Here is a 72,089-nt window from a genome sequence, read left to right on the forward strand (position 1 = left end):
TGAATGATTATGTATAATGATAATGATGATCAAACTCTTAGTGCTTAATGCAAAATGAGGTGGTATCTCATGGTAAAAAATTGGGGTATCATAGACTTGGTATAAGTATTGTAGTTCATTCAGTGCTCGTGATCGATCTCTAGACTCTGCATCATTGGTTAATCACCATAAGAGGTAATCATCTTATCACTAATCATGTACATTCGTAAGGATAAATTTAAGGAAAATGTTTATATTTTAGGGAGAGAACACACCTCTCTGATTCACTATACTTCAAAAGTTATTAAAAGATATAATATAAGTTACAAGAAAATAGCCTTTGAAGTTCCCAAACTAAACCATATTTTCTACCCAAATATTTTTAAATTTCTCAAACTTAATATAAAAATCAACAAATTCGAAGTGTTTAAAGTGTTTCCCAAATTTCTTTGATAAACTCTAATAGCCTGTCAAACCCCAATAATATAATCCTAGAAATTTATATAATTTATTTCTCTCTGGAACTTTTACCTTCTGCAACTTGTGTTACAATAAATAAGAGAAAATCATATTTATAATTGTCAAAATCTTAACAGGCTCAAGATATGGTTCATTAACGAACGGGTCCGTGAAAAAAGCCGAAAATCTATCAGTGTCAAAATATGTTTCTTTCTTCCTCTTTTCTCACTTGAGATTGTAAGACATATTACATCATAATCCATTAAAATAAGCTTAAATTCAATGATGTTTTATATGCCTATGCTTATTTTTTTTTTCCAAAAATTGAAATGTAAGATTAAATCAAGAAATCAACAAATTTTTGTTAACAAAAGTTTTGAAGACTATATTTCCATTAAAGTAGAAAAATCAGATAGCACAAGATGAAACCGCAATAAAATAAAAAGAAAAACGACGATGAATATACAGAAAACAACTAACATAACATAACAAAACACCGACTATAAGACAAAAACTAGAAACAAAATCCAACCTCTAAAAATTGCACTCCAAAAAGAACAAGTTAGATCACAAGTGAACAACACCATCATCAACAAATCAAACTACCACAAAAACCAAAACCACAAGCACTCCAAAACAATGCTAATTAATTATCAGGATTCGCTTTTGGTTGTTTGAGAAAATTGGGTATTGAGTCATTCTGTGTTTCCTAATAATCTACTCAAAACAATTTTTAAACCAACAAAAATACTTTTTTTTTCTCCATTTCTAAAATAAAAAGTATATATACGACTGGTTCAGATTTTTAAACTATTTCTAAAATAATAAGTGCCAGGTTTAGTTTTTTACGTAAGATTCTAAAATGTAAGTCCATGTGATTGATATATATAAACAAACATATGTCAGACAAAAAAATAAAACATGGTTTTTGGGTTTTCATTAAGAATAGGAAATTAATATTTTTCGCAACTATGTAAACTCAGCTAGCTTTTATTGACTTATATTCAGAAGAACGCGCTATAGATAGATAGATAGATAACATTTTTTATTAAAATTCACTTTGCTTTCACGTTATCAAACATACATTATTCATCTATATAATTTGTCTGCAGTGGCCTCTACTTAAACGCATTTGCATTATTTATCAAACACAAACTAAGAAAGATAACAGAAACAAGAATGGATTTAACACAAGTACTACACATGAATGGAGACGTGGAAGAAGCAAGCTATGCAGACAACTCCTTAATTCAGAGAGAGGCCATTTCTTTGGCAAAATCTTCAAGAGTTAAAGCAATAACAAATCTATATTGCAGCTTGTGCCCTAGAAGTTTCGCTATTGCAGATTTGGGTTGTTCTTCGGGACCAAACACTTTGTTGGTGACCTCAGAAATTATTAAGGTTGTTGAAAAACTTTGTCAAGAGTTGAATCATCAATCTCCAGAATATAAGGTTTTTTTGAACGATTTATCAGGAAATGACTTCAACAGCATATTCAAATCTCTGGACACATTCAAAGAAAAACTACGCGATGAAATAAAAACTGAAATAGGTCCTTGCTACTTCTCTGGTGTTCCAGGTTCCTTTTATGGTAGAATTTTTCCCAACGAGAGTTTGCATTTTGTCCATTCTTCATATAGCCTTCATTGGTTATCTAAGGTTTGTTTGTGTTAATTATCTCTCTTTTTATATGCTGTTTATATTTCTACATTACTACTTAATCAACCTTTTCATTCCAATCCAATATAAATAATTTTTGTTTGTGTTTAAATAGGTCCCTCGAGGTGTAGATAATAATAAAGGCAATATTTATATCACGAACACGAGCCCATCAAATGTTCTCGAGGCTTATTACGAGCAATTTCATATAGATTTCTCTCTTTTTCTCAAGTGTCGTGCTCAAGAAATAGTTGAAGGAGGTTTCATGATTCTAACACTTTTAGGAAGAGAAAATGAAAATCTATTAAGCAAAGGGTCTTCTTACGGTTGGGAACTCTTGTCTAAAGCTATTAATGATATGGTCATACAGGTAAATAATATATATCTTAATCCATTATTTAACATTGAAGGCATTAGTTTGATAATATTAATATGAATTATGCAATTTGTGTTGCAGGGAATTATTGAAGAAGAGAAACTCAATACATTTAACATTCCAAACTACTATCCATCTCCATCTGAAGTGAAATTGGAAGTTCTGAGTGAAGGATCATTTTCCATCAATCAATTGGAAGTTTCAGAAGTAATTGGACATGCTCTTGAATCTGATATGTCTGAATCAATGGTAAAAAGCACGAGGGCGGTATTTGAACCTCTGCTAATTAGTCATTTTGGTGAAAGTGTCACTAAAGAAGTATTTGAGCGTTTTAGAAAAATATTAGCAGCTGGAATATCCAAAGAAAGAACTAGGATCACAAATCTTACCATAACATTGACCAGAAAACCCTGAGCAAATCATTTTGTTTTTGGTTAACATTTTCTAAATGAATTTCAAATTTGTCCGAGTTATTTGGAACTCGCCAAATATTTATATTTTCTCTGATAAGATTATGTCTAATAATAAGCAAGATTTATAGTTAAGACCTCATGTTGTCTTTGTATTGAGTTTTGGTTACCCTTTATACTTTCCTAAACTTATATATTTCATTAGCCCTTAAAATTTTTTTTTTTAAGCAAAGAATATATATAAGGGGAATTAAGGGTTCTCCAACCTTTTTACACGGTAGCACAGGTAAAACACTCGACAAAAAAGAAAATTACATCCCAATTAATATTAACAGAGAAAAAGCACGAGGGCGGTATTTGAACCTCTGCTTATTAGTCATTTTGGTGAAAGTGTCACTAAAGAGATATTTGAGCGTTTTAGAAAAATATTGAAAGCTGGAATATCCAAAGAAAGAACTAAGATCACAAATCTTACCATAACATTAACTAGAAAACCATGAGCAAATTATTTTGTTTTTGGTTTTTTTTTTCTAAATGAATTTCAAATTTGTGTGAGTTATTTGGAAGTCGCCAAATATTTATATTTTCTCTGATAAGATTATGTGTAATAATAAGCAAGAGGTTGATACGATTTAATCTTTGTTATAGAAGTGATTTATAGTTAAGACCTCATGTTCTCTTTGTATTGAGTTTTGGTTACCCTTTATACTTACCTAAATTTATATATTTCATTAGCCAATAAAATTTTAATTTTGAAACCTATTTCTTATGTTTCAAAAATGTGCTATTTTGTAAAGTTATCCAATCATCCAATCACCATCTATTAAATATGTATTTTGAAAAACGATTTGGCCATAAATGTTATGAATTGTTCAATTATATATGTTCTGCAATCTTAAAAAAATATTATTTTAGACCTTTTTGTTATACTATCGACTGATATTGTGGCTGAAAATGACCAACATAATATATTTTAAAGAGTTAAGAGACTAATATAACATTTTTTAAAATTAAGGAATTAAAATAAACCCTTATATTAAAATACAGGATAAAAATAGTATTTTGCCTAAGATTTATGCGAAATCAAACAAAAAAATTTCTTCAATAAATAGGACACTCTTAAAAAGTTATAGTTTGTTTTAGTTTTTTTAGAGATATAAATTGTCATATAGGAGTTACTCTGGTCTTGTAAGAATTATATTTTCAATTTACATAAGTTATACTTCTTTGTTAGCAGGATTATTGTTGACTATGATCGTTTTGCGAAACAATCTAAAGAGTAGTAGCAATGATGAAATCTTTCGTATTAATGCTAGGAAGTATGGACTAAAATAAAAAATAATTATACAAATGGTACGAATTGTTGGAGTTATACCATATCTATGGAGAATTTTGAATTTGTTTTTAACTTAAATTTTCTTTTTAAACAAACCAATATTTTTTTTATCTTCGACACAATTCAAACCTCATATTTCTTTGATTTTTCTCACCTTTAAAATAAAAAAATATTGAAGCATCTCCTATTGAAGAAGGTTTTGACTTTTTAAAAGAATTGCAGGGTAGGTGTAAATATATTCAAATGGCAAGTATATGAGCATAACTCGTGTTCTAAAATTGACCCGACAAGGGTACCCATTATTAATCGAACCATTGAATCACTAAGAGTGAGTTTGGATGAGGTCATTGAGAATTTTTAAAGAATTCAAAATTTTAAGCAATTCAAGTTGATTCAATTGAAATCTATTCATTTTAATTTTTTGTTTGTTTGGATGAAGTATTAAAACGATTCATTGTTAAATTTTTGGAATCATTTTCATAAATTTTAAAACGTCTTGGCCAAATTTAAAACATGAAAAATAGGGACAAATATGTAATTTATAAAAAATTTAAGGGACTAATTTTTAAAATTGAAAATTATTAGGGATTTATTTGCAATTTGTAGAAAAGTTTCAGGTGAATTTGAAATTTTCATAAATTATGAGGATCTTCTTGCAAAATTTAATAAATTAATAATAAACAATTTAACATTAACATTCTATTGAATGAATAAGCAATTTCAAATTCTTTACTTTTTGGTGTCATTTGAAATTTCTTAAATTTGAATTGAATAAAATACTTCATAAATTTACTTCATTTTAACAAATCCCCGTATTTTTCATTCAAACAACAGATTTCGGTCTAGTCATTTTAAATTTTCTCAAAAAATTATTTTCCCTCATTAAAAGACTTCTTCCAAACACACGTGTTTTGATGAGGTAATTGAGACTTTTTAAGAAATTCAAAATTCTAAGTAATTTAAATGATTCAATTGAAATCTATTCATTTTTTAAATTTTTATCGAGTATTAAAACGATTCTTTGTTAAATTCTTGGAAACTTTTTCCAAAATGTTAAAACTTTTTAGCCAAATTTAAAACATGAAAAATAGAGACCAATTTGTAATTATTGAACATTTTAAGAAACCAATTTTAAAAAATGAAAATTATTCGGGATTTATTTGCAATTTGTTGAAAAATCTAAAATAAAATTGAAATTTTCATAAAATATGAGGATCTTCTTGCAAATTTTAAAAAATCTATAATAAACAATTTAACAAGTAAGCGTTGGAGAGTTACTCCAAATCTTAGCTATTGATTATCATTAATCTAACGGCTTTAATTAAATTTTTATATAAAAAAATATTTCCAAAAATAAATAGATTAAATGATCAATTAAAACCGTTAGATTAAAGAAAATCAATAGTTAAAATTTGGAGTAACTCTCCAACACTTAATATATATATATATATATATATATATATATATATATATATATATATATATATATATATATATATATATATATATATATATATATATATATATATATATATATATATATATATATATATATAGGAGGGTTATATTTACTCCAGGAGTAAGTTATTATAACTTACTCCAAATCATAAATGTGCCATGTCATTAAGTTTTTTTTAAATAAAAAAATGGTTTAATTGGATACATGGGTGGTGATTGGTTGACAGTGTAAAAATATTTTACACTGTCAGTGCATCACCCATTTTCTATATATATATATATATATATATATATATATATATATATATATATATATAGAATAAGCCATTTCAAACTCTTTACTTTTTGATGTAATTTGAAATTCTTTAAATTTAACTTTAATAAAATACTTTGAATTTTTCATCCAAACAATAGATTTTGATCAAGTCATATGAAATTCCCTCAAAAAATTACTTTCCCTCACTAAAGTGATTCATCCAAACACACTCGATTAATATGATTTAACAATATTGAACCAAATGATTTAAACTTTATAAAAAAACTAGAGTTTGAACCGCGCGTTGCACGGCGAAAAATAAATATATTTATTTTAAAAATTATTTTGCTCTATAATTATAATTAGAAGGTGGTGGTTTCAACTAAGATAAATAAAAATAAGGGATAATACCTATTTCACCCCTGTCATATGGGTGAGGTTTGAAAAAAACCCTGTAAAAAAATTTGGATTCGCCCCCTAATAAAGATTCTCCTATTTTTTCCCCTCAAGAAATTCAATCATCATAATTATTAACGTTCTTTAGTTGTTAAAAGGCTAAATATAAAAACTAAAATTTGTGTAACCTAAGACCTAATGGTTGCAAGGGACTGCACTTACCACTAAACTATTTGCTTTTGTTGTTTAGACTCTTGCATCAAAAATATATATAATAATAATTTTTAAAAACATGTTTACTAAATATTTATTACATAATTTCTAAAATGTTAACTAAATATTTACTAATATATTTCTAATACATAATTTCTAAAACATATTTACTAATATATTTACTAATACATTTCTAAAACATTAATTATATATTTATTACATAATTTCTAAAGTGTTAACTATATATTAACTAAATATTTTTAATACATAATTTCTAAAACATATTTACTAATATATTTATTAAATATTTATTACATAATTTATGAAAACATATTTATTTAATAAATATTTATTATATAAGTATGTATTTCACATTAATAAATATTTATTATATAAATACATAAATAAATAAATATCAAATTTGTAATATTTATAAATATTTTTTCAGTTACATCATATTATATAAATATTTCTCAATTACACTTTCATTTTAATTATATATTTCAATATTTATTTTATATTGAAACATTAACTAACATATAATAAATAATTCTTTGATAAAAATATCTATTTTTTAATTACACTTTCATTTTAATAATATATTTCAGTATTTATAGAAGAAAATATTATTTAAACACATAAAATTGAAAATATATAATAAATAATAAATTAAATATGAAATAAATATCTAATGAATTATATTATTTCAGTAATTATAATTATTTATTTCAGTATTTAATATTTTAGTATTTAATATTTCAGTAACTATAATTATTTATTTTTAAATGTTATTTAAAATATTATAATTATTTATATAATAAATTATTAATACTAAACATATTAAAACATTGATGAAAATATTTATTTTAAAATTTAACTTTTATTATAATTATATATTTCAAAAATTATAATTTATTTGAAGAAAATATACAATTTAAATTACACTTTCATTATAATTGTAAATTACACTTTCAAAAATTTATTTGATGAAAGTTTTAATTGAAATTATTATATCATATATACTTGATGCAAGAATCTAAACAAAAAAAGTAAATAGCTTAGTGATAAGTGGGAGACAAAAATTTTAGCTTTTATATTTAGCCTTTTACAATCAAACAATAAAATAATAATAATAAATGCCACATGGAATTTAAATAAATAAAAAATAATAAAAATGTCAACTAAGCCAACCACGTCATTAAAAATAAGGGTTAAATATGTTTGGGATCTCTATAAATATGCGACCCTGCAATTTTGGTCCTTTTAAAAATTTTCTTCTAATAATGATCATCGCAAATTTTTCCATCCATAATTTTGGCCCATGCCATCAAGTTTCATTGATAGAAGCTGATGTGACGCAAATTGCGGGGGTTTTAAAAAAAATATATGTGAAAGAATAACGGTGGTAAAAGGAAAAATAAGTTAAAACAAAAATATATTAAAAAAAATTTAATGTAAAATAAAAAGAATAACTTTTTAAGAATTACTCTAAAACTTTTTTGTTCCTATGTGAAAGTATCCTAAATTAATTTAAATAATAATTTGAAGACTATATATTTTATAAGTAATGTTTATATTTTATATTGTCTCAAAAATACCTTTCTAATGCAATTTGTTTTGTGGGAATGTCATCTAGGCAAATGGTAGTTTGCTTTAAAGATTTTGATAATTAGAAAATGATATAGTAGTATTTAAGGATTAAGTGTAGATATGTTATATGAGATAATGAGAATGATTGACCGTGCAAAATGTTAACAATACGATAAAATTGTAAAGATATGTCAAATAGTTTGGTAGTCTCTTTTAATACAGATTACACAATAAATGTGTTGGTATTAGATTGAATAAATTTGATGAATTGGACTAAAAATAAATAAAAAATTGTAATTTATAAAATGTCACAAAAATTTAAATTTGCAAACTTCTAAGTGCCTAGAAAAGAAATTGAGTTTAACAATATTTAATAATACACATTGTCTTTTTAAAACTCATACATATGTAAAAGAAAATTTTAATTTATGTTCTATTCCTATAAATTTTACAAATTTTTAAGTAAAATCAAAATATTTAAAATTGGACCCGATATTAAACCAGTGTAGCTACGAATTTAAAGTTTAAAGATTTAACTGTTGTCCAACTAGCCGATAATAATAAAATACTACATTTTTATTCATTTTTTATATAATATAATCAAAAAAATATACAATTAAATCAAAATAAATAATATTAACAACTTTATAATATTTAATTTTAATAAAAAATATCATCAATATTTATACATTAACATAGAAGGATTTTAATATATTTGTCAATAAAAACACTTTTTTGTTATTTGTCTGAATCGGAATAAAAATAATGTATTGAATTGAATGATGAGATTAGTGATGCTGTATCTTAAAAAGTAAAAATAATATTACTACGAGCCTTTAAAATTACTGAATAGATTTTATTCTATTCAATTGAGTATCAAAATTATAAAGTTTTGTACAAGCTCTAGTACAGTGAGAAAAAAAAAAAAGTGAAACGTTTGGTAATAAAAAGAAGTTTGTGTGACAGAAAGAAACAAATTCGATCATTTGGAATTTTGCTTTTCAGTGTGTGTGTGGATTAGGTGCAAAGCCACTTTCTTTCTATCTTAACATCAACTCAGAATCAAAAATAAATGTTTCCTTTTTAGTTGGCCTTGATTATTCTATTTTCTCTTTTATCTTTTCCCCTTTATTCCATTTTTCTTCAATTTAAATCCAAAAGCTTTTAGATTGGCCTATGTGAGGCAAAACTGTCTTAGTATGAAGGATTAAGTACTTTATTTGAATCAAATTATAAGGAAACTAGTAACTTAACAGGTTTAACTTACTTATCATCGAAGATGTATCTTTACACAAGGAGGAGTTGGAGGATCAGTCAGGAAGCGTAAGCTCTTCATCAGAAGAAGAGGAGTATGCATCTTCTCCGAGAATATTTGAAAGCGAAGAAGAGCCACCGTAAGATCATTTCGTCCTCATCCCCAAACCGTCTCGGGAATAGGAACGGCCACCGCAAGATCCTTTCGGCCTTAGCCCTAAACTGTCTCGGGAACAAAAACGTCAATCAAACAACGATGTTGATAGGTCGTCAGAACCTAAGAAGCATTAAGGGGACAGGTCAAAAAAGGAGAGGGGATTGAGTACTAGCATTAATTGTAAGGACTCTTATGCGGATAACCTAAAGGCCTTTTCTGGTAACATGAACACGACTGATCCTATTTATATGAAAACATGTAGCAGAGCTTTTGAGATTTCTGAAACATCACCTTTGAGGAGATACGAAAATGAAGGGTTGCTCGGGTGGGGCCAGCAGGTTTTCTTATTCTTAATAATTTTTCTGTAAATAAAAAGGAGAATACAGATAGGAGAGTCACTCGATGGGGGCCACATGGAAGTAATTGGGGAAAAGCCCCAAATCAATTTTCTAATGAGTCCCAAGTCAATTTTTCTAATAGCAAGGTGGGCCAACTAGTGCATGACGTGGCAAATGTTGTAGGGTCCAGTACTACAATTTTGGAACAAGATCACCAGGTGGAAAACACGGGCAGGGACTCCAACGGTTCAAAGCACAACTCTAAGACTAACAAAAATTCTTCCTCCAACAGTTCTAAAAAACTCTTTTTCAATTCAGATGAAGAGAGTGAATACTAACATTAAGAAGAAAGGAGTTTGCAGTAGGAAAAATCAAAAGCTCTGTTTCGATGAGCAGTGTCAAAACGTGAAAAATTCTAAAAAAATCAGGAAAAAGATCAGGGAGGTGTTGGACCTAGGGGAGAAAGTTGTGGAGTTCTCTCATCCAGTTCAGAGTAGGTTACAACAAGGGATGGAAGCACAATAGATTTCAGAATTACATTTTACTAATCAGAAAAATCTTTTTGTCAAAGAGAACTATCTTTCATGAGGCCTTCCTTTAACTTGTGAGTTTATTTCCAACACTGATATTAGGAACTGTAATAAAAGAGGAGCCAATGGATCGTGCAACAATGCTTCAGAGGGCTATGGAACTCTATGTCAAGGTTAGGGATCATTAATATTTTTGACAATTTCGATCCGATTAAAAGTCTGAAGGAAATGGAGCTAAGAGATCACAAAGGGGAAAAGGTGCAAAAGAGGACTCAAAATGGTGTACCCTCATGATAATTCTATCTTATAACTTGCGTGGTGGTGGGAATCGGTCAAAGCGTAAGAGAATTGGATTTCTAATTCAAAAAGGCGACGTTGATCTTTGTTTCATTCAAGAAAAAAACTTAGCGGAATAGGATTGAATTTAGTTAAAGAGATGTGGGGAGATGTTAATGTTGATGGTCTCATTTGGATGATAATGGTGCTTCGGGAGGAATTCTCACAATGTGGAAAAAAGAATTCTTTTCTCTAAACTATAGTTTTAGAGGAGAAGGATTTCTTGGGCTATGTGTGGAGAACGAAGGTAAAGTTATTTATTTTGTAAATGTTTATGCCTCCTGTGACAAAGTTATTAGAAGGTAAACTTGGAATAAAATTTGTGAGTTCAAGAACAATAATACTGGAGGATCTTGTTGTATTGGTGGTGATTTCAACTCTATTTCCTCTTTAGATGAAAGAATTAGAGTTTCTAATAGTGGCTATAGTAGGGAGTTAAGATTATTCAATGAGTTCATAGAGGAAATGAATTTGGTGGATCTTCCTACTATTGGTGACAAGTTTACTTGGTTAAAAATTAATGGGAAGGCTATGAGTAGGCTTGATAGATTCCTACTTTAGGATAGTTTTGTTGAAGATTGGAAGGTGGATGGGCAACACATAAGCGAGAGGGATGTGTCCGATCATGCTCCTATTTGGTTGAAAGATAATATAAAGGATTGGGGTCCTAAGCCTTTCAAGTTTAATAACTTGTGGTTCAAGCATGAAGAGTTTGATAGTTTTGTGAAAGAGGAGTGGAGTAAAATGGTAATTAATGGGAGAGGAGACTATTTCTTGGTTGAAAAGTTGAAAAATCTTAAAAGTCGGATCTCTTGGTGGAACAAATCGGTCTATGGTTGGATAGATCTCAAAATTGACAAAGATGGGAAAGAAATGCACTCTTTAGATAACTTGTTTGTTCATTTTGCAGGTAATGCTCCGGAAGAGGTGGTTAAGAAAAGGTTGAAAGTGGCGGAGGATTTTTGGGATAAATTAAACAAAAAAGAAGGGCTTCTTAGACTTAAATCGAGACAACTTTGGCTTTCAGAAGGGGATGACAACACGCGATTTTTCCACAACTCTCTAAGAGATAGAAGAAGAAGGAATTCCTTATGTTCCATCGAAACTAGGAGGGGAAGAATGGAAGAGGTCATGGAGATTAAAGATTTCATCTTCAAGCACTTTGAAGGATTCTTTAAAGAATAGGTTTGCTTTAGATCGGAGCCACATGGTATAAATTTGAATTCTTTATCGCTTGAAGAATCAATGGATCTTGAGAAACCTTTTTTCCGAAGAAGAGGTCAAGGATACTATTTGGTCGTGTGATGGGAACAAAAGTCCGGTCCCAGACGGATATTCTTTGGAATTCTTTAAAAGGTTTTGGCTTTAAAGATGATTTGATGAAGTTATGCAATGATTTCTATTCAAAAGTTACGCTTGTCAAAGCCATGACTTCTTCTTTTCTTGCGCTTATTCCTAAAACAAAGAACCCGCAAGACTTGTTTGAGTATCGTCCTATTTGCTTAGTGGGAAGCATTTACAAGATTCTTGCGAAGATTTTGGCAGCTAGAATGTGAGGTGTTTTAGATAAATTGGTTTCGCCTAATCAAACCGCTTTTGTTCTAGGTAGGAGTATGATGGATGGGGCCGGGTTTTAATGGTAAATGAGATTCTTGTTAGGCAAAAAGAAAGAAGAGGGGGTGTCTTTTGGGAAGAGATGGTTGAAATGGATGGATTCTTGCATCTTCACTAGTCTTATGTCTGTTTTGTTCAACGGTAGTGCTACTAAAGAGTTTAAAGTTCTAAGAGGCTTACGTCAAGGCGACCCGATTTCTCCTTTTCTCTTTGTCATTGCTAAGGAAGGTCTTAGTGCCCTCATGAAGAAATCGGTGGAGGTGGGGGATTTTAAACCGTTCAAATATGGATAAGAATATTATGTGGATATTCTCCAATTTGCGGATGACACCGTAATTATTGGAGAACCTATATGTGATAACCTTTGGAGTATGAAAGTGTTGTTGAGAGGCTTTGAGCTTGTATCTGGATTGAAAATAAACATCCATAAAAGTAACATTTTTGGTGTTCATATAGGTGAGTGGCTTTCTACCTCGGCTACTTCTTTCCTAGCTTGCAAAAAAGGGTCTTTTCCGTTCAAATTCCTTGGTATTTGGGTTGGAGAAGGTGCTAGTAAGAAGAGAGTGTGGAAGGATGTGGTTACTAATATCAAATCAAGATTATCAATGTGGAAAGGTTGAAATATTTCCATCGGCGGAAGGGTGACTCTTATTGGTTCGGTGCTTAATGCTATCTCAATCTTTACTTTTTCCTTCTTCAAAGCTTCGAGCAAAATTATCCAAGAAATTAGAAGCCTTCTTAGAAACTTCATATGGAATGGGAGTATGAACAAAAGATGCATTCATTGGGTAAAGTGGGAGAATGTTTGCAAACCTAAGTAGAAAGGTGGGTTAGGTATTAGAGATGTTGGTGAAATGAATAAATCTCTCCTTTTTAAATGGAAGTGGAGAATCTTGAAGGAGGACAAAGCCATTTGGAGTAGATTTCTACTCTTGAGATATCACAATCCGAAAATTAAAGTGTTAGCCTCTTGTGTGAAAGTTTTAAATCGAGACGACTCTAGTTGGTGGAGAGACATCATCCTTAATGACTTTAAAGAGGAGGAATCCGTTGAAGGCTTCATTGATTGGGTCAATTGTGATCTTAAGAAAGGTAATACTATTCTTTTTTAGCATAGTTGTTAGTTGGGCGATCAAACTCTTTGTGTTTACTTTCCGCATTTGTTCAGTCTTTCAACCACTAAACTTTGTAAGGTTAGTGATGTCATCTCTTGGAACAATGGTGCTTATTCTTGGAATATTGATGTTTTCTTCAGTATTGATGGCTTGGTTCCTTTGGGTCCGAATATCTCCCAATAAGCCCTCAAACTGAATAGTTTCGGTTTTTGATCTTCAATTGAGGGATTTAAAAGCATTATTGGATGGCATTGTTCCGAAAAACTTGGACCATGATGATTTTCATTGGAAACTAACTCCTAACGGTGTGTTCTCGGTTGCAAGTGTGTCTAATTTGGTGTCTAATGCTAAAGATTTAGCTTGGCCAATCACTACCATCAACAAAATTTTGATTTCGACAAAATGTTGTTCTTTTCTTAGAGATGGTTGTGTAATAGTGCTTCTACTTCTAGGACTATTTTTTATTATTGGTACAATTTACTATTAAGTTGTTTCAACTCTATTTATTGTTTTTGTTGTAAGGGTTGCACCCCTAGTGCGATATCTTATATCATTGTTTATTCAAAAAAAAAGTTTGTAATGTTATATTGAATTAAGATAATAGTCCCTAGTATACAAAGGTCTTTGCAACTAGGGGTGTGCATGGATCAAAAATCAAACTAAATTAAATCATAGATATGGTTTGGTTTGGATTTTAAAACCGTTTTCATAAAACCAGTTTATTTTTTAAAAACCGGTTTACATGTGGATCGGTTCGATTTAAAATCGGTTTCTTACAAATAAATCAATTTAAAAAAAAACTAGTTTTAAACCGGTTTCTCCCAAAACCAATTCAATATTTAAAATTAATTTTATTTACTTTGAATTAATATGAATTTTTTAAATCAATTTTTCACTTAAATTATTTTATTCATTTTGAACGAATATCAACTTTTTAAAATCAATTCAATACTTAAAATAAATTTTATTTTAATTGAGTTAACATATCACGTAACATAACTTAAGCTAGTTTAAGTGGTAGTGGATAAAATAAATTATTTGGAGTTTTTTTTTTTTGTGTGTAGTAGTACATAGTTATCAATTACCTTATGATTAAATGTTTAAAATTAAATTGCTAATAGCCCAGGGCTAATAACTAAGAGACGTGAATATCATCAAAAAAAATAAAACTATGAGACGTGAATAGTTTGCATAGTGTATCACAGGTTTTCATTTTCAACTTACGATTATATATTAGATAGGTGAGGAAAGTTAGAATTTGTCTTCCGTAAATTTCATTTTCAACTTAGCATCTTATTTGGATTGGCAATAAATCAATTTTTAGTTGAGTCTCATCATCATATATTATATTAGAAATAACAATTCTTTTTCTAAAAATACTGCAAGCATGGACTATTAGCAATTGATAACTACTACCACATGATATTATATTAAAAATGAACATAATATTATAAATAATTTCATTTTAATTTAATAAATAACTGTTTAAAATTAAATTTTTAATTTAAAATTTATTAATGTGTTATATATATATATATATATATATATATATATATATATATATATATATATATATATATATATATATATATATATATATATATATATATATATGAAAACCGTTAATTTTGATCATTGCCATTAACATATCAAATAATATTTTATTGATATAAATTTTACAAGCGTGATCTTTATGATACTAGCTTTCAATTCATTGGTGAATTTTAGTATACAAATATAGTGTGAAAAGTTATCGGAGATATCATGTTACTAAGTTTGACACATTGATGTCATTTGATTTTGTCTTATATATATATATATATATATATATATATATATATATATATATATATATATATATATATATATATATATATATATATATATATATATATATATATATATGGTTAACCATGAAAAGAGACAAAAATATAAATTTAATATATAACAAAATTTGGGTACCCAATAACTAAATAACATTATTATTGTAGGTTCCGGTATATATTTGGATAATAAAATAGATACCCGATTTTATATTTTAACATTTGAATTGAGTTTTAAAAAGTGGAACAATTTAAATATTAATTTGATTATAAATAACATGTTTTTTTGCACACTCCTAATTGCAACTGTTTGCCCCATCTATTATCTATAAATTTTGATATAGGTTGGTAGTTTAAGAAATAAAAGATTAAATTACTTCATGACTAAATAATAGTAACTTTATTTCAAATAAATCAATGGAAGGTATTTTATAAAGTTATACATTTTTCACTTGTTATTGTCGTTAGTTTGTATTTTTTTTCTTTTGCTTGATCCATTGTTTCATAGATATAACTTATGGCTTCTCATCAGAATCCACGACTTAAAGTAATGGAAAAATACCCTTAAAAAAAATAATTTATTACAAGTTTATTACAGTATTATTTTGTCAAATTATTTCTACTTTATCACGCATGGAAACATAAACAGCTAATAAAATAATAAAGTAATGAAAATAATACATTGTTTGTCAGACACATACTCACATCACATCACTTGCTTTTGCAAAAGTAAAAGTTTTTGTTATAATCTTTCTCACATGATTGTGTAGATATTTATCAGACAGGCTCACATTTAAGAATCTTTTATTGATTTCGCATGATCACATACACGACTCATCTACTATATAATTTATGTGCAATATACGCATTTGCATACTTTATCAAAAGACAAAAATCATTTAAGCAAAAAAGCAGAAGTAGTCACAAACTAGGAATGGATTTAGCACAAATACTACACATGAATGGAGACGTCGAAGAAGCAAGCTATGCAAACAACTCCTTAGTTCAGAGAGAGGCGATTTCTTTGGCAACATCTTCAAGAGTTAAAGCTATAACAAATCTATATTGTAGCTTGTGCCCTAGAAGTTTTGCAATTGCAGACTTGGGTTGCTCTTCTGGACCAAACACATTGTTGGTGACCTCAGAAATTATTAAAGTTGTTGAAAAACTTTGTCAACAATTGAATCATCAATCTCCAGAATATAAGGTTTTTTTGAACGATTTACCGGGAAATGACTTCAACAGCATATTCAAATCTCTTGACACATTCAAAGAAAAACTACGCGATGAAATAAAAACTGAAATAGGTCCTTGCTACTTCTCGGGTGTTCCGGGTTCCTTTTATAGCAGAATTTTTCCTAACCAGAGTTTGCATTTTGTCCATTCTTCATATAGCCTTCATTGGCTGTCTAAGGTTTGTTTATGTTAATTATCTCTCTTTTTATATGCTACTTAATTAACTTTTAATATAAATAATTTTGATTTATGAGTTTAAATAGGTTCCCAAAGGTGTAGATAACAATAAGGGTAACATTTGCCTATTGACCACAAGTCCATCAAATGTTGTCAAAGCTTATTGCGAGCAATTTCATATAGATTTCTCTCTTTTTCTCAATTGTCGTGCTCAAGAATTAGTTGAAGGAGGTTGCATGATTCTAACACTTATAAGCGGGTATTCGAACTGTTGGGAACTTTTGTCAAAAGCTATTAATGATATGGTCATTCAGGTAAACTATATATATAACATTGAAGGCATTAGTTTAACATTATTAATATGAATTATGCAAATTGTGTTGTAGGGAATCATTGAAGAAGAGAAACTCAATACTTTTAACCTTCCAAACTATTTTCCATCTCCATCTGAAGTGAAATCGGAAGTTAAAACTGAAGGATCATTTTCCATCAATCAATTGGAGGTTTCAGAAGTAAATTGGTATGCTCCTGAATCTGATATGGTTGAATCAGTAGTAAAAAGCAAGAGGGCTATACTTGAACCTTTGTTAATTAGTCATTTTGGAGAAGGTGTCACTAAAGAGATATTTGAGCATTTTGGAAAAATATTAACAAGTGGAATATCCAAAGAGAAAGCTAAGATGGTAAATCTTACCATAACATTGACTAGAAAACCATGAGGAAATCATTTTGTTTGTGATTAATATTTGCTAAAAGGTTTTAAAAAGTGAGTTATTTGGAAGTCGTTAAATGTTTATATTTTCTCTGATAAGATTAAATGTAATAAGCAAGAGGTTAATACAATTTATTCTTTATATCATTGAAGTAATTTATGATTAAGAATTTAAGATCTCAGGTTTTTTTTTAAAGAGTGGATAGGAGAACATACTTCTAACCAATTCACCCAAGTTGTCCCCCTGTTGTCCATGACTTCGTTCCAAAGAAAATCTCTTTGGATTTTGATCATCTCCTTTAACACCACTTTGGGGATCTTGAAAAATTAGAGGTAACATATAGAAATTGAGTTTAGGACGGAATTTATCAAGGTGACTCTACCTCCTTTTGACAAAAACCTCCCTTTCCACGATGAAAGTTAGCACTTCATACTCCGAATTATTGGCTTCCACACCGCTTGCTGCATTTGATTTGCACCCACCTTGATACCAAGGAAATTAAACGGTATTGACCGTGTACTGCAACACAAAAAAGACGCCGCTTCATGACGAAACGAATTTTCTATATTTAAAACCTAACAAGCTGCTTTTACAAAGACTAGCGTTTAATCCAAATACGAGTTCAAAACCTCTTAGTATCTCTTTGACACCCCTCAAATTGTTCCAAGATGGTTCACAAATTAACACTGTATCGTCTATGAATTGCAAAAGTTCAAACTCCAACCCCGCAGATAAATTGAAACCCTTTAGAATCCCCAACTCTACTCCTCCTGATTCCAGCATGGCAAGCCCCTCTGCAACCAACGTGAACAAGAATGGAGATAACGGGTCTTTATCCATCTTGAAATCAGAGGTTGGGCTTCCATTAACAAGAACCAATAATGTTGCCGACTACACACATGATTTCATCAATCTAATCCAGCGTCCCCCGAAACCAAAACTATTCAGAATATATAACAAGAAGGCCCAGTTTACGTTGTCATATGCTTTCTCAAAATTAACTTTCAGAAGCATACATTTCTTTCTTTTCCTCCTAGAAAAATCTATTATTTCATCATCGTCTTGTATTTGTCTACCTGGTATAAATGTTGTTTGACATTTGGAAACCAGCTTCCCCATAACCGTCTTCATCCTGTTTGCTAGTAGCTTGGCGATGATCTTGTAAAGACTTCCCACCAAACTGATAGGTCTATATTCTGACAATAGTTAAGGGTTGTCTACTTTGGGCACTAGTGCAATGAACGATGTCGAAACAGCTTTTGGCAGGTTCGCTTTATCATGGAATTCAGATACAAATTTAATGATATCACTTGACAAAGAGTTCCAGCACTTATGGATAAAATTGAAATTATAACCATCCGGGTCACTGACATTTATTCCCATCATAATCCCTAACCACCTCCCAAATTTCAACCTCTGAAAAAAGTTCCTCCAGTGCTGAAACTTCAAAGGGGGATAATTTTGCAAAAAGGATTCCATTCAGGGTCGATTTACGTAAAGGCACCTCCATAAATTTTTCTTCGAAAAAACGCCTAACTTCCTCTTTAACACCAAAAACATCTTCCAGCCTTCCTGAACTAGTTGCAATGCTGCCTATAACATTACTCCTAACTCTTGACTTCATCACATTATGGAAAAATCTTGTATTAATGTCCCTTTCCCTACACCACTTCACCCTGGACTTTTGTTTCAATAAACACTCGTGTCTTTGTAAATTTTTCCAAAAAGACCTTGTTGCTACTGAACGCTTCTTCGAGATAGACTCACCCTCCACTTCAACGCTAACTAAACCTTGAGCCCCCTCCTCCCCATAATTTTTCCACTGCTACTCGCTTCTTATCATCACGAAATTTTATATTCCCCTATACCAGTGTCGAATCATTAATGGAATCGCAACAACTAGTGTAACTTTCTGAAGACTCTATTGCAAGTTCCACCTGAGTTATTGCATTATCTTCATTCGGAATCACATTGGAATTCATAACACAATTATCTAGGAATTTCTATGTGCACTAATTTATAATGTGTTAAACCACCCGTTTTTCTATGTACACTACTTTTTTAACTGGTTAACTGGCTTAACATTTATAACATGTTAAACCGCCAGTTTTTCTATGTGCACTAATTTTTTAAATGGTTAACTAATTTTTATCCCGATTTTTTCTTAGGCTGATTCACAGAGGAAATGGATCGAATCTATACGCAGTTTTATTGAACTAGTCGATTTGTTTCAGTTTTAATCACATTGAATAAAACTAGTGTGTACTCTAATTTTGTCCAATTTTAGTGTTTCCTTTTATTTTATATAAGGACTCAATGCATAAACATAAAGCACTCTTTTTTTTTTAAAAACAATAAAAATAGGGAATAAAATGAATTAATTTTTTTAGAGATTACATTAAAATTTTGTAAATATGTAAAAATTAAAAATATATTAAAAACCTAAAAGAAATATTCACCAATAATTTGAAAGACTAAGAAAATGTTCATACTAATTATTTATAAAAATAAAGCATTTAACTAATTTGTTCTCGTATGAAATAAACATATTTTATTTAAATGACTAATGAAATTTATAAGAGATAAGTATAAAGGATAACCATAAACAACTTTCAAACAAATATTAAGTTGTATCAACTTCATATTTAATTAACACACATATTTTATAAGAGAAAATAGAAACATTCTCTGATTTCCAAATGATCCAGTGCGTGAAACCATATCCAAACATTGTGGTTGATACCATTGCGTGTGAAACCACGTCCAAACATTGTTGTTGGTATCAACCATCAAGTGGACTGTAAAAATAGTTTATATCACTACAAATCTTTTGGAAATCCCGTGTAGGTTAACTGCAGCTTAACTATAAAAAAAAATATATATATTATTTAATCACAATTTAAGTGTAATAAATATTTTGAGATTTTACTTAACCGTTGTTTAATCTGCCTAAATTTTAAGCTTTGTGTGATAATTCCGTATTGCACGCTCTTAAATACCATCTTGAAAGCAACACATTGATGACCTTAGTTTGGATATTCCACCTGACTGATATCTTAAAGAAACTTGCAAAGGTATATTCTTTTCTAGTTTGTCCTTACGTACTATGTGAAATAAGTCTTCGGAAAATTGGTTACAATAATATAGTCAATAACATTTTAGACTGCAAAGAATAATAATTTCCAATTCATCTTCAAAAAAGCCCACACACCATTTTTTTTAAAATTGAAAGTAACCCTATTAATTTTAGACTTAAAACCAATCAAACATCATCATTAACACTCTCAAACCAATCCGAATTCCGCTACTAATTGATTTAGAAAATAGAGGTGCATGAATTCCTCATTGCTCTACCTAAAAATCACTTTAAAATTATATATGTGACTGGTTCAGTTTTTTAATAACATTCTAAAATGTCAGCCGATCTGATTGTTATAAACAAACATAGGTCAGCTAGCTATTATTGACTATAACTTGGAACACAAAAACAAAACTATAAAAATATTAATATAACCAATTTCTTCAAGGACCCGCTTCAGATAGATAACATTTTTTATTAATAATAAATATATACTTTGCTTTCACAGGATCAAACATACATCACTCATCTATTATATAATGTATTGTGCAATGGACTAATACTTACACGCATTTGCATACTTTATCAAACACAAAAATCGCTAAAACAAAAGAGCAAAAGTAGTCACAAACTAGGAATGGATTTAGCACAAATACTACACATGAATGGAGACGTAGAAGAAGCAAGCTATGCAAACAATTCTTTAATTCAGAGAGAGGCAATTTCTTTGGCAACATCTTCAAGAGTTAAAGCTATAACAAATCTATATTGCAGTTTGAGCCCTAGAAGTTTAGCAATTGCGGATTTTGGTTGCTCTTCAGGACCAAACACTTTATTGGTGACCTCAGAAGTTATTAAGGTTGTTGAAAAACTTTGTCAAGAGTTGAATCATCAATCTCCAGAATATAAGGTTTTTTTAAACGATTTATCGGGAAATGACTTCAACAGCATATTCAAATCTCTTGACACATTCAAAGAAAAACTACGCGATGAAATAGAAACTGAAATAGGTCCTTGCTACTTCTTTGGTGTTCCGGGTTCCTTTTATGGAAGAATTTTTCCTAACCAGAGTTTGCATTTGGTCCATTCTTCATATAGCCTTCATTGGCTATCTAAGGTTTGTTTATGTTAGTTATCTCTCTTTTTGTATGCTAGTTGAATTTCTATGGTACTACTTAATCAACTTTTCACTCCACTCCAATTTAAATAATTTTGATTTTTGTGTTTAAATAGGTTCCAACGGGTGTAGATAATAATAAGGGCAACATTTACCTATCGAACACAACCCCGTCAAATGTTTTCAAGGCTTATTACGAGCAATTTCATATAGATTTCTCTCTTTTTCTCAAGTGTCGTGCGCAAGAATTAGTTGAAGGAGGTTGCATGATTCTAATACTTATAAGCGAAGGATCTTCTTACGGTTGGGAGCTTCTGTCTAAAGCTATTGATGATATGGTCGTGCAGGTAAACTATATATATACTGATCCATTATTCAACATTGAAGGCATTAGTTTGACAATATTAATATGAATTATGCAAATTGTGTTGTACTAGGGAATCATTGAAGAAGAGAAACTCAATACTTTTAACCTTCCAAACTATTTTCCATCTTCATCTGAAGTGAAATTGGAAGTTGAAACTGAAGGATCATTTTCCATCAATCAAATGGAGGTTTCAGAAGTAAATTGGCATGTTCCTGAACCTGATATGGTTGAATCAGTAGTAAAAACCACGAAGGCTATACTTGAACCTTTGTTAATTAGTCATTTTGGAGAAGGTGTCACTAAAGAGATATTTGAGCATTTTAGAAAAATATTAACAAGTGGGATATCCAAAGAGAGAGCTAAGATGATAAATCTTACCATAACGTTGACTAAAAATTAAACCATGAGCAAATCATTTTGTTGTCACAAAATGTTTGTATTTTCTCTGATTAGATTATGTGTAATAAACAAGAGGTTGATACAATTTATTCTTTGTCATGGAACTGGTTTATGGTAGACCTCGTGTATTTTTTTATATATTTTTTGTGAGTGGATAGTAGAACCTTACTAATGCTTAATTAGATAATGGTAATATTTATCTTTACCTTTCTTGCTTTTTGGTTCTTAATTCTCTTTGTATTGAGTTTTGGTTACCCTTTATATACTTACCCAAGTTTATAGGTGCAAGTTAGTATGATGAAGTTAAGAAGTTAATCCATCATGGTGAACTACTAAAACACATATTGTAATAGGTCAAACAGGTTTTCTATCAATTTACACAATTGTCCAATAACTTCTTTGATTACTTTTGTATTTTTATAATTTATATAAAACCTCAATTAATTATAAAATTATTTATTAGCTCATTTATTTAAATATAAATCATAAAAATATATGTTTTCTTTAAAAGAAAAATAGGATATTATTTTAAAAAATGTAAAGTAGAAAAAATGTTAGAAATTATACAGATTAAAAAATAATATTTCTCATAAAAAAACAATATCGCCTATAATATTAAAAAGAAATTAATATTATCTAATTAGTAAATGATAGGTCAAAGCATTATTAATTCTATAAATAAATAATGGTAATAGAAATTATACAGTAAAATATAGTGAATTTAGTTAATGTGTTTATCTAATTTTGTGCATTAATATTTTCATCTAACTTATAAAGTTTTGTATTTCATTCATTTTGGCATATGACAATCCACTATTGTTGTTATATCTATAATATAAAAAAAAGTTAATTGTTCTCGAAATACCATATCTACCCCTTTTTTTTAATTATGTCACATCCTAATTTTTGGGTTAAAATTGGTCCAATTAATTATTTTTCTAACCAATTATGCTATTTGTAAACTCGGTTTTTTTGTGAACTGACTCCTTCTCTTTTTTTTTTTGATTTTTTTATTTTTGCAAGAGTCGCCACCGACTTTTATTTTGTCCAATATTTAGGAAAGGCATAAAAGAACAGAAAAAAGACCTTTTGATAGATTTTGGGTTCGGGGGGTTGGTTATACAAATGGAAGGTTTTAAGCACCCTTTGTATCCATGGTTATCCATGGGCTCTTAATTGTTTAGCTCACTTTTGTTTAAATGCTTTATTGATTTGAAAATAGAAGAAGTGAAGATGGACAATAGGTCACATAGGTCTAAGATCTTTCCTATGCATTTAATACTTTTCTTAAATGATGGTATGATTAAAAAAAGAGTAATAAGAGGGAAAATCATAGAGGTGCAAGTGTGCAAAGTGCTTTTTTTTTAGTTTTATCTTGATTATTAATGTTTTAGCTCAAAGGTAAAAATATGGTCCAAGTGGGCAAAAGGAAGATGACGGAAACATAAACAATGCGTCCAAATGGACAAAGAAAAAATAGCGGAAACATAAATAATATGTCCAAATGGACAAAGAAAAATAGCGGAAACATAAATAATACGTCCAAATGGACAAAGAAAAAATAGCAAAAATATAAATAATATGTCCAAATGAACAAAGAAAAAATAGCAGAAATATAAATAATATGTCCAAATGGATAAAGAAAAAATAGCAGAAATATAAATAATATGTCCAAATGGACAAAGAAAAAATAGCAGAAATATAAATAATATGTTTAAATGGACAAAGAAAAAATAACATAAACATAAATATGATGAATGATAAAATAAAGTATAAAGCAAGAAATATAAAGAACAATATAATAAAATGCGGAATTTAAAGTTAATTGTTAGTATGTTAGCACGCGAATCATCTTGAAGCTAGTCAAGTATATCCACGATGTTAGTGAAGATGATGGTGAGTGAATGATGATCTCGGATTTAAAGTTAATGAAAATTTATCAGAAGCTTGATAGAATCATAGCGACTACACGATAAATTTCCAAAAGTCTTAAATCAACTGCATACAATCTCTGCCATATTTAATCTTGTATTCTGATTCGGGACAAAGGAAAAAGATAAGAAATAATATCAAATAATATACAAAAATAAATATAAAACAAATTAAACTTAATTCATTCTTTTTGTGATTTTTTTGGAATTGATTTTAAGTTAATTAACAAGCTAATTAAACAAATAATTATACAAATAATTAAACTTAACAAGAAAAATATTATTTTATATGTCAAAAACTAGATTATAAAAAATATAAACCTAAATCTAAAAGGAAAATATTTTTGGAGTTTTTTGATTGGTTGAAAATAATTTTAAAAAGCAATGTTTACATAATTACTAATTAATTAAGCAAAATAAATTAATTATGAAAAGAAATAAAATATTTTTATGTTAAAAATTAAATAAACATTTTATCAACTTAAAACTAAAATTAAAACATTTTTTTTGAGAAATTGAAAATATGCATAAATATGGAGTTTTTAATTCATGAACTCCTAACACTACTACATATTAAAAATTACATTGTACTTACTCTATGATGTCCCAAGAGTGGAATAGAGTGATTGAAATTGATTGAAAGTGACTATTTGAATGAGCCTTGATTTTTACAAGTTTCTTGAAACTTTTGCAAAAATATAAACTTAAGCTATGACTTTGTGGTGATTGTTGTTGTTCTTTGTGTTCCTCCCCCTTTTTTTCCTCTCCTTGAATGAAGAAAATGAAGCTCTATTTATAGGCAAAGAGATATGATCATAAAGCCTTGCAAGTGGAAATTGTCATGATTGATTTTGTGGAAAAAGAATGGAATATTCTTTTATGCTAGGTTAAAAAACTTAACCATAGTTTAATCACTCAAGTATTATTCTCTTCAATCTTGCAATAATATCTTTAAGCATCTTGAATTGGTCTTGATTGGCAACCATAAGCATCTTTGATAATATCTTTGAATTATCTCACTTTAATTAAACTTTAAATGAATAAAATTTAATTAAAAATGAAATAAAAATGTCATGAATCATGGATATGTTGTGAATATCTTTAAACATATGAGAGTCAAGATTGAATCACAAAAGAATTGGCCTTTTTGAAAAAAAAATCAAATTTTGGTCATTACTTGTTTCATGCATTTTTCCAAAAAAGGTCAACTTCATCAACGCATATCTCCCTCAATTTTGATCCTATGAAAGTGTTCTTTTACTTTTTGGAAAGCCCAAGATGTCCTCTACAAGCCACTTTGGAAGCGTTTTTGCATTTGGAGAAGTTATTTTGATGATATGGGCTTTGACAAAAAACTGCTTTTTGTTGACTTTGAAAATGACCTGTAATGTTTTGGCTTATATCTCTTAGGCGGAAGCATTTCTTGACCTTAGTCCCAACATCAAAGTTGTAGAGAATTGAATTTCCTTGAGAATGAGCTTTGGTTGGAATTTTTCTGATAAATTATGAGAGAGTTATGGTCGGTCAAAGTTCAGTTGACTTTTAGGTAAAAAAACTCTAATTTTGCAATTTTGAGTTTTGTCGATTTCTGAACTTTTCTTGATGAATTATGATCAACCATTGATCACATGATGAATCTTTTGACAAAATATGGATGTTGACAAAAAATTGCATTTTTGACTGTCTGTTGACTTTTTGGTCAAATTGGTCGTCTGTTGTCTGTTTGAGCTGTTGATTGTGCGTCCGAGCGAATCGAAGTTTGAAAATTTGTCTGGTGGTACTTTGAGACATATGGAGATCCATGAAATCTATTTGAGGTCTCAAAAACTCGTTCTCTTGGAAAAAAAAACAAAAACCCTAGTTAGGGACTGTTTGTGTAGGAGACAGTTAGGCGTACCTGATTTTTGTGCAGTGTTGAGTCTCTGTTGATCACGTGATTATCAGAAGACTTCTAGAACAAAATCTTGGAAATTTGAAGTGCGAAAAATTGATTTGACTGATGGTAGCAACACGGAGAATTGCGCTGATATCGGGTTTGACTGGTAACTAGTTGTCCGGGTATTAACGTAACAGTTAAAAGTGAAAACTTAACAGTTAAAGTTGATTTTTTCTTTTTGTTTTTGTTGTGTTAATGGTGAAAAATTTATTTACCTGAGCTGTTAGAAAAACACAAACATAATAAATAAATAAAATATACTGTACGCGAACGAAATTACCGATAATAACCTTGAAAAAATATTTAATGCACAGAAAAATAAATATTTAACACACATAATATTATCTTGATAATTAAACTACCGTACGACAGATAGTACAACATTTAATACTAACAGTACAAATATTACATAATATAATGAACAGTACGACAAATAAAATAAACGGTACACTATTTGAAAGCGAAAGATACAACAAACTTTAAAAATGACGATTAAAAACCCATGCTATAAATAACAACATATAGATGAACGGGAGTGTAAGCAACCCAGGTCCACATTTTTCAGGACTATGCAGACAGAAAAAGGACATGATCACCACCAAAACAGTGATGACCATAAGAAAAAACGTATCCATCCACTTTGCCATTTTTGTCGGGGAAGAAGAGAAAATAATTATGAGATAGAAGTTTGAGAAATTTGGGAGATGAGTGAAATTTGATGTGAGAATTTATGGAAAAAATGTGGAGTATTTATAGAGTGAAAAGAGAGAGATAGAGACGTTGGGAATGGAATCGTACCGTTTGAATAGTAGTAGGATTTGAAGAAAAAAAAGTATGGTAGGTTTTTGAAAAGAAAAGGGGTATAGAATAAAGTTAGGATTTGATTTGAAAGAAAGAGATTTGAAAAGAAAGGAAGATATTTGAAAAGAAAGAAAAAATAATAATATAGTATAAAAATAAAAATTAGTGGGAAATAAAACCAATAATAATTTAATTGTTACCAGTATAATCTAACCCCGGACTCCGCGCCTGCAAATTTTAATTCTGTACCAACTGCGTCAGCATTATTTATCTGAAAATAAAGCTGAAATAAACAGTGTATGAAGTGATAAACAGTATTTGGCGTTTATGTAAGAATAAATTTAACAGCGAACCAAAATACTGTATAAAAAATTCTAAAAATTGAGTATTCATAAAATCAGGATATTTATGAAATAAAAATCCAAGATTGTATAAAACTCCAAATTTTTAGACAGAAGTCTGTTGACTTCTTTTTCAAAAGAAAAGAACTCGGTCGAATTTTGGGGTATAACAATAATGATCATAACACTTAGAAAATGATGGGATCTCAGAGGTCAAAAATTGGGGTGCAACACTATTAAGTTCTCAGAATTCACATCTCTTATTTTTCTAAAAAAAAAAATGATGCTATTAAGTTGAAATTGAAGTACAGTTTTTCATTTTTCTATATAATAAGTTCAGCTTCAACTACCTTTATGAATTGTTTCACACAAATTTCTTATGGATTTTTTATTTATGGTTTCAATCAAACCATGACTCTTTCAAATCAATCAAACCCAAAATAATCATTTCTTTGCCTCAAAGATGATCTTAGCAAGAAGTTCTGAAAAACATTTCATACTTCCTTAGTATCGAATTCTACAAGAGTAGTAGAGGTACACAAATTATTTTTCAGGTGAAAAACATTCGAGTGAAAAACATTTGATCTTCGTATGTGGAGGTGTTGTTTGCATCGTCGCGAAATGGACAGGGTGTCTTTCGTTTATGAGAATGTTTTGAAGTCGCGTGAGGGCGAAAAAGATAGTTTGATGACTTGAGATTGATTTTAGAGTTTTTATGAAGAAGGTGAGACTAACCAAGTTTTAAGGGTCTTTAATGGAATCCAAGCACTCAAACAACAGCTTAAAACAGAAATCGTCTACATGCTTTAATGAACAATTTGAACAAGTACATCCAAACCCTTCTTGATTCCTCCATTATGGACCAAACTTGACTCGATTATTTAATGTGTTTTGAATATTTTTAATTATGAAAAAGAAGTTTGAAAAGAACTTGGTGTTGATTAAGGTTTATTGAATTGAATTGAGAAATTGACTTGGGTTTGAGATAAGGTTATTGAATGACAACACAAAAGCGACTTATTTGAAGCGAGTGGATACAAATCAATGGATTTATTTATTTTTTAAAAACGCCATCACTAGTGTAAAAACAACAATATAATTTTAAAATTTACACCCGATATACTAAAAACGGGTGTAAATAAGAAATATGGTGGCAATTTTGTAAATATAATGTCATTTTAACTAATAGCACGTGAGAATTTACACCCTATTTTAAAAATAATGGGTGTAAATTAAAAATATTATTATCAAATCCCAATTACTCCCGTTAAATTTAAAACGGGTGTGAATTTAAATTGATTAAAAAAATAATTTAATTTTATTACTCAAAATATTAATATTATTCTAAACACATTTACAAACCGGAAAATTCTTAGGTGGACACATACCTAAGAAATTGTTTTACACATAATCAATCACAGAATTTTAATTAATTAAAAAAATAAATACTAATTTTTCTCTCTCCTTCATAATCTCAACCACCCCATGAATCCAATTAAAATTAAAATAAATTTAAAAAACACTCTTTCTTATTGGTTGTGCCTAAGAATGTGGATTTAGGGTCGTGTCCATGCAAGAATTGCTTTTACAAACCACAATCTATTTTATTAACTCACTTTTTAACTACCTATTTTATATATTTACTCTTAAAACTATTGATTTCTTCAAACTTGAATCTAAACCCGACAAAAGTGCTTATTTTCCAAAAACTATTTTTTTCTCTCATCTTCCTCACATAATAACAACCATACACTCAAATTCTTCATCTAGTTTTTCAGAAAAAATTGATAAAACAAACAACCAACAATCAGATTCAGTTTTTGATTTGGAATTGTTTCAATTTCGGTTTCGCGGTTCTATTTGAGATTCACGGCTATGTTTGGTATTCGCGAAGGTTTTTTGTTCAGAAACCAATTGCTACTCAGTTCTGTTTTGTTTCGAGTTTGGAGGTTTCGACTCAGTGCGGAGTTTGGATTCGAGCAGAGCTTTTTCAAGGTTCATATTTTGCATTCGAGCCAAGTTTTCGGTACTTGTTTGTTTCGATTTCAAATAGAGTTTTGTTTCAGAATTTAGTTTACGTTTTCGACTCAATTATAGTTTGATTGTGATTCAATTTCAGTGCAGATTTTGGTTTAAATTAAAATTAAAGCTAGTATACAACTCGTAAAGTTAAATTGGATGAGCGCTTACCAGTTCAAATGAAGAAAAATGCAGATTTTATCCTTTCTCGCAAGGTGTTCGATGAAATGTTCCAACCCGATTCTTTCTTCTTTTTTATTCAGTTTTGATTTTCTCTTTTTTATTTATTCTTGGCTAATGGAAAAATGTGTTAACTTTTAATTTCTTTTCAGTCAAATTTATAATTTTAGTAGAAGAGGATTGAGATTTGATTAATTTAGAAAAAACCATACAATAGTTCAATTGTACAAGAGGAAACCCTCTTAAGAGAGGATTCTCTTTGTTCTGTTGATTCTTCAGTTTTTCAATAAAATCATTTTGGCTGTTCTTTTTTCTGATCGTGGATTCCTAACAATGATGGTGCATTTTATAATTACAGGAAATTTGAAGACTTTTTTGACGTGGACCACTTCATTGCCTTAAAGTATGATGTCCGTATTTTCCGCGATATCCCAGAATGGTTTACTGATAAAACAGAGCTATTTTCTAGTATAAGGTTTGATAGATTCTTGTCCCTTTGAGTAGGGTCTGTTGAAAATCTAAATCCCAAGCTGCTGCCAGTGATGAAGAACTATTCACATATGCACAAGGAATGTGTCATGTATCTAGTGAAAGGACTTCTTTAAGCGAAAGTGGAGGAGTAAATCTTAGCCATATAACTGTTTATGGATGGTCAAGATTGAATGTTTTTCTAATGGTCCACCATTTAAAAAGTCACATGATTTTATCTTCTGACCCCGACATTTCATGGTTCGATCTAAGGGCCAAGTTTTATTCCTCTACTAGCGTAAAGATGACCTTCTCGATATGTCTCCACCTACTCTGAAAGTAAATTGTCAGAGTTAGTCTATTTAATAACTCATTGTAGATATTTAAGTTTCATCAATTCAATGTCTACAAAGAAGTTGCTAAATGAATTAACTATGACAAAAGTTACTTTTGAACTAAGGTGGTCTCAATCATATGTGTCTGTGTGTGTGGGTAATATCAATTTGAGGGATTGATCAGTATGTCCAAAGCCAGTATCATGCTTGTTTGTTGTTATGAGGGGGGAATAAGAATAATATTATCACATTACTAGTTTACTACAGGTAATATTATGAGTTAAAGAATATATATAATTGAAATAAAGCAACTACGGCAACAAGCACATCACAAGTCTGAGTAACAGAGAGCGACATGTCAAAATCAATAGAAAAAATTGGTCTGATCTTATGGTTAGGTTCTGCACCTGCAACACATGGGGTCCTAACATCGGGGAGTGAGATGAGTAACTCCATTCATCTCTGGTTGGGGAAAGAATGGGAGAGAGTACTGAAAATGATGATAGCTACATGTTTAGAAAGTGATAAGGACTAAGTGCAGCTGCACCACTAGTGGACCACGTTTCTTGTCATTCATTTTTCTCTTTAATCTACCAACTAAGTTAGTGTTAATGAATATATCACTCCCAGAATTCATATAGTGCGATTGTAGCAGGAGTGCTTTTATTAGCAGTTGTGAGCATGGTTGTCAAAATCGGGATTTCACTCTAGATCGTTGGGGCATAAAAAAAGCGTGGATCGTAAAATCGTGAATCGGATCGTAAGATCCCACAAAATCAACAAAATTATAAAAATAACTAGAAAATAATAATCATTAACATAATTCCAAAATTCAAAAGATAACATAAACTAATTTAACATAATTCATAATTCCAAACAAACATAACATTTAAAATAAATCCAAAATTCCAAACATAACATAATTCATCCACAGATACACCATGCTTCCAAGCAATGTCAGTTTTGCTTCCAGAAGCATTTTTTTGAGGTTTTGGTGGTACAGATGAGGAAGCATGAACTGGAATGGAAGACATGGAAAAAAAAAAGGTAGAAACCGAATAGAGAAGGGAAGAGAATTAAACGTAAGATTGATGAGGGATGAATAAGGAATGAAAACAATATATAGAAAGAATTGAAGAAGGGAATAAAAGGAATGATTAAATTAATTAATGGGTTGATATTTTCCATAACTGATAACCCACGTTCCTAAAAAATAGCTTTGGAGAAAGGAAACGTTTTGGCTATTAACTCAGAATACGGCTGAAAACGGCTGAAATTTAACCTAAAGGGTCACATTTCAATTTGGACCGGGTCGGGTCGAATTGGTCCAAGCTAAAAAAACGGTTCGAAATATATCTACGATGTCACGCTTTCACGATCTTACACTGCGCTCCCGCCGCTCCGCCTTCTCCTACGATCCAAGCTGCGATCCGCCGCGGAAACCTTGCTGGAACTCGTAAAATCTCACGATCTCACGATCTTCCTATAGATCTTGACAACCATGGTTGTGAGTGTTTCGTCTTTTTTAATATCATAGTCAATGTATATACATCCTAAATGAAATAGAAATATTTTATTCCATATCTAATTATTATCTCAGTTTGAGTCTATGAAGATTACTTTCTTTTACATAGAGATTTAGTTTGAAAACCGTGTTTTTTCTAACTTGTCACAAACTCACATTGTTGTAGGTTAGCAGTGAAGATGCAGTTAACATGGCTAGGACATTGGCCGTAAAAGAAAGACACGTGGTAATCTTGAAATGTCAATTTCCTACACTTAAAACAAAAAATGCCGGAGAAAACTTCAATCTTTATACATTGGATACATGATTCTTAAATAAATTGCAACAAACTGTTTGCGAATTGCAATTGGAAGTTTGATAGTTTAACTATTTTCTAGGTTGGCATGTCGTCCGGAGCTAACACGGTTGCAGCACTTAGATTGGCTAGTCTTCCTATTTAATTGACCGATGCATAACAAAGAGTTATTATTTAAATGACCGACATCTGAAAATAAGTAACAGAACTTGATTAAAGTGAGACAAATTCTCAGTTGAATAACTGTCTTTGAATTGGAAAACCGCAGATTATACAAACTATTGGTGCAGAATAAGAGTCGTTACTTTTTCCTTTTGAGGATATAATGCATTAGATGGTCATGTTTTCTGTGGTTATCATCATATCTTTGTATGTCAGTACATCATGCAACTCTTTCTTGGCTCGAATATTCACATTTTTTTCTTCTCATAGGTATGAAGGTGAATGGGTTCGAAACGACCCAGAGGGTCATGGTGTTGTTGAAGTTGAAATACCAGTTATACTGTTCCTGGATCCAAGTATGCATCTCTGAAGTCTTGCAAATGGACGATACGAAATCCCCTATTATGAGAGGAAAGCATGGATTGAGGAATTTGGAGAAAAGCCGTAAGTTCAATTATAGATTCTTGCTCTAGACATCACACATGCTGCATTGTCTCTTTTTCGCTTCTCTCTGATACATTGTAAAATACTGTTAAATTTCTGTTAAACTATAATTTGAGTTTGAAGATAAGATTATACCCGAGAAAGTAGTTTCAATTAAAGGGAGTATACTCGAGAAAGTAGTGAATGTTTTGTGTGGTAAGAGGTTGTTGTTGTTGGAGATAAGATTATTGTGAGTGAGTGAGTGAGTGAAACTATGGCTTCTTCTTCAGCATCTATTTTCAAATCATCATCTCTTGTTCCAGATAAGTCTGAATGGCTGAAGGGACAAACTCTCATCCGTCAGCCTTCTTTTATGTCTGTTGCCAGATGCTGAATATGTCAAATCCTTCTGCCATTAATAAAACTTTGCAGGCAAATCCTTCTGCCATTATGTCACATGGGACGGTTATTGGCCCTGCATTAGCAGAGTGTTTAAAAGATATAAATACCCCTGTTAGACTTGCTGCAGAACGATGCGCTCTACATGCCTTCCAACTAACAAAGGGTACATTCGCCTGCAATTTTTAATTTGCTCTTTATCTTATTTTTATACACTATTACTGAGCAATGCTGGTTATAAGTATGTTCTCATCATAAATTAAATTCACTGTCTAACCTTGAAACCATAAATATAAAATAAGCAATCATAATCTATATAACATTTCATGTTTTTTTCCCCATCTAATACTTTTAGCAATGTGCTCTAAACCATACTGTAGTTCACCTTTCAAATTTGAGTGATATGTTTTCTGAATAAAAATCCTCTGTTCAGTTTGTTCATAATTTCTACCCTACCCATCCACAGTTATGGTAACCATTTCTTTTAGAACCCTAGGTTGCATGTATATGTTTGACAAGAAATGGGTTATTACACTATCCTAGTCTAACTGAAACAACATAGCTAAACTTTTTTTTCTCTCCTTTTCAAGCCATTCTTGTACTTGCATGTCTACAAAAAGGTTTATATCAACTAATATATCTCTAGCTTATCGAGCAATAATTGAAATGCATATATTGCTTCTCACTCCCTTCTTTGGTATTGGGTTTTCCAGGTTCGGAAAATGTTCAAGCAGTACAGAAGTATATTACCGGTTTGGATGCTAGACGGCTATCAAAGTTTCCTGAACATAGGTACTTATATTATCAAATATTTATTTGCAGTTCACCACTTCTAATGATAGCATTTATAATCTTTGTTGAGTTTGAATATTATCAAATATTGATGAACCCTAATGTGCCATGAACAATAGGGTTTAGTGCCCTTAGCTGGCTCAAACAATGAATCATGGTGCCAAGGTCTAGACGATCTTGCTTCTCGTTCGACTACATACTACCAGCAAGGTGCCAGTTTCGCCAAATGGTAAGTGTATGCTTGCATTGGTACTACTTGTCATGATCATTTTATTAACCATACGAGTTTCTATCGTATATTAGGCGTACTGTCGTGAGCATCCCCAACGGTCCTTCTGCTCTTGCTGTCAAGGAAGCAGCCTGGGGTCTTGCTCGCTATGCTGCAATTAGTCAGGTGAGAAAATCACTCCAGTTATGTAAATTCTTTCTTTTAATTCATAGTTATTAGTATCACATCAATAAAAGGCTAAAATATGTTCAGGAACCGTAGTTTTTTTAAAACTAAAGATGTGATACTAATAAACATCAATAAAGATCAATAACACTTCCACCCATGACTCTTGTGAGACTTTTCAGATTTGAGAAAGATTTGATTAAATCGTCTTCGACTACTGTCTTTAGTTCAAAATCAAAAGGTTGAGGAGCAAAATCTACAAGATCAAATGCAAATAGTTGAAGAGGATAAAGACATGATTTTATAGTATTTGCAATATTATGACTGAAAATGAAATATAACTAAATGGCGTATATGAAATAGGGTGTAAATAGATTTAAATATAATATAATTGTTCATTCATAAATGACGTATTTACACCCGATTTTTATAAAAATAGAGTGTAATTAAGAACATATTTATACCCGATTTTTATAAAAATGGGATGTAATTAAGATCGTATCTACACCCGATTTTTGTTAAAATTGGGTGTAATTAAGAACATAATTACACCCAATTTTTATTAAAGTAGGGTGTAATTAAGAACGTATTTACACCCGATTTCTATTAAAACAGGGTGTAATTAAAAACGTAATTACGCCCAATTACACCCGATTTTTGTTAAAATAGGGTGTAACGTAGAACGTATTTACACCCGATATTTTTAAAATGGGGAGTAATTAAGAACGTATTTACACCCGATTTTAATTAAAATAAAACGGGTGTAAATTTGTTAGACATTTCTCACCCGGTGGATATACACCCGATTTTTATTAAAAATAATGGGTGTAAATTTAATAAAAAAACGGGTGTAAATTAACATTTTTGTACTAGTGCATTGATGTTGATCAAGGTTTTCAAACTAAAAGACCTAAGTTCATTTTTTATTTGATTTGGGAAAAAGGCTCGACATTGGATCGAGCGTCATTTTTTGTTTTTTTAAAAGGTTTGTCTGACGTTTGTTATTGATTAACAATAAGCTAATGCAAAGAACAACATCAAGAAAGCGGTAAAATTATTACAAGTCATGGAAATGGGGATACATTTTGTTGAATGAGAATAATGTGGATAAAAAACTAAAGAAAATAAAATACAAAAATAAATAATAAAAAAATAGTAAAAGAGAAAGGGGATACACTATCAATACAAGAGTGTGAAAGAGTGAAAAAGATAAATGGGCTTAAGGCCCTATTTTTAAAAATTAGAGCAAGAAAAACAATAAATAAAAATAAACAAAAGACAAAATGAGCTACAAAATCTGGATGCAATTAGGAAAATTCAATAGACCCAAAGGAGGAGGTCCTGCAAGAATCCGCTGAATAATCAATAGGGTGTGGGAAGACTTCTTCTCCAATCTCACATTTGTTTACTATTCCTATAACACCAAAAATAGAAGAAGAAACTTTCAACAAAATAGTAAAAAATGTCTTAACTTTCTCAAATTTTCATGAAATTAAACAAATAAATAGTGAAAATTCATCTATTTGATCTCACGTACAAGAATCTATGTTTTATAAATCAGAAAATAAACAACAAAAATTTACGAAAAAAATCAAAAAAACGCAACAACCCTCTGTTGACTTGATTTAGCCATAATTTGCTCAATTTTTCATGGAATTAAGGAAATGAATAATGAAAATTCATCTACTCGATCTCACGAACAAAGTTCTGTGCTTAAAATCAGAAAATAAACAACAAAAATTTACGGGAAAAACACAAAAAATATAATTTACATTTAATCACTTTTGCTCATGGAGGTTTAAGAACACTTTAAACTCTTGATTTTGAATCAATAAAGTTTCTAATGCAAAATGATGATGATTAAGATACTAAATAAATTAATGAAGCAAGAATTAAAATGCAATAGAATTAAATAAATAATAACCATTAGAGCCTTCCTAAAATCTAATTTAATAAAGAGAAGAAAGAAGTGACTTAAAAAAAATGAAGAGAAAAATTAAGAGAGTTTTGGCTTAGTTATGTAAGGCTATGTTTGGGAGTTTGGAGGGGAGGGCTTTTGAAAAGTAAGAAGAATTGGGTGAAAAGGATAAAAAGATTTTGGGAAGGAGGGTTTTTGAGGGTTTGAGTTTATTCATAACACCAAAAACCCCATAAATGGGGGAACTCAAAAATTGTATTGAAGAAGGGTTTTGAAGGGTTTTGAAGGGCTTACATAAATTTTCCAATTATCTTTTAGGTTGTTATAGTATTCTGAAAATTAAAAATTTAGTAATGATAATGACTCTTTTATCATTCTAAACAAAATCATTTTTTCAAAAAATGTCAAATAGTTTTCTATAATTTTTTAAAATTTTATTTTTGGAAGCCTTCCCCTCCCCTCCCCTCCAAACTTCCAAAAATAGCCTAAGGGATTGATGGTGAGATTTATGAATGAGAATATATTTGTTTATAGGCTCTAAAAATGGTAGTTTAGGAAATATGAAAAAAGAGGTGAGAAATGTCTGAGTGTATTTTAGAAGTTTATTTAATTAAATAGTGAATAATGATGCAATAAATTTTTGAAATAATGATGTAATAAATGCATGGAATAGTGATGTAATAAATGAGAGACATTTTGGACCTTCTAGAAACATTGATTTTTGTTTTACGATGTCTGAAAATAATTAATAAAATTCAAATGGATATAATGATGATAAATCAAATGATCATGAATTTATTTTCCAAAATGCACAATAAAATAATGTAATTTTAGTCAATTTCTTTCAACATGTAAAATGTTGACTTTTCTTTAACTTGTTATTATGATGTATGATATGATTAATGAATATTCCTAGGAAATAGTGTGATGATTAAAATATTTTTTCCACAATGATCAACGATGCATAAATTTTTAGTCAAATTTCCCAACACATGAAATGTTGATTTTTTGGTTGACCTTGATCAACCTAATATATGAATGATCAACTAATGGCACAAATGCGATACATGAATAACCCTGAAGTAAAATTGGAGTATAACAAATATGTTCTTTTAAAGGAGACCACGGGAGTTATTTGATAAGATTTTGATGTGGTTGTTGAAGATTATTCTGTCTTTAAGCTTGCACCTTCTTATTTAAGTAATTGAACTATTTCGTTCAACTTTTCTATGATTTCACCTTTCTTTGATTTTTCTTGAAATTCATGAACACTCCCATCTTTTAATTTAAGGATTGGATTGAGTTTCCAATTCTTAATTCTTATATATATTGGTTATTAACAAACTTTTCAATATAATTTCTAACGTTTCTAAATTTGGAAAAACATATATATAAGAAACCTTCATCCTTTTTCCTGTTATGCTCATTTCCTTTCATTTGATAGTTGGAGAAACTCCATATATCATATTTAGAGTATCCCATGTTTCCTCGGCAATTTGACAATTATAAACATAAAGAAGTTTACTATCATTTAAGGACATTACTATATATTTCTTGGTTTTGAAATCAATTTCAAATTTTCTCTTGTCTTCTACAATCTCAAGAAAATCAAGTTTATGAACTACTTCACCGTCAATTTAGTGAGTATGGATAAACAGCTTATTGATCAGGGTTTCTCACAATTTAAAATCAATACTTTGAAAAAAATAATATAGCTTTCTATAATTCAAACCTAAAACCATTAAAAGGTGAAGGTGTGATTAGGAAATATCTCTGGTTTAAAAAGGTGTTGGAAGTCATCTTCCTTCTGAGACGATGAGTCCTTGACCGAGAATTAGGCTATAATGTCTCCCTTTAGATATGTGACTCCTGACACAAGAGGGTAGTGAATTGTGGGTTTTAGAAAAAATTTGGTTAAAAAAACTTTTTGATTATCTTTAGAGATTAAAAACATTAAAAATGTTTTTAGAAATTAGCAATGGAAATTAATAATGCGGCAAATAAAAAATTTAAGGGGCGGAGAAATAACACCGACAATTATACAGTTCAGTCAAAAAGACGTAAACATGTCCCTAAGATTTGATATTGAGAGTATCTAGTAATGCTTATGAGCTTTTAGTAGGTTAAACTCTCAAACCCCCATTATACAAGGAAAAATGAAGTCTTAGGCTACCTTCCAACCAAACAACGAACAGGAGAAAAAAGCAATTAGTCTTCCTTCCAAACACCAACTTGCAGAGAGAATTAGTTAATCTTCCTTTCAAACAGTGGATTGAAGCGGTTAGTCTTCTTTACAAACATCAACTTGAAGCAGTTAGTCCCTGAGTTAAAGCAAGATTTTCTACGAACTTATCTCGAACCAATGGAGCTTTTGACCGAGCTTAACTCATGAACTGAATCGAGGTTTTAATGAGGCTGGCCATAAACCAATGAGATTTAAACTAGGATTATCTTAAATCAAAGCAAGCTTTTAACCGGGCAAAGCTTCTGAATCGAACTGGGGATTTTACCTGGATAACCACAAGTCAAGTTGAGATTTTGAATTGCGCTGATTTTAAACCAAAGAAAGCTTATGACAAGGCTTAGCTTACAAATCGAACCGGCGTATTAGAATCTAAATCCCTAAAACAAATCATTTGAAGGGTTTATCTTTGAACTCAAAAAAACTCTCTTTTATAGCAAATTATTCAACCAAAAGAATACACTCCTTACTGAAATTACAATAATACCCTTTCCAAAATACAGAAGTTGCTAACTTAAAAATAGACTTTCTCAAAACGCTACAGATAAAATAATATGATAGAACGTTCAATATATTGATTTAAGTTTTATGATTGGCAAGCATTCATCATGTAACTATTTAGGCTCTTTCGGCTTTGATAATTTTCATCAAAACTATATTTGATAGATGATGGATATCTTCTTCACAAAAAAGTTCTCTAGTGTAAGGCAAAGAAGTCATCTAATTTTATGCAAGGAAATATAGGAGATATTTATAACCGGAAATCTAAAAGATATTTGTAATCATGTTTGATTATTCTGGAGATATCTTAGTATGAGGAGATTGTACATTACTTAATTAATGGGATGGAGTAACTAATCATTGCATATATAAGAATCTCTCCTTGTTCTTTTTTATTTTTAGAAATTAGTTATTTTATTTGTTTGTGTGTTAACAAAAACTTTATGAACATCTTACATAATCTAAACTCCTCCTTTCTCGTGTCTTTTTCATCTTTGACAATAACATATACACATATCACGTTTTTTGGAAAATTTTAACGACAACAACAAATTAACAAACAAATACAGTACTACACATATCACGTTTTTTAGAAAGTTTTAACGATAACAACAAATTAACAAACAAATACAAGAAAAAAAACACATGTCAATCAAAAAATAAAACATAGTTTTTGGGTTTTCAACGTGAATTACAAATCATTATTTTTCGCAACGATGTGAACACCACTACCTATCATTGACTATTTATTATTCGGAATTATAAAAAATATAATAATATTAATATAACCAATTTCTTAAGAATTTTCTATTAATAATATGGAAAATGCTATTTTTATATCCAAAACATACACTACACTGTATTTATTGGTCATCAGTACTGTTAACAATATTTTTATTAAAAATATTGTTTTTTTAATATTATTTTTGAATTAAATAAGACAGATTTAAAAATAGTATGATTAACCAACTTCATCATTTCATTAACCAACATTCTATATTTTATTAATCAACTTTATTTTATTACTAAAAATTATTTTTAATACCAAAGTGTTTATTAACCAACTTCATAACTATATTAACAACATTTTACACTTCATTAACCAACTTTATTTTACTACCAAATTATTTTTAATATCTGTGCGTTTATTAATCAACTTCATCACTTTATTAACCAACTTTTTATAAATCATTAACCAACTTTATTTTATTACTAAAAAAAATTAATATATAGGCCGTTATTAACCAAACAATAAACTATATTAACCATCTTTTTACACTCAATTAACCAATTTTGTGTTACCACTATTAATGTACTGCTCTTATTTATGTCAATGTTCATTATTATGTCACTGTTTATGGTATTTATGAACAGTGAATTAGGTGTAGGTATAGAATATAGTGTATGAATATACCTCTAATAATATACAAAAATGCAATTCTTACGCTAAAGTTATACACCTACATCGTATTTCACTGTTCACCAATACGGTAAACAGTACAATATTATTATAATAATAAATTATTTTTAAAATAATATATAATATTTTTTAAATTAAAGGGTATCGATATTAAGCAATTTAATTACTTCATTAACCAACATTTTACATTTTATTAACCAATTTTATTTTACTACTAAAAATTATGGTTAATATTTGGGCGTTTATTAAGCAACTTCATAATTTCATCAACCAATATTTTACTTTTCATTAATCAATTTTATTTTACTACTAAAAATCATTTTTAATATATAACATTTATTAACCAACTTCATTAACTATTTTTTTACTTTTCATTAACCAACTTTGTTTTAATACTATATTATTTTTAATATAATATTTGAACATTTATTAACCAACTTCATCACTTCATTAACTAACCTTTTATATTTCATTAACCAACTTTATTTTATCATTAGAAATCATTGTTGAAGTACCAAGACTCATTAACCAATGGCATGTTATAAAAATTATTTAAAACAAATATTTTTCTATAAATAATAATTTGTTTATGGTGAATTCTTATTTACCCACCTCAAAAAGGTGGGTAAGGTTACCCTTAATGTAAAATGCATTGAAAACATTAAACAATTATTCTATATGATAAATAATTAAATACATAAAAATTAAATGGTGTCATCTGATTGATGGAATTACACTACTCATCTTTTTGTGATGGATAGAGAAGTTGTCCCCTTTTTTTTATTTTAAAAACATTTGCAAAACGAGATTGAGTGGTGATTGAGTGTGTGATACATGGAAAGAGAGAGAGAAAGCCTGGCCCACATGTATTGAGCTTTGCTATTCCTAAACTAATCAATAGTATACATGGTTTTCACATGATCGTACATACATTATACATCTATATAACGAGTGTGCAAAATAGGCTCTACTTCAACGCATTTGCATACTTTATCAAAGATAAAAATCGGTTAAGCACTCACATACTATAGGAATGGATTTAACACAAGTACTACACATGAATGGAGGTGTGGAAGAAGCAAGCTATGCAAACAACTCCTTAATTCAGAGAGAGGCCATTTCTTTGACTACATCTTGTAGAGTTAAAACCATAACAAATTTATATTGCAGTTTGAATCCTAAAAGTTTAGCAATTGCAGATTTGGGTTGCTCTGTCGGACCAAACACATTGTTGGTGACCTCGGAAATTATTAAGGTTGTTGAAAAACTTTGTCAAGAGTTGAATCATCAATCTCCCGAATATAAGGTTTTTTTGAACGATTTACCGGGAAATGACTTCAACAGCATATTCAAATCCCTTGACACTTTCAAAAAAAAGTTACGTGATGAAATGGAAACTGAAATCGGTCCTTGCTACTTCTCTGGTGTTCCTGGTTCCTTTTATTGCAGAATTTTTCCTAATAAGAGTTTGCATTTTGTTCACTCTTCATCTGAAGTGAAATTGGAAGTTGAAACTGAAGGATCATTTTCCATCAATCAGTTAGAGGTATTTGGAGTAAATATGCATGCCCTCGATTCTGATTTGTCTGAATTACTCGCAAAAGGTATAAGGGCTGTGATTGAACCTTTGTTAATTAGTCATTTTAGTGAAGGTGTCACTAAAGAGGTATTTGACCGCCATAGAAAAATATTAACATATGGAATATCCAAAGAAAGAACTAAGATCACAAATCTTACTGTGACATTGACTAGGAAATCATGAGAATAACTGTTTTTATTTTATTTATGATTAATATTTATTAAATAATTTTCAAAGTCAGTTTCTTGGTCAACACAACCAACAATGTTTAGATATGATTTCACATGCACCACTATGGGTGATATGGAAATTGCATAATCAATTAACATCGCTTATTTCATGGTATTCTATTCAGACTATCAATTAACTCCAACTAAGTAGCATTATTGGAGAGGAAATGTAGATGGTCGTATTCCTATTTCTACATTACCACGCTTACTATGTCACAATATGTTGAAACTACATAGTTGTGTTCAAACCATGTACTCTATTATCGCATGTAACACATTTTTATAGACTACCCTCACTTTGTGAGATAGTGAGGTCAAGCAAATAGTCTACACGTTTATCATGTCTCTACCAGACATTCTTACCAAATTGCTTCCGCTGACAAAATTTGATGAATTCACGGTCAAAATAAGAATTATCAATGGAAACTTTATCTTGAGGGGGCATTAAGGAATAAATTATTCTAAGAATTAATTGAAGAATATTTTAAATCGAATATACATGCCATATTAAAATATTTGTCAATTCTATGTAGAACCAAGAAAAATAGTTGGCACTAGTGCTATCAAATTAGAATAAAATGTTTTATGAATCTGGTGAGACTGATTAGAATGCTTAACAATTGAAAAAATATGAATAAAACGTATCATATTTTTTAAGACTAAATAAATCAAATGCATGCCCAAAAACTAAATAAATAGAATATATTTTTCATCTAATATACATTTACAACAAAAGTAGAGCTTTCAAAATGGTCGGTCCAACTACGCCCGATTTGGTTCGATGGAGCAAAATGTTTAAATAGGTTGGTCTGGCCCGGCCCAATTATTTAATGAACTAGAAAATGAGTTCGGTTTGTTAGCCTGTATTTCAATATTATAGTTTTAACTTTATAAAAAGTATGTAATTGATAAAAGCTATAGTAGAGAGTCGTCATATCATTAGTTTTAGTTAAGTGATGTTTAAAAAATATTTACTGGGTCAGTCTGAAGTCCGCTTGGTCCGGTCCGACTCATAAAAAACATAGATCCAATGGACTAGGCCAAAAAGATAGAGTCGTGTTTCTTTAAAGTATTTTTCAGTCCGACCCACCCTAAATTATTAGCCTTATGGACTGGCCCGATGAACCGGACTCATTTTGACAACTCTAATTAAAAGGTTGTAGTTAAGATATATATATATATATATATATATATATATATATATATATATATATATATATATATATATATATATATATATATATATATATATATATATATATATATATATATATATATATATATATATATATATATATATATATATATATATATATATATATATATATATATATATATATATATATATATATATATATATAGGGATAGGATCAAATGACACCAAGGTGTCAAAGTTTAATTTGACACCAAATCTCAACCGTTAAAATAATTAATCAAACGGTGATACTAAATAGCCTATTTTTTAGGAGAAAAATATGCTATATATTTTTTTAATATTATTTTATTTCATTTAGTATCACCGTTTGATCAATTATTTTAACGGTTGAGATTTTGTGTCAAATTAAACTTTGACATCTTGGTGTCATTTGATCCTATCCCATATATATATATATATATATATATATATATATATATATATATATATATATATATATATATATATATATATATATATATATATATATATATATATATATATATAAATATTTTAGCCTTACTCAAAAACGTTTGATTGAGCTGGGGCTTGGTTGAATGCCCCTTTTGATTGTGTAATAATGTCATACAATATAAAAGTAATTAGTGATTACCGTAATAAATCACCATTAGTGTTTGTTGTTGGTGTCTATGTTTCTTTGTTACACCTTTTGATTGTGGTAATAACGTGATTACAAGTAATATTAGCGTATAATAGTATTTGGTAGTTACAGTAATAAATTGTCATAAATATGAGTATAACTAACACTGATATTTTAGAAAAAGAAACAACAATGTATAATGAAAATTGAGAAAAACATAAATTATAAAATATATATTGTTTCTATTGTCTTTGTCAGCAATACACTCAAATATCAATTCTACAAAAACAGCAACCTAATTCTTACAATTTCCTGTAAAAATTCAAATTGATAACACAAAACAAATAATAAATAATGGATGGAAAAAATCCCTCATATTAGGGTTCAAGGTTCAAACAGCTATCAAAATTGTAGTGGGTGGGATAAACATTCCTTGTGTTATTATGCATCCATGTTGGGGTAGAGTATAAAAAAAACACAGCACTAAACTTCAGTGGCTCTGGCTCCTTAATTTATAGCATGTGTGCTATTTTTCTTCATTCGTAGCTCCTCTTTTACCATCTACTTCCCCCTCTGCCTCCAAAACCTCTCCCACCACCACCTCGTCCTCTACCATTACCAAATCTACTAGGCCCTCTTCCATTACCAAATCCACGACTATTGAATCTGCCCCTATTTTCTTCTCTTTGTTGCAAACTAGGCAATTCTGTTGCAACCTTCAAGCTTACATTAACAGCATTCTTCTGACCTGGAGCACGAAATAAAAAATCAAAATGATTACATGACCAAGATTAAAGCTATGTAGCATACGCCAGTATGCAAATTTTCTAAAAGTTGAAGCATGCTATCATAATATAAGGAATGGGCAGCAAAAAAATACTTTTTAATGCTGAAAAATCTAGTCAGCTATGAAGGAAACTTACCAGCAAGAAATGCATCTAAGTCCTTGACTGGTACATCAAAAACAGCACCCTTTCCATCTGCCGTGAGAGCAAGACCTTGCACTCCATCAACCTTATCTTCAGGTATGAATCTCCTTAGGGTTCCAAATGCATAGCTGATAATAACCGCCAAAAGCATAAATCAAACACAAGGGGAAAACACACTGGTGATATTTAAAGTATTGATTAAATAAGTTGAACACTTAGGAAAATTGCCAACAAACCATACATGATTCAAGGCTTGATGGTTTCTGTTTGTTTAAATCGCTTCAGATATTCTAGATATGTTTATGCTTAGGCTATTCTCAAAAATAATTGAGAAATGATTTTATGTAGAAAAATAGCTATTTGACTAAACTTCTAAGAAAATCATTTTTAAAAAAGGGATAGAAAAGCATAACTTGTGATGTCTTATTTTTTCAACCACGGAAATGAAAAACAATTTTAAAAACAATAGTTAAAAACATTACTTAAAAAAAAACAATTTTTAAAGAAAACAGGCTACAAGTTACTAGTGAAGTTCTTACGATGGGTTGAACATAGGTTTTCCTCCCTCGAGAAGTAGTGTAACGTAATTCTCCATCGAAGTCAGCAGTGATCTTTTTTTTACCTCGGTATAACCCTGCAAATAAAATTCTCCCACATCAGCGAAACACATTTGATGGAGACTTCATAAATAGAAAAATAAATTATAATTATAAAGAAAACAATGGAAGGGACATTGTACTTACAACAGCCTTGGCAAGAGCTTTTGCAAGTAACTCAACAGCTGTTAAACCAGAGTTGTTCAAAAGTTCCTCAGCGGCAGCTTTGAATGAAGGAATCACACTGCATTCATGACCCGTGTTAGCAACAAGACAGTGTTAACAGTGAAAAATGATTAACATACAATATCACAAGCATACCTATCAGACACATCAGAAATCAATTCAGCAGCTTCCCCGCCAATAGCTTGGGCAATTTCATCAGGCTGAGGAGCAGATACATGTTCAAATTTAATACCTGCTTCTCTTTCGATCTTAGATATATTTGACCTTCTAGGATCATAAAGCATCACAGCAACTCCAGTGTTGCCTGAGAAGAACAAAAACCAATTATATAAGAAAAAACTAGACAAGAATATCAAAATTAAATTACCACTATAAATAGCCAAATTTCAAATATACCAGCTCTTCCTGTCCGTCCAGATCGATGAATATAAGCTTCTACATCCCGGGGAGGCTCACACTAAAACAAATTTGATTCAGAATATCAGATAAAAGTATATAAGAAATGGTACTAATGCAAAATATATCGTAATATATGACCAAGTGTACCTGGATAATCAACTGAACATCATTGATGTCAAGACCCCTGGCTGCCACATTGGTTGCCACCAACGTCATGAATTTCCCAGACCTAAAACCTTTCAATGTAATCTGCAAGTAACAGGAAACAGTTCAGAGAGAACAACAGTAATTAAGAACAGATATACCAACAGTAACAAACAATATTATAAACCGACCCTCCTTGAACATTCATTTAAATGAAGGTAACCAGAATCAAGTCAAGAGTCATGTCAATCATAGCTCACCTCACGCTGTGACTGCTGAATGTCACCATGGAGAGCTCTTGCTCCAGGCAACAATCCAGCAAGCTCAGAAGCAGACTCCTTTTTCTCTGCAAATATAATTGTCCTGCCACCACTGAAACAGACCACATGCCAAAATATAAATTTAGAATTAAAGCATGCATCACAATATTAAGATTTAAGTCGCAAAATCAATAATTAAAAATCACCTGCTATAACAACGAATAATATCAGGGATAACCTGTGCCCTAGCAGTACTATTACAAGGAAGGATAATATGCCTAACATTGGTGCTAGCCTTCATTTTCTCATTACCAACAAGATCAACAGTTGCCTTGTCTTGTTTAAGAAATTTCTTAGAAATCTGTTAAAAAGAAATTGCCAAATAAAGTAACATGTTCAATATAACCAATAGATACAATGAATCCAGAACAAGAAAAATCATTTAGGTGCATACCTGTTGAACCCAGCTAGGCAAAGTAGCACTGAAAAGAAGTGTCTGAACTTTAGTAACATCTTGTACCTTACCTGCAACCATCAATTATGAGAACATTGCAATGCCAAAATATAATGCAATCTAAAAAATTGAGCAACCATAAATTGAATGATGTGAAGTAGACAACTTCAGTGGGAATCATTTTGAGGGAGGTTGGCTAGAATTTTTTTAAAAAAAACATGAAAGGGCCTTGGAAGAGGTTGCTAGAATTTTAGGGGGGGAAAAAAACATAAAAAGGACTTGGAAGAGGTTGGCTGGAATTTTAAAAAAAAAAACATAATAGGGAATTGGAAGAGATTACTTGAACTAGTTATAAAACATAAGCATTTAGGCCAAGTGTTCGAAATGGCTAGTAAAAATAGATAAGCATTCAGCATTAAGTTGTTTACAGCTAAAGCCCATAATAAGAGACTAGTTAAACTACATCCCCAAATGTCACTAGGCCTTTGTTGAATTACAATCAAAGATGTTAATTAGCTGTAATTGCATAGTGGAATTTGGACAAATCACTCTTTTTCATGATAAGCTAGTGGACAAAATAGCTATTGTAGTAACTAGAATGCCACTAAAGCACTATAGCATAGCATAATTCTAACAATCCGCCCTCTGCAATTGACAACACCAGTTTAAAAGTTGCAAAGAGCAGGAACCATTTCCTCCTTGAATGTGAACACAAGTCATACATAAACTCTTCTATATATGACAGTAAGTGCTGACTCAAGTTAAAGAAAAATCAGCTAAACTATAATGAGCAACATCTTAATCTATTGACAATTAAAGTAACTAAAGGCTCATCACAAATCATCTAACGAAAGCAATATTAAAAATTACTCATAACCAAAACTACAAGTAGATAAAACATAAGGCATATTATTGAAGCTGCTAAACAGAATCTTATTAAGATGGTATATGTAAGAGCATAATATAAGCCAATTTTACATGACAAAAACAAACCAAATACCTAGAATCAGTTCAACATCATCAACAAAACCCATCCTTAGCATCTCATCTGCCTCATCAAGGACACGAAACTTTAGGTGGCTCAGGTCAATATTTCCCCTCTCAATATGATCCTGCAAAAAGTAAGCAGTTAAAGTAAGTACACCGTAAAGTTCCTATAACTTACTGTCTTCCCTAACTAACAACCATGTTAATAAAAGAAGTCACATTTTAACAATACACTAAGGCTATTGTAAATACCTTGATACGACCTGGTGTTCCAATAACAACATCAACACCTCTACGGAGCTTACCCTCCTGTGCTCCATACGGAGCTCCACCATATACAGCGCAAGCAGCCAATCCCAAGGACGAACCATATACTTCAAAGTCAGCAAACACCTATTACATAACAAACAACACATAAATACATACAACCAACATGACACATTAAAAAACCGACACATTGGTTCAAGTGCAGCATACCTGATTGGCCAATTCCCTGGTAGGTAAAAGCACAAGAACACTTGGAACTCTCCCATAGCCAGTCTTTCTAACAGATTTAGCCGGCCCATTAGTCAGTGACTCCAATATAGGCAAAACAAATGCAAGAGTTTTTCCCTGTAATTAATTAAAACCAATTACTTAAACCCTGAAAACATGTTAAATTACTTAACATATTAAGTAAGAGATTAATCCTAAACCCTAAAAACATGTTACATCAATTAAAACCAAATAGTTAGTGATTAGTCTTAAACCCCTAAAAAACATGTTAAATTAATTAGTTATTAATTAAAAACATGTTATATTAATTAATTATTTATTAATTATTTATTAAAAACATGTTATTTCAACTGGTTCATGTGTCTAAATTTCAACTTTACATAATCCTCTAAAATCACCATCCTTAAACCCTAAAAACGCGTTAAATTACTAAATCTCTAAAAAAATCTAAATTTACCAGAAAAACATACATCTAACCAAAATTTTAAGAATTAAGAACAAGGAAGATAACTACAAACCTGACCAGTACGAGCACGCCCAACCAAATCAGAACCATCAAGAATAGTATTAAAAGTCATAGCCTGAATCGGAAACAAAGCCTCAATCCCCTTCTCTTTCAGCTTCATCTTCAACGGTTCCGAAATTCTAAAATTCGAAACCGCATTCGGATCATCCTTCTTCATAACAACTTCTTCAACAACATCCTCATCTTCAACCTTCGATTTCTTCTTCTTCTTCTCCTTCTTAACTTCAGAGCCAGTTTCATTCTTCACTTCTTCGTCATCGTCTGAACTCTTCTTCCTCTTCTTCGAACTCTTCTTCTTCGCCGTTTCTTCGTCTGAAACGACGTCGGTTGGGAGCTTCTCCTTCTTCTTCTTCATTGATTTTGATTTAGGGCTGTCGATTGAAACGGCTACGGCTTCGTCGGTGATGGGGATTGAAGGAACCATGGCAAGAAACGAAACGCGGCGTTTTAGGAGTAAGGGTTTTTTTTTCTCTCTTGCTTCGGTGGCTGTGAATTGCACAGCTGAAGCAAGAGATTTAAGAGGGTTTGTTAAGGAGAGGGTTTTGGGCTTTTATAGGTTTTGAAATTGTAGTTCTGTGCGTTGGATTTTGAAACCCTATTTTGTTTTCAATGTGGGCCGTTGGATTTAATGTTTGTTTATTTATTTATGAGCTGAATCTTAATAGTGTCTGTCTCACTCTCATGCTTTTGTTTACTTGGAGACCAATCCTTATTTTTTATTTTTTTTATTTAGGGTTTTAAGGTTGATATTAAACAAAAAATTGTTAAAAATATTTTTAAAAAAAGTTTTTCTTTTTTTTTCTTTGGGATTTACAAATAAATGCATAAAGAATCAAATCAATGACTAAAGATCCAATCTAGAAAATAAAATTGAATATTTTTTTTTGTGTATGTTCAAAATCAAGCAAATATAGAACATCAATTGAATCAAACAAATTCAATTTTTTTATGGGAAACAAATTCAATTTTTTCTTCGTCGATTTTATTAAGATTTTGTAGAAAAGATTTTAAGAACCAAATTAATTATCTTTAATTGTTTTTTCTCCACATAAAATAAACTGAACTAATGAGTTATACAACCATGCTCACATTCAAATGATAGGGCTTGACACAGAGGAGAATAAATTATTACTAATAGCAACTAGTAACAAACTCGTGCATACGCATGGGTTCTGTTCGGTTACGCGCATTTGGATCAATTGTAAATTCCATATATAAAAATACTTAGATCAATAATAGATTTTTTCCCGTATACCATTTTTGAATAAAAAATATTTGGATCATGAATACCATTTTTCGTAAATAATAGATTTTTTCCATATGCAAATATTATTTTTGTTTAGGTATCATTTACAAAAATATTTATATCAATATTAAATTTTCGTATATAAAAATATTTATATCAATAATAGATTTTTTTCCCGTATACCATTTTTAGATAAAAAATATTTGATCATAAATACTATTTTTCGTATATAAAAATATTTAGATCAATAATAGATTTTTTTCCCGTATACAGATTTCATTTTAATTTAGGTATCATTTATAAAAATATTTAGATCAATAGTTGATTTTTTCCCGTATACCACTTTTAAATAAAAATATTTGGATCATAAAACCATTTTTCTTAAATAATAGATTTTTTTCAGTATATAAATATTATTTTTGTTTACGTATCATTTACAAAAATATTTGGATCAATAGTAAATTTTCGTATATAAAAATATTTAGATCAATAATAGATTTTTTGAATAAATTTTTTACTAAAAAATATTTCAATAATAAATACCATTTTTCGTATATATATATAGTTTCGTATATCACTAATAGTTTTTTTTTTTTGGAAGAAAGAAGTGAGAAAGTGATGAAAGAGAAAAAAATAGAGAATGGAGAGGGATTTGGTAAGTTTGATAAAATATGAGGGTTATATTATTTTAATAATAAAATTAATAACTTTATTGTGCAAAGATCAAATAACCATAATTTTAATGTGGTGGCAAAAAATCAAATAAGGGTATTTTATACTTTTCCACAATAATTAATTTTCTTATATTATAGATGGTCATAAATCAATGGTTGACAAATTATTGCATTGTCTTGTAACACGGAAGAACTAAAATCAACTCTTATTTGTTTGGTATGCTCAAGTAAATTACGGAACTTTGTAAGTAAATAGTGGAATATTATAAGATGCAATAGGAATATGAAACATTGAAAAATACGGTGTGTTTAAATGGAATACAGTAGGGGTGAACAAGGTTTTACTCTGGTTGGATTCGGGCTCAAACCAACGAATCGAACCAACCATTAGATTTGATAAATAAACCCGAATTTCGACCAGTTTGGACTTCAATGTTTACGGTTCGAATTGAAACGAGTTCGGTTATTAAAATTGATTTAATTCGGATTTGAATGGCAACTCAGCCAGGGGAAAATTAAGCCCAAATATAGAATCCATTAATTTTTGGGAATTTTTTAACCCACCCTATGTTTTTCTTACGCATCACGCGATTTTTCAAAAATGTTCTTGGAAATCGAAAATACATTTCCGAGACCCACCCAAACATTGGGAACCTGGGTTTTGGTGGAAGAGACCCTGCGTAACAGCTTTAAACTAATCGGAAATACAATTATTGGTAGGAACTGGAAATGTATTTCCGAAAATGTCCCAAATTCATATGAATTTTTAGATTGAAGAACGATTACGCACAGAAACAAATTGGAAATACACTTACGATATAAAATTGGAGATGCATCTCCGGTTTGTATTGGCACTTAAACGCGCGCTGCCTCTTCCCCTTCTTCATTTCAGAAATATTTTCAAAACACACTCAAACCCTCTCAATCCCCATTGTGTCAAAATTATCTCATTTTGCAAAAAGTTCATCAAGAATCATCAAGCATCAGACAAACACTAAATATAAAACACATACACAAATCTTAACTTTCAACAAACACTAACCCTAAATCACAGAAGAGTAAAAATCACAAGGGTAAAAAACACAAAGAAAAAACCCCTAACCTTATGTCTATTGAGATAATCATAGAGTCGTCGGTGAAATGAAGATATATAAGAGGTGAATATGATACATGAAGAGACAAAAAAGATGATACATAACACAAAAGCATAAACACATACATGAAGATAGATATACGATAGCTTAGATCATGAACAATGCAAATGGAGTTGTGGTGATTAGAGCGACGATAATGGAGTAGTAGTGATTTGAGCGCCGCAATTGTGGATTTGAAGATGAGGCTTAGGTTTAGGGTTATGTAAGGAGGATAAGTAGACATAAATTGTTAGTTTAGTGGATTGGGTTGGGATAGAATAAAAGTATCATTGGAATCAGTCGGTATCTGTAACACCTCAAATATACCCAACAATTTATAAAGGAAGTCATAGTGCAACAATCTCAAAACAACATACTTGAGGCGTCACATTTATTAACTTAAAACATATTTGCATACAGGCTCATTAAGAAAGATACATAACACATATCCATGGGGAGAATTCATAATCAATTCAACTTTAATAAACAATGCTGCGGAATTCATAAACTCATAAACTTCAAACAATAGCATCTTGGTCCAACATAAAAACACAAGACACAAACTTCTTCACAAGGCAACATCATAATCCAACATAAACATAACAGAATGAAACAAAACAAGCGTCAATCTCCCTGAGTGCTACATATCATAGCAAAGGACACCAACTCGAGCTACTAACAACGGCTACTCATATTGGTTACCTGCACGTTACCAACAAAGGGTAACATTCAAACAGAATGGGTGAGATATCAAACAGTATAAAGGAACGTATGATAATACTTATAGCAAAGATAAGATCATGCATATTTCACCACTTCTCATCTCAAAACAACTTTCATCACAACATCAATGTTATCAATCATTTATAACAAAGAATTCAAATTCACAACTATATCATCAACATAGCATAACATCCACTTCATAATCACAACAGTTCAAAATGCAATTCAATATGCGACTCAACATTATGCATATGCATGTGGTACCATTTGGAGTAAAACTCCTGTTTCAAACATTTGCCATTTGGGCCATCGTCGTTGCCATTTTCAGGCTAATAGTCACTGTTGCTATTTTCAGGCCATCGTCGTTGCCATTTTCAGGTTAATCATCTCTTATGCTATGGATGTGACTCAATAATGCACATCCACAAAATACGACATTCACAACACGTCACAACATCGGCTAAACAACATTAACTCAATGTCAAAATTCAACGACAACAACAATATCATTACTATTTATAGTAATTCATCACTTCTCAATCACGTCACTATTTCGTATCATCATACAACATTATTCCACTTCACAGCAAATCACAATATTCGGAAAAATACAATTCAAGAAAAGTTATAAAAAGTCATTCCAATCAGTTTCATTAAATAAGAATTAATTTCAGCTTTCTGGAGGTTCAAACGGTGCATAAAAAGGAGTTACGGATCAAAAGATACGACAAATAGAAGTTTAATAAAATTCTGCATAACAGGGTTCGCTTAGCGGACCTCTAGCGTGCTAATTGAAAAATGGCAGAAAGTTCCATCCTCTAAGTCTCGCTTAGCAGACCAAGTTCGCTTAGCGGACTCGCGATTTTCAAAAATTGTTCCCAGACTTTGCTTAGCGGACCAGATCCCTCTTAGCGGACGTGCGATTATGCAAAAAAATAACAAAGAACTCAGTTCTGCGAAAAAGCCCTTCCATCACTCAAAACCACTTTCATACATCAATTAAAAGCACATATAACCAATAATTAACACTTATCATCAACAATCTATATTCAAAAACATGTTTAGAGCCACAATTCATAGAATATAGCATAAACCCTAACAATCTCAATTTCACAAACATGGATACTAAGCATATAATCAAAACCCCGCCATAATCTATCATCATACAGTCCCTTATCATGAAAGAATCCCACCCCTACCTTGGTTTGGATTGAAGACAACTCTAATCTTCAATTTGAGATTTGCCCTAGTTTCTTCTCCTCTTCTCTTTCATCAAATGTCACTTCTAATTCTATTTTCCCAATTCTCTCTTGTTTTGTTAATCTTACTAACTTTATTATTATTACTAATGGGCTTAAATCAACACCTCCCAAATACTAATGCTAACTCTCTAAGTTAGGCCCAATACTAATAATCTCACTAAATCATTACCACTAATTCCTAATAAAATAACATAAAACCAACTAATCACATTATTAACGCATAAATCACGCAACACAAAAAAATAGATAATTGAAATAAAAACGGGCATTACAGTATCAAACTCCAACAAGCCCAAAAATGCAAGCCGAACCCGAACTAAGTTAACCGCCACAACTCTTTTTGGCCACTCGTGGACCCGAATCGAACCGACGTGATAGCTTAAAAAACACTCGGACCGGTCGGGTACGTATTTCTTGTCCACCCTTAGAATACAGAACATCGTAAGGTATAATGCGGTTATGTGGAATTTAGAACACTATAAAGCACGATGCACTTAAGTGGAATACAATACAATGTAGGATACAGTTGCACTTAAGTGTGTTTGTTTAGCTTGCAATCCACAAAAGCTTTTCTATAAATAAAAGGGTTAAATAAGTTTTTAGTCCCTATAAATATAGCACTTTTCACTTTTAGTCCTTACAAAAAATTTCGTCGAATTTCGGTCCTCATAAAATTTTCCGTCACAAATTTTGGTCCCTCCCGTTAGATTGCTCTAACGGAGGCTTGCGTGGCATGCCACATGTCTCGCCACGTCAGACAAAGGCAGAATTAAAGAAAAAGAGGCAGATTGCAGGGGTTTTAAACCCCCTTTAAATAACTGAAAAAATAATAATTTCTCACAAATAATTAATCAAACAATTTGGTCTACCAAATTGTTTTTTTATTATGAGAAAGATTCAGATGCCACAAATTTAGAAGACATCCTTTTTTTATAGACACTATTCCTTCCAACTTGTTTGAAGAAATATCTAAATCATTCAAATTGATAAGTTGACAAATACTTTGTAGAATGAACCCATTAAAATAATTGTTTGAAAGATTAATAATATATATATATATATATATATATATATATATATATATAAAAGAATTCAGAAAATTATTTTTTAAAATACAATTTTTTAAATTTATAAGAAACAAATTTTAGTCTAACTATTTTATAATTATTTTATGCTATGGGGCGGTATCCATCCCTATCACTTAAGTTAATATCCTGAATTAAACTCTATAGCATGGCTATCGGTTTTATACCACCAGTGGATTCCAGCAATCTGTTTTTGTTGTTCAAATAACAAAACTAAATATTTGAAAGTTTACTTTTGCTGCTAGCTTCACTTTGCAACCTAGGAATATTTTGTTGGCTTCATCCAAGATATCATCACCATGTGTCAGCGGCTTGTTGGAATACCAAGTAAGAAAAAATTTCCCTTTCTCTGTTTGATAAGTTCCCTTTGATCTGAAAAATTCCGTAGATTCAGGTATGTCATTACATAACCCTGCATTGTGTGAACATTAGCTCAAAATAGATTACCAAGGTATATATATTATTGCTTTTAGTATATATGGAAAACACATCAATATTATTGGTGTTGGATGAATATAGTTTGAAAATTAATTTAATCACACAATTTACCACTAAATTTGCAAGGAAAAGAAACGCATATAAAATTGAAATGTGTTAGAAATTAGATTGCTATCACATGCAGAAACTTTATATGTCTTGACATAAAATGTAGTTAAGTTGGCAAACAACATTGAGTTTAGCTAGAATTCCCACATTTTCTTTAATGTAACATTTTCTTAGCATTTTCACATTGGCAAAAAGCATTGAGTAGAGCTATAATTACCTATAATTGCTCTTACTATAATATAATTCCAACTTGAATTCACAGCACTTAATATACCTAGCAAATATAGAATTCCAGCTAACAAGACTTCTTTGAGTCATATCATCAAACACATGGTGTGCTTGTTCAACTCCAAAAGATGACCATATACATATTAACACTAATTAGATGCAAAACTATTGTTGGTATGCATAGCTTTGCATGAGAAAGATGACGATGGATTGATGTACAGCTACATACGCAAGTTAAGAACAAAATATGCAGTGCTTTAGCTTTTTTGTTTATTCTCTCTATTAACATCATAACTTCCACCATGAACCAAGTTAAGAATTTGAAACTTTTACTCACTAATATATGCATTAGTTAACTCTACCTTAGTTGCTTACAAATTGGGCTTTTATTTTTGTTGCAAAAATTTTATCTAACAAACAAAGTGGCTTTGATGAAAGGTTGAAGATAGAACAGTGCCAGCCACAACATCCTCTGCTCCACAATCCCAATTTTTATTTTTAATTTGAAGGAATCCAGGGAGGTTTTAAACCCCCACAATCTAAAGCATTTTTCAACAGTCAAACGTTATTTTGACTTTAAATGACGTGTCGTGCCATGTCGACTTCCGTTAAACCAAATAGACGGCAGGGACCAAAATCGTGGACGGAAAACTTTAGAAGGACCATTCTTTGAAGAAAAATTTTTGAAGGACTAAAATTGAATATTAAGATATTTATGAGGACTTCAAACATATTTAACCCTAAATAAAATATGTATGCTAAAGTTTTATCACTTGATGAAATTTAGTTTGTAAAACTCTAGTCATAATTTCGATCTCTTGATGTATTCATTCGTGGCAGCTAGCACGACATTGAATGCACTTTGTTCGTATGGACTGAATAGATGCATTGTTGTTTAGCGCTTGTGATTGTTCTTTTAATTATGCATCAATGGGTAATCGTCACAAGAAGTAACCAATCTATCATTGATAATGCCCATTCATAAGAATTATCTAAGGGGAATTTTTGTTTTCTAGTGCATTTTATATCACAATTCTCCTTCGGTGGTATTAGAGCCACTTATGAAACCATGTATCATATAGTTGTTTATTTTGTATAGTTTATGTCTTTATTCGGTTAAAAACATGATGAATTAAATGATAAGAAGAAATTAAATATTTGCATCATATTTTGATAATTTGGATGTTCAGTGTTGATTATGCTTTGAAAAAATGTAGTGTTTTTATGGTCGAGCAGCGATGCCTTGAAATAATTCTTGTGTGGCGTCAGTATATTTGATATGTTTATTTGTTTATTCCATTCGACTAGTGTAATGTTTGTTATTCATTTGAATGATCAATATTCATTCTGCTTTTTGGATCCGATTGTTGTATAGTGAAGCAATGATATTTTGACCAGTCTTATTGAATCATTCTGGTATGAATATGTTGCATTCAGGGACGAACCTATACATATCCATGTGTGGGCTAGTGCCCCACTAAATTTATAGATTTTTTCATGAATATTATAAATACTATTTTATATGATCTACTCGTTAAAAGTGTAAGTCTTAGACATATCATTCTAAACATCCTTTTCAATATTAGTTTTATTTTCTTTTATTAATAAGATTATAATATAATATGAGATTAATTAGAATACACTGATTATATAAAGCTATTTTACTATGTCATCTCATTAGAATTAATCATTTGATACATAAACATGGAATTGCAAAAATAAATAAATAAATTATAATTAAACCATTTTAATAATTACATCTTCCATGCTTCTCTCTTTCCATGTGTCAAAATGATTAATTATAATTGGATGACTGTGTCAAGTAGTTTTGCACTATCAGTACGTATTCAAATTAATTTCTTTTGATATTATATTATGGTAAAACCCACAAGAATAGAAGATTATATTGATTATTTCTATAAAATTTGTAGCAATCAGTAAATATGTTTCATATTTATTAATATATTTATTTGATATTAGAACTTTTTTAGTACTAATTAAAAGTGTAAGTGAAGAGAGTTTTCTTAACATATCATTAAGATTTTAATAAGGAATATTTTACTCCTAAAAAATATATCTTATTTTCTTCTACTTTCAAAATAATTTATTTTAAAATATTAATATAATTTTTATTTATTTATTCACTAACATTTTTTATTTATTAAATTTAATTTTATCTTATCATTAAAATCAACTCAATTAATTTTAATTTTAAAAATTGGACATAACTCAAATATAATATTTAAATTCGAGCTCATAAATTATGCGTATATATTGCTCCCACTAACAAAAGTTTTTGGCTCCGTCCTTGGTTGCATTAGGGTTTATGACGGTGCAAGAGTTGTGTTGTCATGAGTTATACAATTAGGGATTGTGACGATGCAAGAGTTACACCTTAGGGTTTGCAAAAAGTATCAAGTGTTGATATGTGACCCCCCGCTAAAGTTGTGCAGTATGATCAATTAACAAAATTTAATTTATTTAATTAACATAATTTAATAATAATAATAATAAGTGTATTTGTTATTATTGTCTTATGGTGAGTGGTTATGGCATTAGCATTCTTTTTATTTTATTTTAGGATTTTAAATATGGTTTGTGTATTATGCCTTTATCTTTACTCTCTACGTGTAACTTATTTTCTCATCTCATTCTCTCGTATATAAAATGAGTATTCTTTTACGTTTTGTAATAAAAAAAAAAAAGAAGAAGAAGACATGATCAAAGAAGACCAACCATGGATGGCTTGCTTGGAGAAGTATAGATCGTTATTAACTTTAGTTTAGGTTCTCTCATTGGCTCGAGGGGACAATTGCGCTACGAGGCATAACTGTATCATTTTATTATATGTATGTTGATGTATGTAAATGTATGTTGATGTATTTGAGAGATGATTGGTATAATGAATAAGTCAGTAAGATCAAATTAATTGCAAACTCCCACTAACAAAATATTAAGTTTAAGTTTTTCAATATTTAGCACTCATCAAGACTAATATCAAATAATGTAAGTTTCGCCCATTGTGATGTGCATGTTCTATACTAGTAAGATGCGATGAAATAAATGTAATATCCAATTGCTAAAACTTTGGGTTTAACTTAATTAAACTAATTATAATAAGATTATATATGTTTAGAAGAAAGAGGATAAAACAATTCATATCATGGATTATAATAAGGATTTATTCACCCATAACAAAATTGTTCTGAGATGGAAAATATGATATCTTTCATTGAGTTTTCATATGCTATATATAATTACAAGATTGAATGGAATAGCTAATCATTCTAAAAATAGTTTCCTAATATTAAAGGACATTGATGCTATAGATACTAAATTGAATATATGTACAGCTGGTACATAATGTGATGTTATGACAGTATAATATACTGTTATGACAATATCTTCATGTTGTTATTGGCAATTAACAACAAAGATATCAATTGCCTAAAACCCCCCCTCAAGTTGGAGCATGCAGATTGTGGATGCCCAACTTGTTTAGAAAATAATCAAATTGTTGTTTTCCCAATGCTTTAGTAAATATATCAGCTAGTTAAATATTAGTGGACACATGGTGAGTTGAAATGTTGCCTTTGAGAAGCTCATCACGTAAGAAGTGACAATCAACTTCGATGTGTTTTGTGCGCTCATGGAAGACTGGATTAGCAGCTATATGTAATGTTGATTGACTATCACAATATATCTTCATGGGGCGAGATTGAGGGACACCGAGAGAGAGCAAAAGTGCTTTCAACCATTTGACCTCACATGTGGTAGTAGCCATGGATCGATATTCCGCCTCAGCCGAGGAACGTGAGACAGTGTGTTGTTTTTTGGTTTTCCAAGAGATAGGAGAATTCCCAAGGAAAACAATCCATCCAGTGAGAGAGCGCCTAGTCAAAGGGCATCCTGCCCAATATGAGTCACACCATGCATAAATTTGAAGATCACAATCAGCTTGGAGAAGAATACCTTGGCCAGGATTTCCCTTGAGATAACGGACGACACGGAGAGCTGCGTTCCAGTGCTCTTCTAAAGGTTTTTGCATAAATTGAGCCAACATATGAACAGAGTAAGAAAGATCTGGTCTAGTGATAGTTAAGTAGACCAAACGACCTACTAGTCTTCGATATCGATCCGGATTAGAAAGAGGAGTTCCAGTGGCCAAGGGAAGATGATGATTCTGATCTAAGGGAAAACCAACAGGTTTAGCTCCCAACAACCCAACTTCGGTGATGATATCAAGTGTATATTTCCTTTGACACAAGAAAATCCCATTGGAGTTGCGAGCCACCTCAAGGCCAAGAAAATATTTTAAAGGGTCAAGATCTTTCATATGAAAGCATGTGTTCAAGTAGGATTTAAAGGACTGAATTGATTTTTTGTTGTTTCCAAAAATGATAAGATCATCCACATAGACTAACACATACAGCTCTACATAGTCACGATGTAAAGTAAAGAGAGAATAGTCAGAGTAGCACTGTATAAAACCATACCGTAGCAGAGTGTTTTTGAGTTTGGAAAACCAACATCGAGGTGCCTGTTTCAATCCATATAAAGATTTGCGCAAGCGACATACTTGATTTGGTGTAGAGGTCTTGAAACCGGGAGGTAATTTCATATATACTTCTTCATCAAGGTCATCGTGTAAAAAGGCATTGTGAACATCCATTTGGTGAAGTTCCCAACGCTTGGCAGCCGCAACAGCGAGAAATGTTCTTACAGTTACCATTTTCACCACTGGTGCAAAGGTTTCATGATAATCCAGCCCCTCAACTTGATTGTTCCCCATAATAACAAGTCTTGCCTTATAACGCTCAATAGTTCCATCTGAATGATATTTAATCCGATACACCCATTTGCTACCAATAACCTTTTTGTTTGGAGGAAGTGTTTCTACTGTCCAAGTGCTATTATTTTCAAGAGTTTCATGGCATCTCGCCATCGAATAATTTTGACGGCTTCAGCAAAGTTTTGAGGTTCTGTAGCTGAAGAAACAGCGGCTAAAAATTTCCTGTGTCGTGGTGAAAAGTTAGCATAATTTACATACTTGGCTAAGGGATAAGGTGTACCTGAAGGACGTGACGAAGCAGTAGAACAATTTGAGGGGCATATCTTAGTGATGGTATTGGTCACAAAGTCCTGTAGCTTGGTAGAAGGCAATTTGATACGATGACCACGTCCCAAATTTTTGACACTGTCTGCAGCCTGTGGTTCTTCACTGGTTTCAACAAATGATGACAAATTATGGGAGTCAAATGAAGAAGATCCAGCAGGAGATACAATTGAAACAGATGGTGTGACACTTGACACATCTTTATCAAGTAATGTTGGAGTTTCAATTGCTGGAGTTGAAGGGAATGTAGGTATAGTAGGAACAAGCTGAAAAGAATCGTCTTCAATAACATTACTGAAAGATGTACCAGGCAAGATGTGATCATTTTCAGACGAAATTTCGGCAGCAAACGGAAATTTATTTCCACAGAAAACAACATCTCTTGAGTTAAAGAAAACGCCCAGCTCTAAATCATACATACGCCATCCCTTGGTGCCATATGGATAGCCCACAAATACACATTTTCGACTTCGAGCAGCAAATTTATCACCCTTATGATGTTGATTATGCGCATAAGCTAAGCAACCAATGACACGGAGGTGCTCAAGAGAAGGATGTGTATCATACAAGAGTTCAAATGGAGTCTTACCATCCAAGTTCCTTGTAGGAGTGCGATTGATCAAATAACACGCAGCAAAAGCACATTTACCCCAAAATTGAATTGGAAATTGAGCTTGAAAGCGCAAGGCACGGGCAACATTGAGAATGTGTCTATGCTTCCGCTCCACTCTTCCATTTTGTTGTGGTGTCCCAACACATGAAGTTTCGTGAATTATACCATTGTCACGAAAATATGTTTTCATGCAAGTAAATTCGGTCTCATTATCACTACGAACAATCTTTACTTGTTTATTGAATTGTCGCTTAACCATTGCAAAGAATTGACTAAGGTATCTAGAGACTTATGTTTTCTCAACAATGAGATAAATCCACACCGCTCTCGAGTAGTCATCAACAATAGTTAAAAAATATCTAGCGCCACAAAATGTTGGGTTGCGATAAGGCCCCCATAAATCACAATGGATTAAATGAAATGCAGAAGTTGCTTTATTTTCACTAATTAGAAAAGTATCTCGGGACTGTTTTGCTCTAAGACATATTTCACATGATTGGGTACATAGATAATTGTTTCTACTAGAACTAACATTCGGAAACATTTGCAGAGCCTTCAAAGATGTGTGTCCTAGTCTGCGATGTAACCAGGCTCTGATACCATAACAGAATTGTTCTGAGATGGAAAATATGATATCTTTCATTGAGTTTTCATATGCTATATATAATTACAAGATTGAATGGAATAGCTAATCATTCCAAAAATAGTTTCCTAATATTAAAGGACATTGATGCTATAGATACTAAATTGAATATATGTACAGCTGGTACATAATGTGATGTTATGACAGTATAATATACTGTTATGACAATATCTTCATATTGTTATTGGCAATTAACAACAAAGATATCAATTGCCTAAAAACCCACCTAATTATATTCGTGAGCTGTATTAGATACAATTGAAAGGAGTTCTTACCTAAATAACTGAGTTTTATGTAATCAGTCTACCGCTGACTTAAAACAAAGTGAAATAGAATCTGAATTCAATCCAACGAGATTTTCCAAATCAAATATAGAGAGTCATTTGGTTTTAGTAAAATAGTGAAAACTTCTTGCAAATTATACATACCGTGACACACTTGTAATTGGTAAGATTCGCTCATTCGCAAAGAGGTATTGGATAATTCTTTTCTCCTCAATCTCTTGCATTTTCTTCAATTTAGAGAAATGGTAATGTTATACCCCAAAATTTGCCCTCATATATTTACGAATGCCACTTTATTACGAATAAAAGTGATGACATGTTTGGTAAAAATTAGAAAGAAAATAGAAACACCAAATCACAAGCTTCATTCACCATCATCCACATCAATGCATAAAATCATAACATCCCAAATTCAAAATGCTCACAAATAATACCGTATCATTACAATTCATTTCATGTTTTTCACTAATTACTCTTTTTTTAATCCCATTCATTTCAAATATTTCATAGTAATTGCTCTCTTAAATTCCATTCAATTACAATCATTTCACACTACAAATTCATGCACAGTAACCACCTCTTGACACACTAACCCTTATTCCACCCTGACATTCACGGCACATCATACCCTTCTCCCACTCTAACACTCTCTACCACTGTAAATAAACCAAGAAACCAATATTTCATTCACACACAAAAACTTTCTTCACACCACACTACTAATTTGCCAACATTCCACACTTCCAAACCTGGTGCCAAACTCAAACAATTCCAACACCATAAACAATTAACACTAATTCTTTTGTTTTTACTAACCTCGTATCATCAACCTCCTGGCCATAACAAATCCATCCTTCAAACCAAACATTAGACATAAATCAAGTTTCAATCTCCTTCCTACTCAATGCCCACACCTTCTCATAAACCATAAGCCATAAACAACAAACCTTCAAGACTTCCATTAACAAAATCCATTACAACTATATGTGAATCCATTCACCAAACTCATCACCAACCTAATCAAAACATTGCATAATAAACCATAACCTTTGCCTACAAATTTAAAACAACAAGAATAAGAACTGAACCGGAATCGGAAACAAGGAAAGAAACTAAATGTGTTTCTGAAATGAAACTTCCGATGCGATCACCCACAAATCTGTCAGCATCAAAGTAGCCCCGAGGGGTGCCCCTCTTGCGACCTCCGCCATCCTCACCGCACCACAACCGCGGATCACCACAAAGATCCGACCCTTCCGCTCCTCACCTCTCGCAACTCCCTTCGTTTCACACAACATCCGACGACACAGCCACTCCGCCTAGCAACCTCGCCAGATCCTACATGAAGACCACCTCCACGCACAGCCGCAACAGTGAGCTTACGGCCGGGAAGCCTCAACCGCGGCCAATACCGATCGACGCTTGCTGTGCTTCCCAATTTCCTTTCAGATCGTGAGTTCTTTTTATTCTCTCTTTTGATGTGTTAATAATAATTATTGGGTGTGTTTGTTTTGCTCCATGATTCACTTGCATAAGAGAAGTAAAAAGATGAAATTGAGAGAAAGTTTGAAGAGAAAAAATGAATGGAGGTAGAGAAGAAGAACGAGTACTATTTGGAAATAAGTAAGAGAATCTGTAAAAAATTCTTTTATGTTGTTACCTTGTGTTTGTTAATTTGTTTTATTATTATTTTATGAATGCCATGTGGGATAACAAGTTTGAAAATGTCAAAATGTAAAAAACTAAGGCTATATTTGGATAGCTTACAACTAACGGAGCGGAGCGGAAGAGAGCGAAATGGAGCGGAGCAGAATGAAATGGAACGGAACATAAACTTCATTCCACTGTTTGGATATTTTACAACGGAGCGGAACTAATATCTCATTCCACTGTTTGGAAATAGGACGGAGCGGAAAGTATTATAATATTTTTATTCCAATTTTACCCTTTGAGACAATATAGATAGATCCAGGTAAAACAATATATAATCATAGAAAAATATCAACTTAGCAGAAAATAAAATATATAATCATAAGTTTTGATAAACACCATACTTAATAATCATAATAATTCAAAAAATTCAAATTTTGCTAAAATTAAAAAGATAAATATAGGTCTATGGTAGATAATAATAGCAAGTCTTCTAAAAAGAAAATAGACAAATATTAGTCCATGATAGATAATGACTCTCTTCTTGAAGTATTCCTCAAACATACAAAAAAAACATAAAATAAATTACGCAAATATTTCATTTGTTAAAGATAAAAAAATACATGAAAGTGATAATAAATAAGTTACCATTAGAAAAAAGGATAGTCCGGAATAGGGGTGGCAAAACGGGCCCGGCCCGCGGGGAAAGCCCGTTTTACCCGCACTTTTTTGCGGGGCGGGGGGAGGTTTTAGGCCCGCTCTCTTTAGTATGCCCGCCCCGCCCCGCCCCGTTTTTTTGCGGGCTTTTGCGGGCATGAGCTTTTTCATTCAATTTTACTATTTTTAGGCCTAAAAGGCTCAATGCCCGCGGGCTTTCTCCGCCCCGCCCTCACTTTTTTGCGGGGCGGGGCAAGGTTTTAGACCCGCACTCTCTAATATGCCCGCCCCGCCCCGCCCCGTTTTTTCGCGGGCTATTGCGGGGCGGGCCTAAACGGGGCGGGCATGCCCGTTTGCCACCCCTAGTCCGGAACAATGAGATGTAACATTTCCTTGCGCTTATCGATTGGAATTCCATTAAAAGCCTTCAATGCATCAGCATTCTTAGCAAGGTACATGTATACAAGAGGCAAAGAACTTGATTTAACTCCAATCTCGACCAATTCAGCCCAAATATCTCCACCATTAGCATTCTTACTTTGCTTGACCAACTCCATTGAATTCATTTCAAACACATCAACCATTTTTTTTGAAAGTTTTGGAAATTTCAATCATGCTTGTATCATCTTCAATAACCCTCTTTACTCGCTTCTTAGTCCGAGACGATGACACATCTTGAGAATTAGTAATTGAAGGTCTTTTAGGAGAATTGTTGGAATGATGTTCATCATCATCATCATCAAATCCCTCTAAAATAACTTCATTTGTTTCAACTAGGTGGTCTATTTCTTCAATGGTTGTGCCATAACTTTTTTCAACATTTGCAGCCTTTTTTGCTCTCATTTCAGCAGCCGTATCTTCATGATCTCCAGTTGCTCGATCTTTTCCAAAAAGTTTGGCCAATTTATCATAAAATAATATTGGCTTGTTTTTCCATTCAGCAGCTTCAGGTTTTGCCTGCACCAAAATAAACGAAACAATGCATCACTTAAAAAGTTTTTAATGAGTGAACTCAAATAAAAATAACCTACTTAAAAAGGGTATGAAATAATTATAGTAAATAATACCTCAATTAGCTTATTCCAAACTTCATCTTCAGCAATCCACATATTTGTCGTTGAATCCTATCCAAACCCACTAAGACCGTTTTGGAAAAGGTCATAACAAGAATTGAACTTTGTTTTGATGTGTTTCATGTGATCTTTTATCTTTTCTTTGGAAATTGGTGTTGAAGTTGGTATTTGTGAGTAAGTTTTGAACTGCTAGTAATATAAGAATCAGAAGAAAGAGAGTAAAAAGGAATATGTTCAAGGAAAACAACATGACGAGAAACATACAATTTCTTTGCACTAGGATCATAACAACGATAACCCTTTTGGCCATCTCCATAACCAAGAAAAACACATATAGCAGAACGAGAAGACAACTTACTACGTTCTACTTGTGGGCGAAGAACAAAACAAGTAGAACCAAACACTTTCAAAGAGGAATAATCAGGGATGGAGTTATATAATTTTTCAAAGGGAGACAAACCTGATGTGACAGACGATGGAATTCTATTAATAACATGAACAGCAGTAAGAACAGCTTCACCCCAAAATTCACTAGGAACCGAAGCAGACAACAAAAGAGAACGAGCAGTCTCAATAATGTGTCGGTGTTTCCTTTCAGCAACTCCATTTTGTTGAGGTGTATCAGTACAAGATGTTTGATGAATTGTACCATCAAAAGCAAGCAATTCAGAGAATTTATTAGAGGTATATTCACCACCTAAATCACAACGGAAGCACTTTATAACAACATTATGCTGAGTCTTAACCATAGCACGAAACATACAATAAATGTCAAAAAATTCAGAACGATTTTTCATAAGGTAAACCCAACAATAACGAGTATAGTCATCAATAAATGAAACATAATATCTAGATCCACCCTTAGTAACAAGCGGTGATGGACCCCATACATCAGAGTGAATTAAGTCAAACGGTGCATATGAAATGGAAACACTTTTACTAAATGGTAAAGCTGAAAATTTAGCAAGTTTACAACCACAACAATCTGAGATATCACTGGTTTGTAACTTTCCTAAAGCTCCAGTAGAAGCCAAATACTTTAATCTAGAAGCAGAGACATGTCCAAGACGGTAATGCCATAAATAAAAACTAGAAGACGAAGAATTCAAACGAAAAGAGGATAATAAATCAGTTGTGGAAGTAGAGGTTGAGGCTGCAGTATCTGAGACTCTCAACTCATCCAAAACATAAAGTCCCCTTTGTCTACGGCCTGTCCCAATCAGCCTCCCGGAATGAAGATCCTGCACACAACAAGAAGTGGAAGAAAACATAACTGAGTAACCAGAATCACACAATTGACTAACAGAAGCAAGACTCAAAGTGAGGCTAGGAATATAATAAACATCAGAAAATGAAAAATTAGGTGTGGAGACAGAACCAATGCCTGCTAATGGCATATTAGTGCCATCAGCAGTCATAACTGACATAGATGATGTAGTATTCAAGGACACAAATGATTTTGCATCATATGACATATGATGCGATGCTCCAGAGTCAAGTATCCATATGGGAGAAGATATACCTGACAAACAAGAAGAGTTCAAACCTTTATTAGAGGAAGCAGACATGGCACGTGACTGAGTAGCAAGAAGCTTTTGGAGCTGCTCTGCAATATCAGATATTTGAGAAGTAGTCTCAGATGGATATACATGATCAAAACTAGAACCAATGGTAGTAGGAGCAGCAGCAGCCACATTGGATGATGAACTCTTGAAATTTTTCTTATTTCCTTTCAACAATCTGGGGCATTGTGCTTTCCAATGACCTTTCTCCTTACAAAAAGCACATTCATCACTACCTAAACCAACCCTACCTTGAGATTTTCCCTTGTGAACTGGAGCAGCAAAAACAGACGGAGGAGTAGGGAGAACTCCTTTATTTGGAATCAAACTGGAGTGGGACTTGAGTCTAATTTCTTCTGCCAACAATTCATTAAAAACTGAATCTACATTAGGAAGAGGGTTACGATGCAAAATACCCCCACGTAGTCCCTCAAAATCATCCCTAAGCGCCATCAAAAATTGAACCAAACGTTGCTCTTCTCTTTGATCAGTGTACGCTTTGACAACTTTCAATTCTGTTGATTCCATAAGAGCCAATTGATCCCAAAAATTATTCATAGCAGAATAAAATTCCTGAATAGTCATATTATTCTGTTTCAGAGCTCTAATGTCACTCTCCAGCTGGTACCGTTTTGCAAAATTAGATTGAGCATACAAACGTTTCAAATGGTCCCAAACCTCCTTAGCAGTATCATACTTTGTCAGTTGCACACCTATTGACTGAGAAACAGAATTATTGATCCAAGTAAGGATCTTAGAATTACTAACATCCCATGTTTCCAACTCTTTTGCATATTTTGCTTCATCCTTTTTATCTGTAGGTTTAACGGAGGTTCCATCAACATACCTCCACATTCTTTTTCCTTTCAAAAAATTTTTCATTACGTAACTCCAATAAGAATAATTTTCTCCATTGAGTTGGACACTGACAGACTGAAGAGAATCATCTTTATCATTACTCATTGTAAATAATTATGAAATAACCAAAAAACACCACAATAAAAAAAATTATCAACTAAAATTGGTCTTAAAAAACACTGCCACGTCAATATATCCAAGGATGATCTTCTCCAAATTATCAATTTCTTTTTTTTTTTATTCAATCATGCCTTTATGCCATAACTAAAGAAACAACATGGATATTTCATGACGTCAAGCATATTGCAAAGGAACAGTATGAGAAAGCAAAGAGACATTACCAAATCACTAGTTAAATTGGCCCAACACCGGAAAGCCAACCGTCGTAAAATTTATTCCAAACAGTACCATCAGTATAATCAACACCGTAAACCCACAATTGTAAGATCAATTCTAAACAGTACCGTCAACACTTCAATTAATCAACACCGTAAAATATATGTGGCCCCTTTGCTTAGGTTCCCGGACTGTTGGGTGTATAAATATGTGAGGACAACCTCACCTCTTGAGCTAGCTTTTGAGGTTGAGATCCAAGCATATTTAACATGGTATCAGAGCCGGGTTAAGGACTGCAATGTGGGCGTTTGGCCCATGCCCACGCTAGGCGTGAGGGTGGGTGTTGAAATTGGTATTTGTGAGTTTGTTTGAAGTCCCACATTGCTTAGGTTCCCGGACTGTTGGGTGTATAAATATGTGAGGACAACCTCACCTCTTGAGCTAGCTTTTGAGGTTGAGATCCAAGCATATTTAACAATTGGTTTGTCCGGAAAGTGAATCTTCAATTCCTTAAGAATGCTATCCATAGCGCTTGTTGTCATACTATTACCATTTTTATTTCCCAATGTTTGTTGATGCAAATATGCATCAAGCAAAACTTCATCCATAGCAATTGTCCAATTGCATGTTTCTTGACTTTTGAGTTTCCTAGGCCTCTTTAAGCTTGCTTCCATGTCTATTATTAAAAAACACAATGAAGAATATAACAACTTATGCATAAATTCAAATGTAAATATTCATAACACTAAAATCCATTCTCCAAATTACAACTACAAAAATGAATCCACAAATTAGAAATAAAAAGTTTAATCCAAATAAAATTCTTAAAAACATCATTCATAAGAGTAACAATTCGTTAAGAATAATCTTAATAATCTAGCCAGATAGAACCCGCAACATAATCTTAATAATCTAACTACAAAAATGATATCACCATTTTCTTCTCTATGATATTGATGACCCTCTTGAAAATCTCTTTCGCTTGCAAACTCTTCTTGCACCTCATCTATTAGAGTTTGATTGTGGTCTTCACCCATCAAATAGTTGTGTAAAATGCAACAAGCAATGATGATTTTATTTTGAGTTTTAATACCAAATGTAGGCTCCATTGCAGATTGTAAAATTGGAAATCTTTTCTTCAACACTCCAAATGCACATTCAATTGACATCCGTAATGACGAATGTCGATTGTTGAATAACTCACGGGGGTTTCAAGGTGGATTTCTAGAGTATTCTTGTAAGTGATATCGTTCTCCCCTATACGGTGTGATGAGACATGCTTTTAAAGGAAATCCTGCATCACCAGATAATACTTTCCTAAAAAAATAATGAGTCTATTAGTTTAGATAATCTTAATACTTATACAAATATTTTTTATTATTTTTATTACCTTGTGGCACTTTAAGAGGGTGTGCACGTGTCAACGCACTCTTAACTATTCTTGAGTCAGATGCAGTTCCTTCCCATCCAACCAAAACATAGGTAAATTTCAAGTTAAATGAACATGCAGCGAACACATTTTGTGTGGGATAATCTTTTCTACCACAGTATCTAGGTGCGAGTTCAATTGGAACTTTAACACGCACATGTGTGCAGTCAATTGCTCCAATACAGTCCTGACATTCAATTTATATATTAAAAGTGTATAATAAAACTAATTAATATTTGTAGTAGACACAAATTTTGTTTACCTTAAAATACGGGTAGAATCTATGGCTGTTAAATATCCGCGGAGGCACTTGTGTTCCATCAGGTTGTTTTAAAAATTTTCCCTCTACCTCTATCAAAGCATCAAGAACTCTATGAAAATGACGACTAACAGTTTCACCGGAGCGTCTAAAAAAGAAAGACATCCCACGGTTTCTGACATTATGTCCTACTATATGAAGAAATTTTGCTACTTGTTCCTCGATGGTCGCTCTTTGTGTATGTGTAAGTCCACCTTGATCTTGTAATAAGGTGCACAAGTTTAAGAAAGCTTTGGGACCCATACAAATAATATCATAACATCACTCACTTCCTATAATATGTTTCATCAACTCATTTCTAACTTTCTCTCTTTGCTCTGGAATTCTATAAGGTATTTGGGATCTTCTACGCTTGTTTTTTAGCGAACATATTAGAACAATAATGATAGATACTTGAAGAATCATCATTTGAACCAATTTCATATACTTGATTCTTATGTCTTCGTTACTCATCTATAACAAATTAAATAGTAAAATTTACTATAATTATAAATCCATATATAAATAAATCAAATTAAAATTTTTATAACAAATGAAACAAATCATATCAAATTAAAAAAATCAATTAAAAATTTCTATAACAAATCAAATACACAATTTTAAACCCAAATTAATTGAAAATCTTTATAGCAAATCAAAAACTTATATTACTAATAACTATTTTCCTATTAAATTTCATAATATAATAAAGTAACCAAAGTATTATATTACTACTAATCCTTATTTCTCTCTGTACGGCAAATTGAAAAAAGCAATTATATGGCAAATTGGAAAAACAACGATACAGTAGAAAAATACAAACTTTGTTCTTAATAATAATGGAATTTATCACATAGAACTCTATTCTTAAAAAGAAGCAAGTAAATCCTAATTTCTTCCATTTTCTAAATTTTAACATTCAAACACTATACCCAATTTTTCAAAACTGAAAGAGATGTGAACATGAAAATAAATCAATGTATTTCATATAATAGAACACACATATAATTATAGGGAAAAAATGATAAGAAAAATGATGTACCTTGTTAGGGTTGAAGCAAGAAGAAGGTTGGGGAAGGAGAAGAGTTTCCAGTAAATGAAAACAAAAATCTCACGTGAATTGAAATGAGTAATAGGAATAGATAATAAAAGTGAATTTTTAGAGGACAAAATTGTAATTGACTTATAAATTTGATTCCATTCCATTCAATACACCCCAATTTGGGGGAATGAAAAATGGGCAAAAGTAGTGGTATTGGATGGAATGAGTTCCATCAGATTCCCTTCCATTCCATTCAAATTTTATAAATCCAAACAAGGGAGCATAACTCCATTCCACTCCATTCCATCCCTTTCCATCAATCCAAATAGACCCTTAGGGTCCATTTGGTTCAACGGAGGGGAGGGGAGGGGAGGGATTTTAATAAAGGGGAGGGGAGGGGAGGTGAAGAGATGTTTTTTAATTAAATGTATGTTTGTTTCAAAAGAGGGGGAAGGGAGGGGAGGGGAGGTGAAGAGATGTATTTTAATTAAAAGTATGTTTGTTTCAAAAGAGGGGGAGGGGAGGGGAGGGGAGGGGAGGGAGACATTTTAATCAAATATATGTTTGGTTCACAAGGGAGA

The 72,089-nt window shown here is 31.3% G+C and overlaps 5 protein-coding genes and 1 long non-coding RNA gene across 7 annotated transcripts; 5 read left to right on the top strand and 1 right to left on the bottom strand.

The window, feature by feature from the left end:
* Positions 1–1,578: 1,578 nt before the first annotated feature.
* Positions 1,579–3,348, top strand: LOC131647626 (S-adenosyl-L-methionine:benzoic acid/salicylic acid carboxyl methyltransferase 3-like). The gene is made up of 3 exons (XM_058917495.1): positions 1,579–2,097; positions 2,213–2,467; positions 2,555–3,348. The coding sequence occupies exons 1-3, from the start codon at positions 1,618–1,620 to the stop codon at positions 2,885–2,887; spliced, it is 1,068 nt and encodes a 355-aa protein (XP_058773478.1). The 5' UTR covers positions 1,579–1,617; the 3' UTR covers positions 2,888–3,348.
* Positions 3,349–16,164: 12,816 nt separating this feature from the next.
* Positions 16,165–18,311, top strand: LOC131647627 (S-adenosyl-L-methionine:benzoic acid/salicylic acid carboxyl methyltransferase 3-like). Its single transcript, XM_058917496.1, has 3 exons — positions 16,165–16,713; positions 16,799–17,026; positions 17,099–18,311. The coding sequence occupies exons 1-3, from the start codon at positions 16,234–16,236 to the stop codon at positions 17,429–17,431; spliced, it is 1,041 nt and encodes a 346-aa protein (XP_058773479.1). The 5' UTR covers positions 16,165–16,233; the 3' UTR covers positions 17,432–18,311.
* A 2,777-nt stretch (positions 18,312–21,088) lies between these two features.
* On the top strand, positions 21,089–22,820 carry LOC131647628 (S-adenosyl-L-methionine:benzoic acid/salicylic acid carboxyl methyltransferase 3-like). Its single transcript, XM_058917498.1, has 3 exons — positions 21,089–21,621; positions 21,738–21,968; positions 22,059–22,820. The coding sequence occupies exons 1-3, from the start codon at positions 21,142–21,144 to the stop codon at positions 22,386–22,388; spliced, it is 1,041 nt and encodes a 346-aa protein (XP_058773481.1). The 5' UTR covers positions 21,089–21,141; the 3' UTR covers positions 22,389–22,820.
* A 10,410-nt stretch (positions 22,821–33,230) lies between these two features.
* Positions 33,231–34,672, top strand: LOC131647629 (uncharacterized). Of its 2 annotated transcripts, XR_009297890.1 has the most exons (4): positions 33,231–33,368; positions 33,916–33,994; positions 34,114–34,388; positions 34,571–34,672. It is a non-coding gene; the product is annotated as an uncharacterized LOC131647629 (long non-coding RNA). The 2 variants fall into 2 exon arrangements; XR_009297889.1 differs by lacking the exon at positions 34,571–34,672 and having other exon boundaries at positions 34,114–34,476.
* Positions 34,673–41,502: 6,830 nt separating this feature from the next.
* Positions 41,503–42,231, top strand: LOC131650830 (S-adenosyl-L-methionine:benzoic acid/salicylic acid carboxyl methyltransferase 2-like). The gene has a single exon (XM_058920542.1). The coding sequence runs from the start codon at positions 41,503–41,505 to the stop codon at positions 42,229–42,231; it is 729 nt and encodes a 242-aa protein (XP_058776525.1).
* A 2,043-nt stretch (positions 42,232–44,274) lies between these two features.
* On the bottom strand, positions 44,275–49,573 carry LOC131653221 (DEAD-box ATP-dependent RNA helicase 7-like). The gene is made up of 14 exons (XM_058923307.1): positions 49,043–49,573; positions 48,507–48,641; positions 48,282–48,422; positions 48,043–48,154; positions 47,043–47,113; positions 46,795–46,949; positions 46,589–46,700; positions 46,332–46,433; positions 46,182–46,242; positions 45,921–46,089; positions 45,747–45,843; positions 45,543–45,637; positions 44,998–45,131; positions 44,275–44,822 (listed from the first exon to the last, which is right to left on the bottom strand). The coding sequence occupies exons 1-14, from the start codon at positions 49,472–49,474 to the stop codon at positions 44,629–44,631; spliced, it is 2,010 nt and encodes a 669-aa protein (XP_058779290.1). The 5' UTR covers positions 49,475–49,573; the 3' UTR covers positions 44,275–44,628.
* Between the last annotated feature and the right edge of the window lie 22,516 nt (positions 49,574–72,089).

The sequence above is a fragment of the Vicia villosa genome, linkage group LG2 (assembly GCF_029867415.1).
Source record: "Vicia villosa cultivar HV-30 ecotype Madison, WI linkage group LG2, Vvil1.0, whole genome shotgun sequence".
Classification (NCBI taxonomy): domain Eukaryota; kingdom Viridiplantae; phylum Streptophyta; class Magnoliopsida; order Fabales; family Fabaceae; genus Vicia; species Vicia villosa.

Excerpts from the sequence above, each read along its gene's own strand:
- LOC131650830 (XM_058920542.1), top strand. The coding sequence starts at position 41,503 with ATGGATTTAACACAAGTACTACACATGAATGGAGGTGTGGAAGAAGCA.
- LOC131647628 (XM_058917498.1), top strand. The coding sequence starts at position 21,142 with ATGGATTTAGCACAAATACTACACATGAATGGAGACGTAGAAGAAGCA. Across the intron at positions 21,622-21,737 it reads GCCTTCATTGGCTATCTAAG|GTTCCAACGGGTGTAGATAA; the intron begins GTTTGTTTATGT and ends GTGTTTAAATAG. Across the intron at positions 21,969-22,058 it reads TTGATGATATGGTCGTGCAG|GGAATCATTGAAGAAGAGAA; the intron begins GTAAACTATATA and ends GTGTTGTACTAG.
- LOC131647627 (XM_058917496.1), top strand. The coding sequence starts at position 16,234 with ATGGATTTAGCACAAATACTACACATGAATGGAGACGTCGAAGAAGCA. Across the intron at positions 16,714-16,798 it reads GCCTTCATTGGCTGTCTAAG|GTTCCCAAAGGTGTAGATAA; the intron begins GTTTGTTTATGT and ends GAGTTTAAATAG. Across the intron at positions 17,027-17,098 it reads TTAATGATATGGTCATTCAG|GGAATCATTGAAGAAGAGAA; the intron begins GTAAACTATATA and ends ATTGTGTTGTAG.
- LOC131647626 (XM_058917495.1), top strand. The coding sequence starts at position 1,618 with ATGGATTTAACACAAGTACTACACATGAATGGAGACGTGGAAGAAGCA. Across the intron at positions 2,098-2,212 it reads GCCTTCATTGGTTATCTAAG|GTCCCTCGAGGTGTAGATAA; the intron begins GTTTGTTTGTGT and ends GTGTTTAAATAG. Across the intron at positions 2,468-2,554 it reads TTAATGATATGGTCATACAG|GGAATTATTGAAGAAGAGAA; the intron begins GTAAATAATATA and ends TTTGTGTTGCAG.
- LOC131653221 (XM_058923307.1), bottom strand. The coding sequence starts at position 49,474 with ATGGTTCCTTCAATCCCCATCACCGACGAAGCCGTAGCCGTTTCAATC. Across the intron at positions 47,114-48,042 it reads TGATGTTGAACTGATTCTAG|GTAAGGTACAAGATGTTACT; the intron begins GTATTTGGTTTG and ends TGATGGTTGCAG. Across the intron at positions 46,701-46,794 it reads ATTATTCGTTGTTATAGCAG|TGGTGGCAGGACAATTATAT; the intron begins GTGATTTTTAAT and ends GGTCTGTTTCAG.